Raw genomic sequence first — 72,089 nt, forward strand, 5'->3', positions numbered from 1 at the left:
ATGAGGGAGGAGCCAGATAGATACTTGAGATGTGGGCTGCTGTCTGTCTAGCAAGTCTTTGCGAGATCACACAAAACACGTGCCAAATAAACACCCAACAACCATACTGGGCACAAAAGTTGCAGCAAAAGAACATAGAATAACTGAGAATATGGAGACCTGACCCTCAGGTCCAAAACCATCATGTAATTGGGATGATTTCACAGTGAGAATGACCCTACTCGTCTTCCAGCCTGCACTTGCTCATGTGGGTGGATGATTTGGGGCATACATTTTTTTTTTCCCCTAAGCCAAACAAGTATCCAGCAAATTGATTGACAATTGATGGGCAGAGAGTCAACAGATATATACCGAGGTAATAGACATAGGCAAATGACAGAAGCATCGATAAAATGAAGGAATTGGATTTTTTTTATAGCTCGTCTCCAATAATAGAATTGTTGTTTTTTTTTTTTATAGCTCTTACAGTAAGAAAGCCAAAGATTATGATACAGATGGAGACATGGGTACTTGGCTACCAAGAACCTGACTTTTAATCTACATACCACTCAAGGGAATTCTGCTGTGTGAGGGAGCCATACAGCAATAATAATCTCTAATCTCTGAATCCTGGGTTGCAGAACACCCGTGATCCAAAGGTCGAGTAAAGAGAAAGAGAGCTTTTATATTTAAATGCGTAATATGGATTTTTATCAAGCAATAAAATATGCATAACCATTACCATTTGGCTTTGAATACATGTACAAAAATCAGTTTTTCTCTCTCACTCTTTTTTTATTTTTTTGGAAGAGTATATCCTAAACCTGACTGCCTCTTGGGTATAAGAAGCCAGCACAGGCATTTTAAGAGAACATATATAGAGGTTCTACCAAGTTACATGCATTGCCCAATTCCTAGGAAAAAAGCAAAATACTATAGTGTGATTGATGGCCTCTCTTGACTCTCATAATCCAGTGAGTGACAATGCCCCCCCCCCAAAAAAAAAGAAGGGGTAAGGTGTCCAGGCATCCTATAAAAAATCATTCATATTATGGATCCACTTGAAATCCTTGTCCCACGTCTTAGGAAAATGAAATTTGTACAAGGGCTCATTCACAAATACTCCCGGTAGATCATTTCATGAACCTGCAGGTCAACTACTTTTATCAAGCGAGGTGAATATTGTCATTAGTTGTACTTTAATTTTATATTAGTTACATTTGCTTATAAATATAAATGAATTAACTCTAAGTAATTACATAAAACACGAGCCTGTGTTATTACAGAATTAAAAGGAAGCCCTTGGGAACTTTTCAAACATGTTATAAATATAGGGAAATAAAAGTATCCTCTAGTTTCTGCTGTTTTTTCAAGGATCAGTGATTTGAGTTTGAGGTGAGATGCCAAAACTTCTCAATTTTATTAATAATTTTTCATTTTTTTCGTATTTATCCAAGAAGTGCCAAACATAAGATTTGATTTTCTTTTTAAAATTGATTTGAAAGGTTAGCCCAAAGCAACCACTTGAAAGATTAACTCGTGAGCTGACTTGGAAGAAATATCATTCATATTTCAAATCCACCTGAATTTTAAAATCTGTACAGACATTTTAATCTTACAATTATATTTGGGTAAACTTTTCTTGGTAGAACATCCCAAATACAAATAAAACCTGTGCATATTTTGTGTAGGCATGCAAGGGTCGTATGTACGTTACCCAAATAGAATGTTACTTTTTCCTACTTTACTGGAGATTTTTTTTTTCTTTATGTATACTGTATATTTTTTACGAATACACTTTTTAAGGTAATTGCAAGAAGGCTTAGAGAATTAAGTAATAATTAAGGCAAAATATCAGAAATTACCAAGAGGTTTTTGCTTAACACACATCTGTTTTACATTTTAGTATTTTTTTTTCATGGCAATAATTCCTGTTATTTATTTATTATTTTTATTTTTATTTTTTTTAGTGGTTAATATTTTATTAATTTTTTATTTTTAATAAACATATATTTTTATCCCCAGGGGTACAGGTCTGTGAATCACCAGGTTTACACACTTCACAGCACTCACCAAAGCACATACCCTCCCCGATGTCCATAATCCCACCCCCTTCTCCCAAACCCCCTCCCCCCAGCAACCCTCAGTTTGTTTTGTGAGATTATTTCTGCAAAGAAGACATCCAGATGGCCAACAGACACATTTTAGTATTTTTTTTAAAGATTTTATTTATTTATTTGACACAGGAAAAAGTATGTTCCCTGCTGAGCAGAGAGCCCTACACAGGGTTTGAGCCCAGGACTCTGAGATCATGACATAAGCTGAAGGCACGTGCTTCATTGACTGAACACCCAGCATCTCTCTCTCTCTCTCTCTTTTTTTTTTTTTTTTTTAGGTATTTTTGAAATTACTTTATTGAGCTATGAATGACATAGAAGATGGTCTACACGGTGTCTACCAATGGATGGGTTACGTGGTAAGTGTATCCCCATGAAACCATCAGCACAATGTATGCCTTGAATATTCCCCAACACTCACAAACGTTTTCTCCTGCCCAATTTGTCATTATGCGATATTATTTTGTGATAAGAGCACCTGTGTGATAAGATCATCTAACGTGGGATCTGCCTTCTGGTGGGATTCTGTGATGGAAACATCGAACGTAGGCCGAGGTGGTCCCACAAGCCTATTGGGTGGGAGAGAGACTATGCGGAACAGGGTTGCATCCTGCGCTCCAACATGCCATACCAGCAGGGATTCCTTCCTTGCAACAATGTTTCTCCCTTCTGCCCATTGAAACAAAGGGATGTCAGCTAATTGATTCAGGAAGGGAACACAGTGTATCGAATGTCATAGAAAAATGATGTCAGGATTAACGATCACAAGAGCCCTTTGACCTTGAATTAAGAGTAAAGGGTGAGACGTGGGTTTTCCGTGACGGTTGAATGAGTTAAAATATATTCTGTGGGATGACAGCAACTCTAAGGTGTTTTGCAAAGTATGATAATGAATTCGACAAAGTTAAAGGGGAAAATTTACCTTTCATTGCTCTACGTGGTGGAAATAGGAACTTCGACGATGATTTGCTATGTCATAAAATACACAGCTGACAGTTAATCCTCATCTTTTCACATACATTTTTGGTGTTTTATACTTCCTCTTAGCACAAATAGAACTCTTGCTGCCAGACTCCTCGTTTTTTGTTGCTTTGCGGTAAGCACTCAAAACATTATTTTATCCTTAAGATATACATTTCCCAAAATTTATTAGCTTAATAATACTTTAAAACATAAATATGCATTGTGTTGTATCCATCATTTTGACGCCATTATTTAATAATTAAATCACCTTTAATTATTAAAGAATTATACATAGTAGCTATATTTATGTTGTTTCCATCGAAGAGGTATCATTCTTTATGGTAATAAAGCAGTGCAAAAGAACATTTCCCCCCCCCCCCAAGTTTTTATTTAAATTCCAGCTAGTTAACCTACAGTCCAATATGAGTTTCGGGTGAAGAATTTAGTGATTGCAAAAGAATGTTTTTTTTTTTTTTTTTTTTTAAGAAAACGCCTATTGTCATAGGAAATAAAAGATATGGAAACACAGTAATATGTACACACAGTGTTTTTGTTAGCAATGTGGTAGGTTTCATTTCCTGCGATGTCACTTACTGAATTCTTGGGTGTATGTTTATTTAATCATCACAACTTTAGGAGGTTGGGTGTTACGGTTATTCCATAAACGCATTAAGAATTCGGGAGCTCGGGGTGCCTGGGTGGCTCAGTGGGTTAAAACCTCTGCCTTCGGCTCGGGTCATGATTCCAGGGTCCTGGGATCGAGCCCCGCATCAGAGAGCCTGCTTTCCTTCCTCTCTCTCTCTGCCTGCCTCTCTGCATGCTTGTGATCTTTGTCTGTCAAATAAATAAATAAAATCTTGAAAGAAAGAAAGAAAGAAAGAAAGAAAGAAAGAAAGAAAGAAAGAAAGAAAGAAAGAAAGAAAGAAAGAAATCGGGGGTTCTGGAAGACTTTGCATCTCTACCTGAGCTCACCCAACTTTGGAGCAGCAAACTGGAGAAGAGAATCACATTAAAAGAAAGAATATTTCTACCTTATACCCTAATACCCCAGCTATCCCTGACCCTCCAACCACCCCCCAGAATAATCCCGCCTGTGTTTCACAAGGTCACCATTTTTGTTTAAGAATATGCAGTATGCGCTGGTTATTAAGAAAAATATCGAAGTAATGATGAACATGGCGTAAATAGTGGTCTGTCATTCCGATGGAGTCCGAATGAGATCCTGGGTGATGGAGATTAGCAGGATGACCATGTTCAAAAATGGAAACCAGGAGGGGAGAAGGTCCCAGGGTGTCCTTTGAAAGTCATGCTACGGCACTAAAGAATTCACCTGAGTCCTGGGTTCCCACCTGCAGGCTATAATCGGGTTTGTGACTCCGGGAGCAAGCCCCAAAGCATCCTACATCATCACAGAGGACACCGATAGGTTATATTACATAATTTCCACCTGCCATGGATGCCTATTAACTCTGGGAAGTACAAAAGATGAAACTAATGTTACAAAGGATGAAACTAATGTTACAAAAAGATGAAACTTTGTAGCTGCCTCATGCTACCCTCCCCAATTTTGTGGCAAACTTAGCAAACTTACTGTAGCATTACTTTCCTGAAGGTCTACTACAGACACCTTGTCCCAAAATGCTCCCCGAAGCAGATTTATTGTTCTACTGGTTTCCTCACGAATGCATTCAGTCGCTCCCTGTTCTTATTTAATATATGTGTACACATCGTTCAACACTTTTGAACGTTGTATTTTAGCATTGATGTTATCTTTCCCTTATGTGTGTTTGCAAATACTCTTCCCTATAATTTTACTGCATGGTTAGTATTTAATTTAATATATTTAGTTAATATGTTGAATGTTAATGATCATATTTATTTGGTTATGAATAGTAAAGCTTTATTAATATTTTAATGCAATATTTGCTACTTATTCCTGGGCAATAATAAAAACTGCATAAAGGCAATACTGTTTGATTTCTATAAGGTAAAACACAACACTTTTTTCTTTAGCATAATTGACACAGAAGACTTTTTTCATCAAAAACAAAGATTAGAGGAAAAACTTATTGCAATGAGTCACTCACATTTTTAGTTGTTTTCCCCTTTTTTCTGTTGCTAGGAAATCAGGATACCCTTGAATCAGGCAACATTAAACACATTTTAGGAACAAAAATGAAGGAAAAAATAATACCACAAAAATTCTGTGTAAAATTTGGATGCAGACTTCTCTTCAAATTTTACCATCGGAGTCATTAAGAGTTTGGAATTTAACAGAGTACAAATTGGGAAGTACAATTATTAATACAACAATTAATACAATAATACTACAGTGTATCAATAAGTGCACATTTTCGGGTTTTTAAATTTTTTTATAGTCAGTAGATTTGGCATCTAAAGTAGTAAGTGTACTCGTGTTCAATTTCAGAGTTGTCTAGACAATGAAATTTGTGAGGATATTGAAATAAAAACATCGTTGTTTTGTGTATACACATGCAAACAGCTGTATCTTTTAATGGGTTTGTATATATTTTCAAACGTAAATGCGTATATTAACAAGAGTGTATGCCAGTGAGACTATTAAGACCAATGCTTTCAAGGAGATATTTCAATTTTTGATTTTAAACAAATAAATACACAAGCGTTATTTTTGTTTGAGCTAAAAGCATGTAAGTTTGTTTCTGTTTGAGCTTAGGAGCAAGTTTCTGTTTGAGCTGAACTTGCAACTAAGTTCATTTGTATTTTTTTTTTTTTTTTCTTTTCAGGGCGGAGAGGAATTAATCAAAGAAGCACATGGTGGTACTTGGAAATATGAAAGTGTATTTTCATTTGCATGGGTAAGTACACTGCTGTAATTTGCAATTTGAACAATTTGTGTTATCAGGACTTGTTTGAGGAGGTATTTCATTTTTGAATTTTGAACAAATAAAAAGAACGATTGTATAGAGAATGTTAAGTCGTAAGTGTACCAGGATTTGTAATCATAGTTATTTGGATTTTAGAAGTTGAATTACAATTTGAATTCGTGAGTAAAGCAGCGTTGTTTGGGGTTAGAATTTGTAGGGAAGTGATTGTTATTTGAAAATTTGAATAAGAGCATCAGAGTTATTTGGAATTGGAATAAGTGCATCTGTGCTTATTACTGGAGATATTTGAATGTTGGAATTTTATCTGAAATATGAGTTAATAAGTAAACCAGTGTTATTTGGAATGGGAATTGATATACGTAACAATCCTGCTTACGGTCTTAAATTTTTGAATTTTAATTTGGAATTCAGCTAACGAGTCTACTAGTGTTATTTAGAAAGGCGTATTTGCTTTTTATCCAAATTGAATTTAGATCGGTAAGTATACCAGTGTTATTTCAATTTGAGCCAGCAAGGGCACACGGATATGTTCTCCAATTCATTTGGATTATCAAATCTGAAATGAAATTGGAGCTAATAATTAATCACTGTTGTTTGCTCTTAGAGCTAATAAGTGTCTCAGTACTTATTAGGGGTGCTATTTGCATTTTGAAACATCCACTGGAAATTTCCATTGGAAAATTCCAGGGTGTTCTTTGGCAGTTGAAATTTACATTATAATTGAGCTACTAAAGACACCAGTGTCCCTTGTAATTAATGTGAATAACAACACATTTCAGGGGTTTTGACTTTAGCATACGAGTTTAAATTCCAAGTAGATGTATGCGATGGGTAATTGGAATTTAAAGGACTACTAGGATCAGGTCCTGCTGGTTGTTAAATTTATTTGCATTTTAAAATTGTTATTGGAGTTAGAACTAGTAAGAACAGGAGGTCATTTGGAATTTCTGCTTATATGTGCACCAGTGTTTCTGTGTTTGTTTTTTTCATTTGGGAAAGTCGAGTTAGAATTTGAATACATTGAGCACAGTCACTTTTCCTTTTAGCTAATCAATGCACTAGTATGTTTTTATCAAAATTAGTATGCCGCTGCTAACTAATGTTATCTGACGTTAACTAATCTAACACGTTAACTAATGTTATCTGACGTGTGTGTTTCTGTGTTTGTTTTTTCATTTGGGAAAGTCGAGTTAGAATTTGAATACATTGAGCACAGTCACTTTTCCTTTTAGCTAATCAATGCACTAGTATGTTTTTATCAAAATTAGTATGCCGCTGTTAACTAATGTTATCTGACGTTAACTAATCTAACACGTTAACTAATGTTATGTGACGTTTCACTATATACATTTTATATAAATGTATGAATGTGTATATATATTTAATATGTGCATGTGCTGTTTGGAATTTGAATAAGTGGAATTATTCTTATTACTAGAGAAATTCATATACCGGAATTTTAAATGAAATTTGAGCTGATAATTACAGAGGCATTATTTGGTAGTGGGAGGAAAGTGTACCTGTCCTTGTTATGGGGGTTATTTGGGTTTGGGGAATTATATTTTGTGCTTTTATTTTTTGGATTCCTCAGCTGGGGATTTTACAGTGAATCTGCATTGACACCGGCATAAGGAAGAATTTAAACAGCAAAATCTATCAGTAGATTTCTGGAATTTGGAATTCTAACTGAATATTGAACTAGAAATTAAAAGATATACTGTGCACTACACCAGCATTCTTTTAAATATTAATTATTAAGTTCACCAGTGCTTGTCATCCTTTTCCTTTTAATATTTTAATTTTTTTTTGGAATTTTAATTGGAATGTAATAATACTCTTGTTATCTGAAATTAGAACAGAGACATTTACCAGGGCTCATTATTACTATGATTTGGATTTTGGATAGTAAATCAAAACTTGAAATCATAAGGAAACCAGTGTTATTCACAGCTTGAACCAATAATTATGCCATTGCTTGGAATCCGAGAAATTTGGATAATCCAAGTAAAATATGAACTATTAACCCAGCAGGGTTCATGAAAATTTGAACCTTGAACGAGCTTGTTTCCAAAGTTACCTGCATGTCTGTACATGATCTAATATGTACATCCGTGGTATTTGAACTTAGACGTCGTACATGTGTTCAAGCTTGTTACCAGTTTTATTTGGATTTTGGAATTGGATTGGATTGAGGTAGGAGTTAATACAGAAATCAGCCTGACTCAGAACTGGACCCAGTAAGTGAGCTCGTCCTTTGGAATGGAAATTGGAATGTGTACGCATGTATGATTTGAAATTAAGATGAGTCACTCTACTAGCACTTGTACTGCAGATGCTTAGGTGTTGGAGCTGGAATTTAAAAGTGAACTATTTGAGAGAGAAAGAGAGAATGAATGAGCAGTGGGGAGAGGCAGAGTGAGAGGGAAAAGCAGAAAAGCTCTCAGCAGCCCGATGTGAGGCTGGATCCCAGGACCCTGGCATCATGACCTGAGGTGAAGGCAGATGCTTAACTCACTGAGCCCCCCCAGGTGCCCTAGAATTGAAATTTCAACATGAACTCTTAAATGCATGGGTGCTTCTGGGAATTTTAGCACAAGGTCACTGATGGCTATCACGGTTCTTTGATCCGTAGATGAGTAATAATGTTGACTCATCATTCCAGCAACATATTTGAAATTCCAAGTATTGGGGCGCCTGGGTGGCTCAGTGGGTTAAAGCCTCTGCCTTCAGCTCAGGTCATGGTCTCAGGGTCCTGGGATCAAGCCCCGTGTAGGACTCCCTGTTCAGCGGGGACCCGGTTTCCCCCTCTCTCTGCCTGCCTCTCTGCCTGCTTGTGATCTCTCTCTGTCAAATAAATAAATAAAATTAAAAAAAAAATCTTAAAAAAAAAGAAAAGAAAGGTACGAGAAGAATAAATGAAAGAAAATGGGATTGGGAGGGACACAAACCATAAGTGACTCTTAATGTCACAAAACAAACTGAGGGTTGCTGGGGGGAGGGGGTTTGGGAGAAGGGGGTGGGATTATGGACATTGGGGAGGGTATGTGCTTTGGTGAGTGCTGTGAAGTGTGTAAACCTGGTGATTCACAGACCTGTACCCCTGGGGATAAAAATATATGTTTATAAAAAATAAAAAAATTATATTAAAAAAAAAAGAAAAGAAATTTAAAAAAATTAAAAAGAAAAGAAATTTCAAGTATTAAATGTGCTAGCACTGATTTTCAGTTCTGTTTAGATTTTAAAATTTGATTTTAGATAACTAAAAACTAATATGCATGCTAGTGATTGTTACAGATCTTGAGAAAATGTGATATGAAACTAGAATTTGAACACAACTATACATCAGTGCTATTTTGAATTTAAGCCAACGAGTGCGACGGTGCATGTTATCGCACTTATTAGATTTTACAATTTTATTTGAAATATCAACGAATAATTACACCAGCGTTATTTGAAATTAGAACTAATCATTTTTCTGGCGTTTGGTAAAAATGTAATTTATATTTCAGAATTTAAATTGCAACTTCAATGACCACAGGTGCCATCTGCAATGGCAGCTAATAAATACATTAACTTTTTTATAGATCTATTAATACAGAATGGAAATTAGAATCGGAATATAAATTAATAAGTACAGCAGTATGATTTGGAACTCAAATAATATGAGTACCGGTTTTTATTCTCAATATTTTTTGAATTCTGAAACGTGAAGTTTACAAATAGCGTTATTTGAAATATTTAGTTAGCATTGTAATTTGATCCAATAACCACCCTGTTCTTTTATTTATTTATCTATCATTTATTTATTTATTTATTTGACAGAGATCACGAGTAGGCAGAGAGGCAGGCAGAGAGAGAGGAGGAAACAGGCTTCCTGCTGAGCAGAGAGCCCGATGTGGGGCTCGATCCTAGGACCCTGGGATTGTGACCTGAGCCGAAGGCAGAGGCTTTAACCCACTGAGCCCCCCAGGTGTCCCCAATAACCACCCTGTTCTTATTCACGTTTTGAGTGAATAAATGTCGTGGCATTTGCTCACTGGATTACTCAAATTTTGAAATTGGAACAGAACAATTCAATAAATATTTTGAATTTACTTAAAATATGAACAATAAGTCTAGTAATTCTGACTTTTTTAGACAGATTTCTCTTATGGACGTTGATTTGGAATTGTGATTGTATGTACGTGATGTTATTGGGAGTGTGAATGAAAAAATGCACTTTTGCCCATTATGGGGCCGTTCTGGTGCATGTGAGAATTCCCCTGTGCACTTGCCTACTTACAGATAGAATTTTACTTACTCTAATTAATTTTATATCTTTATAACATCTCTCCCAGACCATCCATTCAGCTGTTTCTATCAATTGGCTTCTGTAGAGTGGACAGATGTCTAAATATTGACATCATTTTATAAATCAATTTCAAGCCTTGCCCCCCAAAACCAGGATTTTATTAAGATTTTCAAAGTGATCCTAGATAATTGTTTGAATCCCATGCAAAACCATCAACAAGAAACCTGGGAGCTCGGGGCACCTGGGTGGCTCAGTGGGTTCAAGCCTCTGCCTTTGGCTTGGGTCATGGTCTCAGGGTCCTGGGATCGAGCCCCGCATCGGGCTCTCTGCTCAGCAGTGAGCCTGCTTCCTCCTCTTTCTCTGTCTGCCTCTCTGCCTAGTTGTGATCTCCCTCTGTCAGATAAATAAGTAAAATCTTATAATAATAATAAACCTGGAAACTTAATGACCAATTAATGGTAGGGCATAAGGATCGGACCTAATGGGACATTGAAATAGAAAGATTTGCATCTCAAAAGATTAAGAGACCTTCTTGGAAGGGAATGCACAGCCATTTCCCCCTCTTTTTAACGAAACAGAATCTTCTGTTGCCGCGCCACTTCAAACACATGTTGATGTGAGCGCCACCATTCTAGCTAACATCGACCCCAGCTGAAAGTATGCATGACACAGTCCTTACGTGGCCACTACAGGCCATTCACACGACGGAAACAAGGTCAAACCCATTTGTTCTCATACATGATTGTTTTGTGAAATACTTCTTGGTTCTTAAAAATGTTACTTGGAGATAGTAGGTCAACATGGTCAAAGGGTCCATGTTGAGTGGTCTTTTATGGTCAGAAGTCATCCTAGGGGAACGGGATCACGTGTCCTTGGTTCTTTCTAGATTTTCCAGGTAGCCCTGAGTGTCAAAGGATAATTACTGGTAAAAATAGCAAGAGGTAGAATGTGCATTAATAATCACCAGACGGTAGCTCTCCAACCCTGGATGTTACCTGAGAACCATAACAAAGGACATCCGAAGAATATCTAATTTTCCTTCTTTCACGGGACGTGTGTGAGTGTGAATAGCAATGAACAATGTAATAGGAATGTTAACGCAAGCGCACGATTCGTGAAACGTTGCACGCTAAAGGCCATCTATGAAAAACGGTGTTCAAGATACTCTCCTGGGCGGAAGAATTCACAATACATGTTTTGGCAAACCCCTGTCTCCACAGTTAAAAACACACGTCCCCAAACGCTAGGTCATTCCGGTCTATAATATCACTAAACACACAAAACTTGGCTCACTCTTTAAGCACACTTTTTACACGTACGTGGACTGGATTTCAAAAGCTGGAAATGCATTCAGAGAACTCTCTGGGGGAATTTTGTGTAATAGTCCAGCCCCAAATTTATTTTCCAAAAATCCGGTATTTCTGGCTGTCTCAAATCTATATACAGCGCCTTTAAGCATAGATTCTGGAAGGATAGGCGTAGTTCTGTTTTAATGTTCTCTCTCCCTGAGACGTCACTCGTGGATAGATTCATTTATTTAACACGTTTTTAAAAAATAACAGAATAACAACAAGGAAGACGCAATTGCTCATGTCACAAAAGACACATCATGCATTTGGCAATCGTGCTAACAACGGTCGTCCCCTAAATTCTCAACAATTGAACTTTTTTCGTATCAGCCTCAGAATCCACAGCGCATCCCAGAAGGAAGCTAGAAGAACGCAGTGGAACTTATTGAACAATTTCCTGTAGCAATCCTAATGATGTTCGAATATTAAAAGCAATAAAGGCAACCAAAAGGATCCGTGGTCCCATTTCCATATAAATTATCTTCTATTTCCTTTTCTACATTTTTTTCCCTTTCCTGTGGTTGGTTTAATTGATCAAATGGGCTATTTTACTTACTAAACATCTATCGGGTATATACCAGGTGTCAGATACTGAGCTAACCCCATGGAAAATTGAGACAGATCCAAGATGCTACCTGCCCCGGAGGAGACCATCATCATCTCCTAGGACATGAGATCATGGTGATTTGCAGCTCCCAGCGATGGATTTCTCTACCTCGGTGTGTAGGTGAAAAGATCGTCGAGGAGCTCCAAGGTCGGCCTAAACATCCTGATGAAGGCAAGCATGGGGAAGCGGAGACAGAGCCAAGAAACAACAAGATTATGACAGCGAAAAGCAAGTCAATTTTCTCCTTCAGACGGTGGTCATTGTTTGCAAAATTGCATTTAGTCTCTGTCCGTGAGACTCAGCCCTCCAAGACGGGGTCGTGCTCTTCCTTTACTGGAAGCAGGACGTGAAACCACGATTGAGATACACAGTATCCTCATGCAACCACAGACCCGGGCGGGATACATTGACCAACTTTGTTTCTTCTTCATGGGAGTATCACAGAAGTAAAAACACCCTCAGGCTTCTGGTAAGAAAACGCTTGGGAAAGTCGAGAAATGATTAAAACGAAGCTGCCCGTGTTAATCCTTCACTCTCTCTATGGTCGACTTGGAAATGAGAGTGTAGGAAAGACACGTATTTTGTTGGATTAAAATTGACTAAAGTGTGGAAATGTTGGTTTTTGCTTCCTAACCCAAACTGCATCGGGCGGTTCCTGTCTCACACCAAGGAAAAGGTCCTTCTCACCAGAGGCTGAGCTTGCAAAGGAACCGTAAATGACAGACACAGCGAATGTCAACGGTACCTCCCCAGGATTCACACATAAAAGGAAGAATTGCGTTCATCGTTTCATGATTAATCCGTCTTCCCGTAGCGATGGGAGACAGGAGGAAGTTGTCATGTTTTACAATCTTCTGTGTAACTCTGGGGGCCCATCAGCCTAGGGGAAAGTTGCCGCATTTACAATAAAACAGAAGGCCCTGAATTGGAGAGTTTTTTGCTGGTGGGGTTGTGGCTACTACCTGAGCGCTTAACTTGATAAAGGAGCCTCCCTCATCTATTAAAATACGTTCACTATAAAAGTGGATGGACACAGACCCGCATGACAGACGCACATGCATCTCCTGGTTTTACGTGAAGCGAAGTAAATGTACGTCGAGGAGGAGCAGAGACTGTTGTCATCACGCTCGTGTGACAGTCGCACGGATTTAATCATGAGTGTCTCTGCCGTGTTTCCTGCGGGTGACGTGGAATGAGCGCCTGTGGGAAAAATAGCCAAGGTTGCATGCACTTTGCAGCCAGAGCTCAGAAATCATGGACCCCAATCATGGTGATGAGGACAGAGACCAGGCATAGAAGGCAGAGCTAGCTTGGCCGAGAGGAAGGCCAGTGCGCCCCGGGTGGTATGCATGTGCAGGACAGCTGCTGTTTGTTGCAAGGGCCCCAAAGTCCTGGGCACACAGTCTTGGAAGCCCATGTGCATGTTGGAGCTTGCGGAGCTCCCCACACGGCTACCCCTCTACATGCAAAGACATATAACACCTTCACATCGGTGGAAAGGTCAGCCCCAGAACCCAGAGATACAGCAAGGTGGGAATGCATCCTTTTGGGAAGAGCAGACCTAGCACGGGACAGGTGCCGAGCCTCAGAGCAAGACCACTGATCTCTGGGTTGGGGGGGGGGAATCACAGCTGACACCCCCCAAAACTGCATCCTGGTACCCTCAACGCACCGTTGAACTCCTCAGATTTATTCAATTTCTCCCAGGCATGAGGAAGGATGGTACTTAGCCTTGATGTTTCTTTCTTTCTTCTCCTCCTCCTCCTCCTTCTTCTTCTATTTTATTAACAGACTTTATTATTTTGGAGTAGTTTTAGATTCAAAGCAAAATTGAGAAGAAGGTTCTAAGATTTTCCATATTCCCCCCATCTCCACACAGCACCCCCCACTGGAGGGTACGTTTCTTTCATTTCATGAACGGACATCAACGTATAATCCCCCAAAGGCCCCAGGTTGCATCAGAGCTCACGTGATGGTGTACGTGCAATGGATTTGGACAGATAGATGATGGCTTGTATCTACCATTACAGCATCATGCAGAATAGTTCCTCTTTTTTTTTTCTTTTTTTTTTTTTAAGAATTTATTGATTTATTTGGGAAAGGGAGAGAGAAAGCATGAGCAGGGGGAGGTTCAGAGACAGGGAGAGGGAGAAGCAGACTCTCCGCTGAACAAGCCAGATGCAGGGCTCAATCCCAAGACCCTGAGATCATGACCTGAGCTGAAGGCAGAGGCTAAACCCACTGAGCCACTCAGGTGTCCCTATGCAGAATAGTTCTGTGTGAAAAATCATCTGCACTCCGCCTGTCCATCGCTGCCCTACTCTCCCCATCCCTGGGCGACCCCTGATCTCTTTACTGTCTCCCCAGGTTGGTCCCTTCCAAAATGTCATGAGTTGCCATCCTCTGACTTACAGTCCTCTTTCCACCTCAAGTTCTTTCACTCAGTCTATGTCTGTACGGGTTCCTCCATGTGTTCTCATGGCCCGACAGCCCGTTTCTTTTTGGTGCTAATACTGTTGCATTGTTTGAACAGGTCACCGTGTAGGTACCTAGTCAGCTGAAGAACATCATGGTTGCCTCCCACTTTGGCCAATTATGAACCAAGCTACTAGGCACGTCTGTGCATGGGTTTTTAAGTGGACCTAAGTTTCCAACTCCGTTGGGTAGATATCATGGGACAACACCTGCTGGATTTCCTCCTGTAAGAGTAGTTTTAATTTTGTAAGAAACTGGCACACCATCTTCTCACGTGGTGGCACCGTTTTGCATTCCCACCAGCGATGAGGGACAGTTGCCCTCGCTGTTGTCCTCACCAGCATCTGGTGCTGGTCCCCGTACTCTCTTATCAGAGGGTGATCTCAATCCTGGTGGACGAAATGTCCGAAGAATGGTGACAGGTGGTTTAACCTACAAGTTCATGTTGCAAACCTAGATGCTTCCTAGAGCCCTTTTATCGAAATGATCTCTCAAATGCATGGTCCGCGTCATCTCGTTGTGGGCTCTTTTGGCCTGACCCCTGGAGAGTCATCTCGGAGCCAACAAAACGGTTTAAATGCCTGCCTTCCTTTTGTTGCCGATTTCTGTTTAGAGTGAAAGGGATGGACGCAGAAAAGAGACGTAGCAAAGAGACTTTTACATAACGGCCGCTTGCTAAGGTGAACATTCTACACAAAACTCAATATCCCTTCAACCTCATAGCAGAATGTTGCTTAGTAGAAAGACGTCATTTTCTTCTACCTTGAGCACAATTAGTGGCAACTTGATTACTGAGCAGTTCCCCTCTTTGGGGGTGGGGGCAGATGGCCAAATGCATAATCCAGAAGTGACCATGAGAACCTGATAGTTATTATCTTGGCAAATATAATGGGGCCATAAGTTGGTGTATGTACATACTTCTCCGACTGTTTGATGAATGTCTAAGGCTGTCCATTTCCAGGGAGACGTGCAGCCTTAATTTTCTAACGATTAAATATAAGTTTTGGAAGATGAGATTCCTCTATTGTCTCACGTAGGTGTCCTTTATGAAACCGAGGCTACATATTTACAGAGACAACAGGTAAGGTCAGGATACGTTTATTAAACGCAGCAATTGAGGAAGCGGACGTGCTGATCTCCACTTGTGTTAAATTACGATTACCCTTTCTTGGCCGCGGCTCATAGATTTCTGTGTTTTCCTTCTAATCACCGCTTGATCTAAATTGGTGTATATTGTGCACTCAAAGTTACATTGTAGCTGTTTTGTATTTCCCAGTCGTTTCTCTTCGGAGACAACGTGTTTGAATTTGTTGGTTTTTACCATTATTGTGCTCTCGGTCAATGGTACGGTAGTCAGATGATCTTTCTGCAAGGCATTATTTCTTGGGACTTTGCTAATTTTTTAGTGTCTAATCTGGTGGTAATTTTTACTGAAATATGTTTTTTTTTAAGGATTTTATTTGTTTTTTTGACAGAGAGAGATCACAAGTAGGCAGAGAGGCAGACAGAGAAGAGGAAGCAGGCTCCCTGCGAGCAGAGAGCCCGATGCGGGGCTCAATCCCAGGACCCTGAGATCATGACCTGAGCCGAAGGCAGAGGCTTTAACCCACTGAGCCACCCAGGTGTCCCAGAAATATATTTATTTATAAAAAAATACACCTTTCCAAGGCACGTGGGTGGCTCAGTCAGTTAAGCATCTGGCTCTTGGTTTCAGCTCAGGTCGTAATCTTGGGATCATGTATCTGGACCTCATGAATAAATAAATCTTTGTATTTTCAATCTGCTCAATACATTTGTGTGTTTATGTGTGTTTGGGCACATAGTTACATGTAAAACATAAGTTAAAATTGTGATGTTTCAGGGCACGTTTCTGTGTGTGCGTCAACATCGATAACTCTGTCGATGTGAGAGCAGACATTCAGGGTCCGAGGATACGCTCACTTTTCCAACTTTTGGCACTGCTGACATGTTTTCTAAAATGGTTATTTCAATGGGACAGGAGGGGTTTACTGATTCTGCGTTTTTACCACGGCCTGTCCTTGAGATGGTCAGTGTTTTTCATTTCGGACACCCTGCTAGATTGGGTCGGAACACAAGTATCACATCCAACACACAGATGACTCCAGCTAGCGTGCCGAGACCCTCCCTCGTGAACCACCTACTTATTTTTATTTATTTCTTTTTATCAAACAGTCCTTCAATAATTGATGTAAAATAATACATTCTCCTAAATACTGGCTATGAACCCTCTGCTGAAAATATCTAATATTCGATATTCTCGTAAATATAATCTAGATTTAAGGACCTTATGTTTTTATTATTTTACAGAAAGGATTGAAAACTGAACATTACAAATGTTATAAGGAATAATTCAATTTGCCACTCTTCCTTTTCTGTAAAGCTTTTTTTAAACATTTGTGGCCAAAGGGGGGAAAAATGTGTAACATGAAATCTACCTGATTCATAAAATTTTAGATATAGAGTGTAGTATTTTTAACTGTGAGTAATTTTATATAGTGGATCTCTAGAATGTGTTCATCTGGACTGATTGGAACCCCACACTTTTTTTTTTTTTTTAATAAACATATAATGTATTTTTATCCCCAGGGGTACAGGTCTGTGAATCACCAGGTTTACACACTTCACAGCACTCACCAAAGCACATACCCTCCCCAATGTCCATAATCCCACCCCCTTCTCCCAAAACCCCTCCCCCCAGCAACCCTCAGTTTGTTTTGTGAGATTAAGAGTCACTTATGGTTTGTCTCCCTCCCAATCCCATCTTGTTTCATTGATTCTTCTCCTACCCACTTAAGCCCCCATGTTGCATCACCACTTCCTCATATCAGGGAGATCATATGATAGTTGTCTTTCGCTGCTTGACTTATTTCGCTAAGCATGATACGCTCTAGTTCCATCCATGTTGTCGCAAATGGCAAGATTTCATTTCTTTTGATGGCTGCATAGTATTCCATTGTGTATATATACCACATCTTCTTGATCCATTCATCTGTGGATGGACATCTAGGTTCTTTCCATAGTTTGGCTATTGTGGACATTGCTGCTATAAACATTCGGGTGCACATGCCCCTTTGGATCACTACGTTTGTATCTTTAGGGTAAATACCCAGTAGTGCAATTGCTGGGTCATAGGGCAGTTCTATTTGCAACATTTTGAGGAACCTCCATGCTGTTTTCCAGAGTGGCTGCACCAGCTTGCATTCCCACCAACAATGTAGGAGGGTTCCCCTTTCTCCACATCCTCGCCAGCATCTGTCGTTTCCTGACTTGTTGATTTTAGCCATTCTGACTGGTGTGAGGTGATATCTCACTGTGGTTTTGACTTGTATTTCCCTGATGGAACCCCACACTTGCAAGAACAGCAAATCCCTGAAGCCTTTTTGTGTGTGTTCCTTTGATCAATCTTCATCGAACCCCTGTTGCAGAAAACAACATTCTGCAAAACCTTCCACAATAATATGGTGTTAGATTTCATATGTACATGGAATTCTGACGTGGACTCTTTTCTCCCCGTGGTTTGAGGTAGCTGTTCTATTGATTTTTTAATTTATTAATTATTTATTATTTCCTTGTGTTTTTCTGTAGGGCTGCCCAATATTCCTCTGATGGACCAAATCAGCTGGCTTTCCTTACAATCTGAGCTCCAAACTTTGTCATAGACTCATGACCCACATCTATGTCTCCATTTTTTCCCCCTGCCTCTTACGGAGTCAAAAAATTCACTATCTGACAGAAAAATTCATGTCTTGTTATTTCCTTTTAAAGATAACATCGTTTCCTGCCTATGGCACCTTTACATCTTGTCTTTCCCGTTAACCCATGTTTTATTATGTGTTAGTTTTGTTTTCAATCCCAGAATTTCTACCCAACCTGTTACGCTCTCCATGGCCTTGTCGATACTCCTAACCATCCCAATTTTTGAATCTATGGATCACCGTCATTTACAACTCCTATCCTGATACGCACGATAGCTGCATTTTGCTACCGTTCGGTTTCTTGGGTCTCTCTCCGTGCATCTTGGCTTCGAGCCCTTTGTGATGGTTTCCCCTTCTGTCCGGTTCTCTTGGAAAAAACGCTGGCCATGTTAAAATAATGTTGAGACACAAGAGGCTCTTTGGAGACATGAAATGGAAAAATGAAATAACGGATGATGGTCACTTCCTTCGAAGACGGCTTATTATTTTCTTGACCTAATTGCATTCTATAGAGTTGAAGCTGGTTTTCACACAGTGCCAAGACTCAACTGTTCACTTTTTGGCATCGTTCAGCCTATCAGGACTCCAAAATGAGGCTTTATTATTATTATTATTTTTTTTTAAATCAGACACCTGCTCCAAGACATGCTCTCCTGTTGCTTTTGTCCTCCATCTACACGGAAATCACCCATGGCTGTGCTCAGACCCTCAGGCCGTCAAACAATGCTTGTTCTAGCTGCCACTGGTGAACCGTTTATACTCGGAGTGTGTGCCAGATGAGTAGAGAACACCTCAGGTCTCTGGAACCCTCACCACCCTATTTCTCAGACACTTTCTCAGATACTTCCAAACGGAAGTCATTTACCATTTCTCCCTCCTTGTATGGTTGGTCAACAGGAAAGCTCCTTGTAACTCAAGACAATGCAAAATAATACTAATGATAATAAAGAATAGCTTTTCAACTTCTCCATGCTCTTGGACGTGAGGCTTGAACTCCCTCCCTACGTGATGGTGAGGTCGACAGCGCCCACCTGTTAACGATGTCCATTCCTGACGTGAGTCTGTTGGCTTCAGCTCACTCTTACCACTTCGACTTGGGATTCTCTGAATGTCCAACAACTACAGATTTTTCCCTCCTTGATACGGAGTCAATCACCTGCCTATTTTATTTTTTTTCAGTCTCCGTCTCTGTTGGAAAGGAGACCACATCAACTCCTCCACCATAAGAATCAGCACTTATCAATTGGTTATATCCAATTCGTTGGACTCAAGTGTGTCTTGAATTCATTTTCATTTGGACGTGAATAAATACAAGTATGTTAAACTTACTTTTCTATCGGAAAACTGAGCAATGACACGGTACCTTTTGAATCCCAGAGCTAATCGGATTCAATCAAGAAAAGGAGATTTTGCATTCCTCTTTTGAGCCATAAACATCCTCATGGGTTTCTAACAACTTTTTGTCTCTTTATTCAACACACACAGACACACACACAGACACACACACAGACACAAACACACACTCAAATGGATTTACAGTTTAGCAGAAAGGACAGAAAAGTCAACATTTACCACTGGGTGAAACCGCTTAGGAAAAAGTTGGTCACAGAGAAGCACATAATATCACTATGAACAACCTAGGAATCCTAAAATATTTGAGGTTAACTGATGATGAAAGAAACAAGAAAACGTACAAAAACATAGGAAAGTCTACTGACTTCCCCTTTTATGTTGATAGAAAAATCAAATGACTTCATGCCCACAGAATACAGTCCTTGTAGAATACAGTCCTTGTAGAATATAGTCCTTGTAGAATATAGTCCTTGTAGAATATAGTCCTTGTAGAAGGCCAGAAGGGATGTATACATCTCTGCCTCTTAACATCTTAATGACTTAGGATTTTTTTCAGTGTATTTTCTCAGTATCCTTGTTTCATATACTCTTAGAATAGTTTTGTGAAGGATTTTCCTTTAAAAAAACAAAGTCTAAAAGACAAAAAGAAATAGTTTAATGGTTGGCCTTAGGCTGTAGAATATGTGTCTAATGATCATGTTTATGACCATTTAACCAACATTCCATATTTTATTTTTGATTTCATGCCCCGAAATTTCTACAACGTGAAATGTTGGAATGTTTGAATGCTCCTGCTAGGAGAGAATGTGAGGCCTCATGATCATATATTTGCCGACAAGCTCTCACATACACTTTTTCCCACTTGCGAGTTCTTTTTTTTTTTTTTTTTTTAACCAGCAAGGAAGAGACTCTCATCACAAGGACCGAAAACAGTTTTTCTTCTTCTATCTCTGTGGGATGATGGATGCTAACTTACTGTGATAATCATCTCCCCACAAATTAAGTCAAGTCGTCATGCTTTATACCCTGAACTTAGGAAGCCCTCCAGGTCAATGGTATCAAGGAAATGGAAAGAGAAACTTTCCCAGCGGTGATGTTGGAGCTTATCTTGGTGTGTTGTGTAGTTGTGTTATCATCACACCAATAATATAACTAAACATTTCCAGGTTCTTTCCTGCACCAAGAGGAGCGATGGTGCATTTAACGTTTCCTTTCTGTTTGTTTTTCAATTGTCAGGGTCAAACACCTAGAATTAGAACTCCTGGGTCGAACGGTAGTTCTGGTCTTAATTTTTTTGAGGAAGGCCCATTCTGTTTTCCGACAAGAGATCACACGCTGCACGATGGAGGTGTGGACAATACAAAAGATCAAATTCTAAAGGAACTAATACATCATCGGAAAGTGATAGCAGCATTCAGTGTGGACCAGATATTTGAATTTCTGAGAAAAAAAAAAAAGTGAAGAAAAGGAATTTGTTTGAAGTCAAGCCAACTCCTATCATTGACCTACAGGATGACTTCAGGAACTAAAATAGAGTTATTAGCTTTCGAGTCTCTAGAGTTGACGCAAGTTAACAAAAAGCCTTTTACACAGACCCTCCTTTGGTAAACTTTAAAGTCACCGACCACAAAGCAGTTGCAATTGGCTGGGATTCTTTCAAGCTTAAATAGCTTGAGTCTCAGAGAGGAGAACCCGTCGAGGTCACGAAGCGAGGCTCGGCAAACGTCTTCCTCAGGGATTCCTGAAAACGGGAAAATAAACGTAAAAGCTTTGGTGGAAATCATACTTCCAGCTTTCACCTCTTTCCAAAGATGAGTTAGACCTCTCTCTCTTTGGTGATCCAAAGGGCTTCGTTGTGCATGAATGTTTGTCCTCGTGTGCAACCTTTCTCCACTGTCATAAAAAACTCCTTCCTGATGACACCCTCGTGTCCACAAATGAAACAAAATTAATGCACGGACACTGGATAAACGTAATAGGGCTTGTCTCTGCAAAATATTCTTTTTTTTTTTAACTATCTCAAAAATTGTTTTGTTGGCTGAAATCGAGTCGCTGCAAATAATCAAAAAACCAACGTCCAAAAGGTCCTTGAGCAGTCAGTATTGGCTATCGGCTATTGGGGAATCCAATCAGGATTCAGTATCTCTGAGCACACTTCCACAAAAGCTGAATATGCTAGTTTCAGAACCTAACAAATGAAAACCCTCACTCATCTCTATATTGATTTTCCTGTATTTTTCACTGCTACCTTTCGTCATATAAATGTGCTGACATATCTGTGATTAATAGGTAGATATAATTTCTCTATATGTTATTTAATACAAAATATATACATTATCCTATATTTCTCACTACTACCTTTCATAATATAAAAGTATTGACCTATCTGTGATTATCTGATTATATGATTATCTGATTATATGATTATCTGTGATATCACTTCTCTGTATGTTATTGAATACATAATATATACATTATCCTATATTTTTCACTACTACCTTTCATAATATAAAAGTATTGACCTATCTGTGATTATCTGATTATCTGATTATCTGATTATATGATTATCTGTGATATCACTTCTCTGTATGTTATTGAATACATAATATGTACATTATCCTATATTTTTCACTACTACCTTTTGTAATACAAATTTTCTGACCTCTCTGTGATTAATAGGTAGATATAATTTCTCTGTATGTTATTGAATACATAATATATACATTATCCTATATTTTTCACTACTATCTACTGTAATATAAATGTGCTGACCTATTTGTGATTAATAGGTAGGTATCACTTCTCCGTATGTTATTTAATACATAATATATATGTTTTCCTATATTTTTCACTACTACCTTTCATAATATAAAGGCATTGACCTATCTGTGATTAATAGGTAGATATAATTTCTCTATATGCTATCTAATACATAATATATATATTATCCTATATTTTTCACTACTACCTTTCATAATATAAAGGTATTGACGTATCTATGATTTATAGATAGATACCACTTCTCCGTATGTTATTTCATACATAATATATACATTACACACCATATGGATGATCTATGTCATATAGAAATTATACATCCACCTAGCTTCAATGATGCTTTTCTCAGTGTATATACCAAATTATTTTATATCAGCAATTTTAATTTCTACTTTTTGTTTCTTTTTCTTCCTCCCCCACCCCCACCTTCTCAACCACTACGAACTGACATCTTCCTGGCTCCCACCCAAATGCATAGAAAATAGAATCTTCAAAAGTAGGGTCTTTTGTTATTTTGGCACAGTGCGTCTATAAATTAGTAGGTGCTCAAAAAATGATAGTACGATATTGTCACATTTGCCTGCCAAATGTCTTGTTCGACTTCACATTCTTCCAACAGATGTTAATTGAACACCTTCAAAGAGTGTTAAATTAATGTGGGATCCTGCAGTGTCTAATAAGAAAACAAAAATCCTTTCCCTTCCAAACTCTACTTGTTAGACAGGAGACGGTGGGCAACGTTATTTCTCTTTGAGAATGCGCATTCACTCCAAATAGGGGGTCTTTTTCCTTTCATGTTGAAGCTTCACCTTTGGGTTTTTTTTTTTTTTTCTTCCACTCAGAATTTTAGTGTTCCCTGGTCCTGATTTCTCGTCACTGTTCACGTACACCGACACAGCCGACAGTCTCAAACCTTTCGGTTTCTCCTGGCATTAACCTTCAAGACCCTGGCATCCATGCCGTCGTACACTGATGTGTCCTTATACAGAGGAGCTCATCTTTATTCTAATGTCATATTAATCTTCTGTTAACCCTTGCCTCGACAAAAACTTAGAGTCAGCCAATGCCTGTGTCTACCTTTCTGGACCAACTGGTCCCAATCTGCTAGAGCTCGCCACACACATGCTCTGAGCCTTGTGGAAAACGGACCACGTTTCTCTGTTGATGAAGGAACACATTTGTAATTATTAGCACATAAAGTGCTTCCTTATCAGCGCCTGAAAAAAAAAAAAATAATGCCTCCTGATGTCTGGCTCTTACCACCTAGCACAGCTGTGAATTCGTAGCAGATGTCGTCAGTGCCTGGAAGGTTCTTTTTGCAATTTCCCACTGATGGAGTCATCCCCGTCGCTGAGAATCAGGCCATTCTTCATCACCTCTTCTGGTAAACATTCCCACATAAGCCCAAGCGAATGTTACCTTCCTTTATTTCTGTCCCTATGACAACATATCTACTACTTTTTTTATAGTAATTAACACCTTCTAACTGCTTGTGTGTTCATTCTCCTTCTTAATAGATTGCAACACACCTGCTCCGTGCGATCACGGGGCTGCTGATTTCCATCTTGAGAGGCTCAGCCCTACAAGTCCGAGATACAGAATACCAACGAATCATCATGGATGTGTTCCATGAGCACCATTTACCATTTAGTATTTCCAGCAATCTGCAGCTTCAATATTGGTACAAAATGCAGAAGACGAAAGTTGGCCGGGATGCGGAGAAAGGGGAACCCTCCTACGCTGTTGGTGGGAATGCAAGCTGGTGCAACCACTCTGGAAATCAGTGTGGAGATTCCTAAAAAACGTTAAAAATAGAGCTACCCGATGACCCAACAATGGTACTACTGGGTATGTACCCTAACGATACTGATGTCCTGATCCAAAGGGGCCAGTGTACCTGAATGTTTATAGCAGCAACGTCCACAATAGCCAAATGATGGGAAGAACCTAGATGTCCATCAACAGAGGAATGGATAAAGAAGATGCAGTTCATCTATACAATGGAATATTACTCAACCGTCAAAAAGGATGAACCTCGCCATTTGCAAGGAGGTAGCTGGAAAGAGAGGGTCTGGTGTTAAGGGAAAGAAGGCAGAGGAAGATAAACATATGATTTCACTTATACATGGAATTTAAGAAACAAAACGGATGAATATGGGGGAAAGGAAGAACGAATCAAGAGGAAAGGGGAGATGGAGACAAACCATCAGAGACTGTCAAGTCTGGGACACGGAGGGTTGCCCGAGGGGAGGTGGGTCGTGGGAGGGGGGTAACTGTGGGATGGACGTTCAGGAGGGCACGGCCCAGAGTGAGCCCTGGGTGTCACAGGCAAGTAATGCATCAGCTAATAATGTCTGCTGGTGAACTGAATTTAAATTAAAAAAAAAAATTACCTCTGAAAGTCATACTACACTTTGTGTTAAAATTACATTTAAGTGACATCTTGGAAGGAAAAAAAAAAAATAAACAAAATGCATGGAAGTGAATTTAAATTAAAAAAAAAATTCTACCTTTGAAACTCATTGTACACTCTGTGTTGACAAAATTACATTTAAGTAAAATTTTGGAGGAAAAAAACAGAAAATGCAGGGAAGTGAATTTAAATTAAAAAAAAAAAGTCTACCTTTGAAACTCATACTACACTCTGTGTTAACAAAATTACATATAAGTCAAATCTTGGAAGGAAAAAAAATGCAAGGAAGTGAATTTAAATACAAAAAAAAAAAATAATTCTACCTACACTCTGCGTTAACAAAATCACATTTAAGTAAAATCTTGGAAGGCAAAAAAAATAAAAAATACAGAAAATGCCTGGAGGGGAAAAAAAAATCGTGCAGCTGGCCCTTTAAGGAAGGTGATGGACAGGTTGAACCACTAAAGGAGCATCATCCTCAGGGCATAAGACCGACTGCCGTCCAGGTGCGCCGCTCAGCCGCGCTCTCCGCGCTGTGTTGGAGGCCACAGCTCGGTCGGGCAGCCCCTGCGAAGCCAGTCCGCTTCCTGATGGACTCCCGAGGTCCCGGGGACACACACAGCCCTGTACAGCAGCCCAGCCGGGGACGGGCCCCGTGCAGAGGCAAGGCCGGCCACACCTGCAGGGCAGGTGCAGGTGTGAGCGCGATGGGGCCGCCGCGCTGGAGCCTTCCCGGAACCCGGGCTGCAGGACCAACTCGTAGCCAGCCCAAGGCCCCCCGGACGAGGACTCCGGGTTGCAGCCGCTGGGACCTGCCGTGGCCAGGGGTGAACCCACACCTTCACCCCTGCTTCTGGAACCTTCCCGCGCGGGAGCAGCCTCCATGCACGCGGCTAGTCAGCTCTGCCAGCCTGGGGACCCCTCAGAAGCCTGCGCCCCAGCTCGCCTCTGCTGCTGGGAGGCACCACCTGCCCCTGCCAGAAGCCCGGGTTGCAGCCGCTGGGACCTGCAGCGGCCAGGGGTGAACCCGCACCTTTACCCCTGCTTCTGGAACCTTCCCTCGCGGGAACAGCCTCCATGCATGCTCTGCTGACCTCGGGGCATCTGAGAACCCTGCGCCCCAGCTTGCCCGTCCTGCTGAGCTGCACCGCCTGTACCTGCGGGCAGCTCTGTGAAGGACAGCCTCCCCTCACTTCTGCCCTGAGCGTCCAGTCCCGCAGTGCACCCTTTGCTTTATGACTGCTGCTCCCCAAAGGGCACATTTGCTGCAGGAATGAGCCTTGGGGTCGCCTCCTAAATAGTACCCTATGTGCTGCTGCTTCACGAAAGCGAGGTACCCGAAGGCTGCAATGCTGCCTCTGTGCTCCTCCATGCTAGAAGGTAAAAGGCAGCGAGTGCTTTTTCTATATATATATATATAGAAATATATATATATATTCTAAAATATATATATATATTTTAGATTTTATTTATTTACTTGACAGATCACAAGTAAGCTGGGGAGGGGGAAAGCATGCTAACCGCTGAGCAGAGAGCCCCGTGCGGGTCTCGATCCCAGGACCCTGAGCTCAAGACCTGAGCTGAAGGCAGAGGCTTAACCCACTGAGCCACCCAGGCGCCCAATATTTTATCTTTTTTTTTTTTTAATTTTTGCAAAAAAAAAAAAAAAAGAATGATTTCGGGTGCAGGCATGCAATTTCAGGGTTGGTGAAGGTGAACTCAGAACTCCACCGAGTCAGGTGGGAAGTTTTATGCTGTGATCATCGTTAAGGTCACCTTAATCGCCGAGCACTAAAGTTTCATTTGCTCATGTTTCCCAGGAAAAATGTGACAAAGGGAGAAGGTTCCCTGCGAAAGGCCCGGAGCAAAACTTGATGTCTGCCTGCAGCCAGGATAGCCGGGCCGGAGAGGCAGTCAATGCGATCCTAAAATAGTTGATGTGGAGAATAATTCAAAAAGCCTGGCTAGTTCCAAATAAAAAAAAAACAAAAGGAAGAGAACATTTTAATTTCGTGCGATTACGTGCCGTAACAGATGAGCTTTAGGATTTACCTTGAAAAGGGCTTCTTTATTCTTATCTGCGGAGTTAAGGAAACATGATTGAAAAAAATCATTCACACTCCAAAAAAGGCTATAAATTTCTCTTGAAGGCTGGGACAGTTCCGTGTTTAAAAGACCGAGAGTGAGTTGGACGAGGAAAGCCCCGTTTACGTTCCTTAACGTCGTTTCTGAGACCCCTAAGCGTAAAAATCAGGACACAAGGAAACTCCCACCACAGGTGCGCTCCGGGACGGACCTAAGCCCCAAAGCCAAATGAGGAAGGACACAATTCTCCCATTTCTTTTTTTTTTTTTTTTTTTTTGAACATTTATTTATTGGACAGAGAGCTCACAAATGTTGGGCAGGGCCAGAAGGAGAAGCAGACGCAGACTTCCCGCTGAGCAGAGAGCTGGACGTGGCACTCGATCCCAGGACTCTGGAATCAGGACCGAGCCAAAGACAGAGGCTTTACTGACCAAGCCACCCAGTTGTCCCTCAACTCTCGCATTTTCTAAGGGACGGACCAATGACAACGTCCCGTGGTAGTCGAGAAAATCCTTACCGTAATGCTACTTTCCCTAAAACTCCCAAGATGCTACCTTAGGGCAGGAACAGGATAGGGGACAGGCAGCACGATCCCTAAGACACGGAATTCAATCATCCCCTGTCTTAGTTGGCCCTCGAACAGACTTCCGGAATAAAACGTATCCAGCCCCACCCTGGTCCTTTCTAGGCTTCTGCGTCCCACAGGGTGGCCCTGTTGCCCTCCACGTCCCCTGAGTCAAAACAGGACTTCGCGGTCCGTGGGGCAGCTTGCGGGGGGCGGGGGGGCTCCATTGCAGAAGCATCTGACTCCGGTGCGGGTCGTGATCTCAGGGTCCTGGGATGAGTCCCGTGTTGGGACGAGTTTCCTCCTCCCTGTGGGTCTGCCTGCTGCTCCCCCTGCTTGTGCTCTCTGCCAAATTAAAAAGCAAAAACAAAACCAAAAGCAAACAAACAAACAAACAAAGTTTCTGCACTTCTGCGCTCATCACGGTTGGGTCGACCATCCAAATACCGTCCGATTCTCTCTCCTTATCCCAAGATGCACGACTCCCATATTGTCCAAGTAGCATTCCTTTGTCTGAAACTATGACAAACAACCCCAGAGTAGCCTATTTATTCCCACCGATGCCGTCCTCACCACCAGATCTCTCCCTCCTCCTTCCACAGGACGTCCTGAACGCCTCACCAGTCCTACCAGCCTGTGATTTTCACCAGGCACGCCATGTTTCCTTCACCCCACGTTTTCTCTTCCCATACAGGTGGGACCGTGGCCCGTTTGACCCCGGAGCCCTGGCACGTGGTCCAGGCTGAGGTCACGAGTGTCGAAGTCATGGGAGTATTATGACGTCCGACGGCACAACAGTGGCGACACGGTGCCCGGGGTAAGTGTATGAAATGCCACCATAACACACCCTGTGTGCAGAGGGAACCTTGATCCTGGGCAGGATGAGAGCCTACCCCAAACTTTCAAATGGTTTCTGACCCGAAAGCACAGCTGTGGGCTCATGAGGACGGTGTGAAAGAGGATTGGTCGTGGCTGCTTTTCAGGCTAAGGACACAGGGAAGCGTTGACTTTCCTTGACCGTGTGGTCCCCTTCTCTGGCTCATTGTCTGTCTTCATGCTCCAACGGCGGACTGTGTTGGCTCTGGGCTGGGAACCTGATTCTCGACCACGTGTGTTTCTGTATGTGATTCCAACCGGCGTCTCTGCGGTGGTAGGCGTGGTGGTCGTAAGAAATGGCTTTGGTTTATTAGCCGTGTTTCAGCAGTAGGATTAAGTGGCTTCTCAAGGTAGCGGATTGGTGGGTTCAACCAGCGTCTACTCCTCACAATCCGTGAAGCCCTTTACATAAACCCCCGAAAACCCGAGCTTTCGTGAACAATGCCCTTGGGCAGAAGAGAGTGACCTGGCAGCTTCCCCCTAAAGGGACCTCAGGTGGTGCCAAATAGTGTGTCCTTTCTTTAGCTGATCAGCAGTAATCAGAGATACCAATGCATCTGTGTTCGTAAGACTTATTTATTTTACAAAGGTGCATGACCTGTGGGTTGGGTACTGGGTGACACAGAGAGAGAAGGACAGAAAATCCGGAGCAAGCTGCCCTTTGAGTCCAGAACCCAACGTGGGGCTCGGTCTCACGACCCTGAGATCATGAGAGGAGCCGAAGTCAAAAGTGTTTGTATACCTGAGCCCCCCGGGGTCCCCCCGCAGTGCATCTGTTTCTAACGCAGACCTGCTGCTTTCTCTCCCAGGGAGTCCCCCTCGGTTTTGTTGGAATTGGGCAAAAGGGAGTTCTACTCATTACCCTGAAATATTTGGGGGTAAATGCTGTATTTGGAATCATTTTGAAAATCGTTAATGAATTAGGTTTTCTTAAAACTTTGGTTAGGTTTATATATTGAACAAGAGAAATTCCGGTGGCTAGGGAAAACCTGGTACTGCTTATCCTTTAAGGTTTTTGCTTCTTTCCATATGTGACGTATTTGTGTGTAGGGTGTCTGTTTCTTTTTTTAATTTTTATTTTATTTTTATTATTTTTTAAAGATTTTATTTATTTATTTGACAGACAGAGATCACAAGTAGGCAGAGAGGCAGGCAGAGAGAGAGGAGGAAGCAGTTTCCCCACTGAGCAGAGAGCCCGATGCGGGGCTCGATCCCAGGACCCTGAGATCACAACCTGAGCCAAAGGCACAGGTTTTAACCCACTGAGCCACCCAGGTGCCCCAGGCTGTTTGTTTCTTGGACTGAACCCACAAGTCACATAGAAATACAGTTTACATAAGAGTTTATTTCATATACTTGCTTCATAGTTGATAAGAATCAACTCAAAATTAGACATCAACATTTTCTTTACATTTTAAAATATTGGGTAGGTGTTACAGAGAAAATATATTTGGTGTAATAACTTTAATCTAGATCCTTCTTGTAAAAATCAGGTATTTATTAAGTCTGTTTTATAAATGGTTCTTGGCTTTCATCTGTTCCTAATGTCAAATATTCATGTAACCTTCTCATTTATGCAAATTGTGCCTTAGTTTTTTTCCTGAGAACCCAAATAATCTGGACTGATTTCCCTTTAAATTATTAATTAATAATATTAATATAATAGTTAATTATTAATAAATTTAAATAAAACACTAACCTTAACTTCACTATATTTTTTTATTGCAGTAATGCGCTAATATCACAGTCAGTAAACATCAAGATTGTAAAAGGATAAAAGTCCACAAAAACCAGATCTTGATAAGACATGTCTTTATAGTAAGGAATTTTTTTATCGCCAAAGAGAAATACCATTATGCAAATAATTATGTGAAAAACATTTAAAATGAGAGTTTCACGTGATGAAAATCTAATTTCTTTATTCTTTATAAGGGGAGGGTGTTTTCTTTTTCCCCTCAGTGAATCGAAGGTGCAAAGTGCATAGACTTCTGAGTGAGCCCCAAGACACTCAATGTGTTAGCAAAGCCAATAAAATTAAAGGAGGAAAAAGGGAGAAAAAATAAAGCAATGAATCAGGACCATGAAACTCTCGACATTAAGATGATCAAAAGGAGGAGGGTCCAGAGAAATGCTTTCAAAGAACAAAAGGGAGACAAAACCAATGCAACCGGTCACATATAAAAATAAACATCAGTGCGGTAGAAACTCTTATGAAGAAGAGAGAAATTGTGAGACCCAACTTCCAGCGGTCTCGCTCTACAAGATGCAAATCTGTGCGATATGCAAGACTCGGTTCAAGGAGAACGTTACGTGGTGTGTGGTTGTGCGGTTCCTACAAAGAAAAGGCCCCAGTGTCTGGGTGAGACTTGAAATGACAGAACGCCCCTTTCCGGTGAGGTTGGGTTTGGGTATGACCGGACTGGGGACCCCTTAGCGTCTATGAAGAACAGGGAGCTTTGAGAGGTGGCCAGAGAAAGACCATCTTATGTGGGAGTCCAAGGAGAAGTATCTACAAATCGCAGAGAAAACCAAAAACGGTTACATAACACAGGCCAGTGTTTCAGAACGTGGGAGCAGACCCTGTCTTAGGGTAAGTCATCGGAAAAAGCGAATTTCCTTGGAGGCAATGCCGGCGAACGAAATCTCAGAGATAGGCTTCTCTCTCTGTGTTAAATTCTGATAAATCATCTGCACAACAGGCGTGCCTGATGCAAACCCCATAACTCCCGAGATCTTATGATATCATTTCCTTACTTCCCTGAAATTTCTGGGTAGGGGTGAGGGTCAGGAAAGAATTTCAGCAGAACCCGCCGAAACCCCATGAAACATGCTTATTTTCAAAGCAGTGAATTATTTCTTCTGAAACCTCTTTCTGGGTTTTTCCGCAGAGTGCATGATTTTCCAGATTTTTTCCTTTTTTTTTGCACGCTCTGTGCAGGATGGCCTCCTGTTTGAAACTCGGGAGGGAGCAAGGTTCGATGTGGAGCTCTTTCTCCATAAATATGACTAAAGTCTCATGTGCTTGCCGACGTATTCTCACCATGATATATTGCGAAGGACCGATCGTTATTTGTATGAACGATGCAAGATGTGTGACAGAGACACGCAAGTTAACAATCATCCTAGACCTTTCCATTCTGATTTCTTTTTCACGACACCGTTCCGTTCCACTCTGGAGCTCTGGAACCGAAAACGACGTAGTTCCCTTTTGGAAACTCGATCTCCTCCACGGATGCTCACAATACGTGTGTCGGAAGAACGTTCCCTTAATTCACCTGTAAAAATTACCGCGACCTCCTTTTGGTGGCCTAGGGCTGTCCTCGTGTTGAGTGACTAGAAGAGACGTACATGCAAGCCCGTGCTTAATTCCTACAATATAAATTCGGCATTGCCGACGTCTATAAAGTAGAAACCTTAATGTCGATAAAAGGTGGCATCCTGAAATCCAACGGCGTTTCACATATTGGGATAATTCCTTAAGGCAATTAGCTCTTATTTGCTGGGAAATTGGGTTATATTATCTAATCAAACTTTAATTTTTAAAACACAGTGCGAATTTAATACATTTTTCCAATGACGAAGTAACGAGAAACTATAAAGTTACCTTGTAATTCAGTTTTGGGGCAATACAGCGGCCCGTAGCATTAAAGACTCATTGAAGTGAAATTTGTGATTCTTAAAATGTCAACGCACATGTGTCAAGAAGTCGTTGACACCTGAGTGACCGTGAGCTTTTACTGCAATCCTTTTAAGTGACCATAGATTTCTTTGTCCGGGTGGGTGCGATGGAGTCGTAAATCTAGGTAGAGAGAATCGTAAACATGCAAGTGTTACAGGTTTTCGATACTAATGTGACTCCTTGTTTACACGAAAGTTGGTAAACGGACCGGTCTTTGGTGTCGAACTAGTTATCCCTGGTGATGGGGGACGTTCTCAGGGTGCCCTGGGCCAGACTGATTCCAGGTCACGTAGAAATGTGTCGAATGAACAATGTGCCATGTAAAGTAGACACATTAATGTAATTCTGAATATAGAGTCGATCCTTTGTGGTCTGCTCCCAACCCCCGCCCCCATCCGCGGTGGTTCAAGAGGGGAAGTCCTTATAGGTTATGGGCCGAAATATTATGTCACCGCCCCCAAACGTTCTCTCCTCCTGTGTGGAGCTGCCTGGTGGGGGTCTGCAGTCCAGGCACCAGTCCTCACCATCAACCTTTGGAATCAAGCGAGGGACAGAACGCCTGGCGTCATTGTCTTGAGACCACAGGTCTGGATTTACAGAGGAACCAGTGAGGCAGGTGATAGTACCTGTGTGGCGTTTGTAAAGATACTAATGATGAGTCTTCTACGTGCATATTGCCGATTTCCCGGTGTCGATATGGAAATACCTGTTTAAAGATTTTATTTATCAGAGAGAGAGCATGAGTGTGGGGAGGAGCAGAGGCAGACGCAGAAGGAGAAGCAGGCTCCCCACGGAGCAGAGAGCCCGATGCGGGGCTTGATCCCAGGACCCTGAGATCCTGACCTGAGCCAAAGCCACAGGCTTTAACAGACTGAGCCACCCAGGCACTCCTTAAAAGTTTTTTTTATTTTTAAGTAATCTCTACATCCAGGTTGGGGCTCAAATTTGCAAATCTGAGGTCAAGACTCCCATGCTGTACTGACTAAGCCCTCCAGGCACTCCTGACAGACATATATTTTGTAACATTGTATATATATGCATAATGTGTATATATGTATTTATATTATGAATAATATCTTTACAGTATCGTATACATACATATTAATATATATAATATAATAATTTATAGTATTGTGCAATACAGTATTTCTCTTTAGTTACTTTATCTCCTGCATTCACCGTATTTTCTGCACTCACGTAGGCAGGCATTCGTACGTGCACGGAACGGGTTTATGCGAGTACATTTGCACACATGTGTGATGTATACACTCACACATCCATATCCTGCACAGTCCGCTGTTGGAAGCTAGTGGAAGTCATAACTTTTGGGAAATTCACACGCACCGTTTCTTTGTGAAATTACGCATTTTCAATCTGTTGCAGGTATGGAAACCTTCACGCTGCGAGGATTCGGCCATTCTAACAAAATAAAACTGGGTCGCTAGGCTAATACCAATATGTGTCCAACAGTCCAGACCCGAGAACGCGGCCAAGACATCAGGGGCAGGGAAAGTGCTTATAAGATCTTAAAAAAATATTTGCCCCCGACTTGCATTTACGTTGTGAACAAATCCGTACCGAGTTCCAGGTTCTTGAATACGACGGCACACAAAGAATGAGGTTAACTTTTTTGTTTTTAATTTTATTTATTTATTTGACAGAAAAAATGCATAAGTCACGGGGAGGGACAGCAGGAGAGGGAGAAGCAGGCTCTCCGCTGAGCCCGAAGCCCGCTGGACGGGGCACTGTGGACTCGATCTCGGGACCCTGAGATCATGACCTGAGCCAAAGGCACATGCTTCACCGACTGAGCCCCCCCAGAAGCCCCTAGATGAGCAGGTTTTATTCCAAATTTACTTATTATTTATGCCCTAAACATGGCCTCATTAACCTGCTCCTCCCCACGAGTACAAAATGGACACAGAGAAGGTAAGAACTTGTACAAAACACTGCAGCGGAAAACTGAATCTTTGCCTACGGACGAAGCTAAAAATGGAAGCACCTCGATTTCATGGATTTTGGCTCCGTAACGGCAATTTATATTTGCATTTCGTGCTTAAAAAAAAAATGCAGGGGCATCTGGGTGGCTCAGTGGGTTAAGCCTCTGCCTTCAGCTCAGGTCATGACTCCAAGGTCCTGGGATCGAGTCCTGCAGTGAGAAGCCTACTTCTCCCTCTCCCTCTCCCTCTGCCTTCTGCGCCCCCTGCTCCTGTGCTCTCTGTGACCAATAAATTAAAAAAATAAAAATCTCAAGAAAAATAACAAAACAACAATAATGGATCGTTCTGTTTTGTTTGTGGAGCCTTTGGCTGCGCATTTGCATTCCCGAGGACAAAGCTTTTGTTTGATTATTAACCTTTTCTACATCGCGGGTGCAGTCTCTGTCTTGAATTCGCGAGGTCACGGACTCATTCTCGGAAATGTTTTTTGCTTAAAAGATTTTATTTGTTTGAGAGAGAGGGAGCGAGAGAGCATGATCAGGGAGAAGGGGCAGAGAGAAAGGCGGGAAGCGGGCTCGCTGCTGAGCTGGGAGCCCTACGCCGGGCTGCAGATGCCTTTTGTTTTTAATGCAAACTTTTATACACATTTTTAAACACGTCCGTATCATGACATTAACATCTTGTTGCTGACCCGTCTCCTTTCTTCCGACGACCTTGACAGGTTGCAGTCGTCGGATTTTCCATCCTGGGCGTCGGAACGTTGTCTCAACTTGAAAATGGTCTTTGTTTCCATCTTTCTGAAATGACGTGGTTCAAAAAAAATACATCATTAGAAAATATTTTCGGGTACATCGTTGATGTCTCGAATTACTGCTGTCAATGAACATTAAGAAGATGGGAGCTTGAAGGTCGCCTCGAAGGCTTTTCTGCTGGTGTTTTTACTGAATCCTGACCATGGACTGATTCCTTTCGGGTCCTTTATGTGTTTGTTGTGTTTTTAGGGTTGGGGGGTGCCCGTTGTGTTCTGTTTCATCTGACTTCTTTATCAGCACAGTCTGAGAAGCGTCCCCCCCCGCCCCCGCCAGATGGCAGGACGGTCTGAGAATCCCGAAATCTGCAAACACTTGTCCGTTCTAAAGCATGGCAGGACGACGCCTACTGTCCGGGACCCCGGTTGCACTGGGTGCGGGGCATTCGGAAGCGCAGGGATGTGGGACATTGAGGGGATGCAAGCTCGTTCCTTCTGCCGCTGGAGTTGGGAGCCCCGAGTCGGGATTGTGCCGGACCTTTCCTCAGTGCCGTGTTTCTCACTCCCGTGCATGTCATGACCCACGTGAACTTTAAGGGCTGGACGGTGTGACCGCCGCCGTTGGATTCGGACGTCCTGGCCTCTCTCCTCCCTGACTATAAGACACCCATTTCCCGTGAGAGCTGAGAGCCGGCCGAATCGATTCCAGGCTCTTGACATTCCTCCTGACTTGAACCTAGAACCAGAACTCCGTACCTCCTCCTCCTCCCGAGGTCGTTCCTCCTCCTTCCTCCTATGATTCCCATTCCCGTTCCCATGTTGCACAGAGTGGCTCACCGCATGAGACCTGTCCTGTCCAGTGTTGTTGCAGGAGACGGGAACTGCCCTCTGTGCCAACTGAACGGTTCCCTACAATGTCTTTCTCCTCTTAATTCACATTTGTTAATTCTCTTGGAGCCAGTTGAAGCGTCTGCATGTAGTTTCCATTTTTTTTTTCTTCCCCATAAAGAAAAAGAGGGAAGACAATGACTGTCTTGAAACACGACGGAGACCTAGAGCCCAGTGAATGAATCCTGAAATACCGTCGGTCGTTACTGGTGACCCTGGAGGTTTTTAACGCGATGAGCCATTGTGACTTTAGGGACTTTAGGAAGAGTATTGCTGTTTAAAATGCATATAATTGGCGACACCTCGGGGTTCCGTGGGGGAAGCATCTGACCCAGTCAGGATCCCAGGGTCCTGGGATCGAGGCCCACGTTGAGGTCCTTGCTCGCCGTGGAGCCTACTTCTCCCTCTCCCACTGTGCGTGAATAAATTAAGAAGTAAATGTGTTTGTACAGCATGAACCCATGTTCTGAACGTGACCTTCACAGCCTTTACTGATAAGGAATACTATTAAAGGCTCTACGCTTTAATTAATTAATTAGATTTTATGAATTAAGATTTTACAAATTAAGATTTTTTCACTTGTTCTAGAGATAGCGCATGAGCAGGAGGGCCAGAGGGAGAGGGAGACCCAGTCTCTGGAACACTCTGTGCTGAGCACGGGCCCCAACACGGCGTTCGATCTCACCACCCTGAGATCAGGACCTGAGCTGAAACCAAGAGTTGGACGCTCCACTGGCCGAGCCCTGCGGGTGCCCCAGGGCTGCAGGGTTGGGAAACTTGCAGGCGTTCATTTGATTGGCATGCTGGACGTGCTGAAGAGAGCCACCAGCCTGGGCTTCCTTACGGTCAGGCTCTGTCACCCACCTCCACTCTGTACAACATTGAAGTCCCACAAAATAAAACAGTGCACCCAACATAGAAGACGGGATACCAACAACACTGTACGTCCCACCAAAGCTCACCTTTGCCTTCTCTCTTGACTTTGGAAGTGTGTTTCCTTCTGCACACACTATGTATGACCCAATTACCACTAGAGCTGGATTCTATATTCTTGGAGTCTCTCTTCTCAGATCTGCTCGGCAGAATCATAGTAGTTGACTTGCTTCAGGGGTCATTCTGTTGGCATGTGACACGCAAGGAGACACAGGTAGGAAGACTACGTGTTCATGACCTGTCGAATTCTTGCCCTAATATGGCCAAAATGAATATTTTCACGTTCAACAGAACCTGACGGTTCTTCCTCTCACCACGTAAGAGTCACCACGTGTGTGAGAAGCATGCTGGGCAGTATTCTCGATAAATATAAAGAATGACAGAATTAACAGATTCTTCCCAGGTCTGTGATTTACTGGTGGATGTAAAGTGGTGGGTGGCCTGTATGTCAGGCCTGCTGAGATCTTTCCAAAGGTGTTTCCAAAAATGGGGCGTGGTGGAGAAGCAAACCCAGTATGGTTTGAGATGGCATGGAGCCACGGAAAATGTATTCAGACAAAATTTTCAAGTGGAAAAGTAAACTGTAAACCTGATAAGCCCACGTCTGGGTGCTTGCGCTGGGGATAGACTCTCAGTATATCCTCAGCTTGTGCTTAGAGATAACTGCGGAATGGCCAACCAAAATGGCGGCATTGACCTCCATGATGGAACAGACTTGTCCGTGGTGGGGAAAGGAATCCCAGGGAGTGGTATTGAAGGCGTAGAGCTGTACACTCTAAAAGGCATCATGGATCCAGGCTTTAAGAGAAGGTTCCTGCTCTTTGTGTCCTCTGCTAGCCCTGAAGAACTTCTACCTAGAAGATAGAAAGTGCTTGGGATAGAGACAGTTAGACTAACTCCCATTGGGAGGACGACCAGGTTAATAACTAAATCACATGCTTTGTGTTTAATACCTGTCTCATACGCTTTTTCTTTTCTGTTGTTTTAAAACTATGTTTAACCTGTACTCTGGTGTTTATAATTAAAAGGGTCCTTCTCTTTACATAATCAGAGGAGGATGTTCCTATGGAGAACTTCCTTGAGTCAAGTATCAGCTTTACAAATCCAATCTAGTAATAGACAAAAAGAGTAAGACCTCATTACCAGCTATGTTTTGTCCCGAAATACACAGTAGGTTTCATAGAGAGAAACCATCGGTGTTTATCTCTAATTCTGTTCCCCGAATAAAGACACAAAGCTCTGGAATCAACTTAGATGCACGAGAGCAATTAAATAAACTCAAGAAAACTCACCAGGAGAACAGATAAGCAAAGGGCGGTGTATTCACACAGTGGGATTCTGCGTAGTAGAAAAAGAAACATCAGGGACTCCCCTACGTATGAACAGGACGGGTCACTCCTACAGATGTGGGGTTCAAAGAAACCAACCAGCATGGAAGAAGTGCACATTTATGTGCTGAACAGCGAGCCGGAGAAAGCGTGGTGATACAAAACAGAATGATGGTTTTCCATCGTGGAAAGAGCATGAACATTCTTCCCAGTGATGGACAGAGTCAACCTCTGGTATAAAGTGCTAGAATCATGGGATGATCAGAATATTAAAGCACACACTTCCTTTCTGCATTTCACTGTTGGTACTTTTATCTCAATAAATGAAGAGACTCAGACATTCAATTAGGAGAAGCAGACAGACTCTCGCACACAGTTACAGGCACAGCGAGCATCAAAAAAAAAATTGGGAGGAAAACCAGTAGCCAGACACAAAGCTGTTCTCCTCCAGCATAAAGATCTTTGACATCTTCTCTTCCTGTCAGTAAAACGCATAGTCATTCAGGTTAACGGTACCTGTTTCCTGACATTTACAACTCTCTGTCTCGGACTAAAATGATTCTTGAACTTGTGATGGGTTTTTCCCTGTCCTTCAAGTTACCGTCACACATGTCCACACCCTGCAGGTTCTCTAACTATGAAATTACATGTGTCCCCCTAAACACAGGGTTCAGGCTTCCAGGAGAGGAAGAGGTCCAGAAGTCTTCATGCCTCTGGTCTGTCTGTGGCTAGATCTGATTCCTCTGGGTTGACCATGACATCGTAGTTGAAGTAGCCAGACTCCCAATCTCTCTCTCTCTCTTATTTTTTTTTTTTTCATTTCATTTCTTTTCAGTGTTCCAGAATTCATTGTTTATGTACCACACCCAGTGCTCCATGCAATACACGTCCTCCTTAATACCCACCACCAGGCCCTTCCAACCCCCCACTCCCTCCCCTCCAAAATCCTCAGATTGTTTGAAACCATATGATAATTGACTCTCTCTGCTTGACTGATTTCACTCAGCATAATCTCTTCCAGTCCCATCCATGTTGCTACAAAAGTTGGGTATTCGTCCTTTCTGATGGAGGCATCATACTCCATAGTGTATATGGACCCCATCTTCCTTGTCCATTCGTCCGTTAAAGGGCATCTTGGTTCTTTCCACAGTTTAGCGACCGTGGCCATTGCTGCTATAAACATTGGGGTACAGATGGCCCTTCTTTTCACTACATCTATATCGTTGGGGTAAATACCCAGTAGTACAATTGCAGGGTCATAGGGAAGCTCTATTTTCAATTTCTTAAGCAACAGCCACACTATTCTCTAAAGTGGCTGCACCAACTTGCATTCCCACCAACAGTGTAAGAGGGTTCCCCTTTCTCCACATCCTCTCCAATACATGTTGTTTCCTGTCTTGCTAATTTTGTCCATTATAACTGGTGTAAGGTGGTATCTCAATGTGGTTTTCATTTGAATCTTCCTGATGGCTAGTGATGATGAACATTTTTTCACGTGTCTGATAGCCATTTGTATGTCTTCTTTGGAGAGGTGTCTGTTCATATCTTCTGCCCATTTTTTGATGTGATTGTCTGTTTTTTTTTTTTTTTTTTTTTAAAGATTTTATTTATTTATTTGACAGAGATCACAAGTGGGCAGAAAGGCAGACAGAGAGAGAGAGAGGAGGAAGCAGGCTCCCTTCTGAGCAGAGAGCCCAATGCGGGACTCGATCCCAGGACCCCGAGATCATTACCCGAGCCGAAGGCAGCGGCTTAACCCACTGAGCCACCCAGGCGCCCCTGTGATTGTCTGTTTTTTTGGGTGTTGAGTTTCAGGAATTCTTTATAGATCCTGGATATCAGCCCTTTGTCTGTACCGTCATTTGCAAATATCTTCTCCCATTCCGTGGGTTGCCTCTTTGTTTTGCTGACTGTTTCCTTTGCTGTGCAGAAGCTTTTGATCTTGATGAAGTCCCAAATGTTCATTTTCGCTTTTGTTCCCTTTGCCTTTGGAGACATATCTTGAAAGAAGTTGCTGTGGCCGATGTCGAAGAGGTTACTGCCTATGTTCTCCTGTGGATTCTGATGGATTCCTGTCTCACGTTGAGGTCTTTTATCCATTTTGAGTTTATCTTTGTGTATGGTATAAGAGAATGGTCGAGTTTCATTCTTCTACATATAGCTGTCCGGTTTTCCCAGCACCACTTACTGAAGAGACTGTCTTTTTTCCACTGTATATTTTTTCCTTCTTTTTTGAAGATTATGTGACCATAGAGTTCAGGGTCCATATCTGGGCTCTCCACTCTGTTCCACTGGACTACGTGTCAGTGTTTAAGCCAGTACCATGCTGTCTTGGTGATCACAGCTTTGTAGTAAAGCTTGAAATCAGGCAACATGATGCCTCCAGTTTTGTTTTTCTTTTTCAACATTTCCTTACTAATTCGAGGTCTCTTCTAGTTCCATACAAATTTTAGGACTGTTTGCTCCAGCTCTTTGAAAAATGCCGGTGGAATTTTGATCAGAATGGCATTGAAAGTACAGATGGCTCGAGGCATTATAGACATTTTAACAACATTTATTTTTCCGATCTATGAGTGTGGAATGGTCTTCCATCTTTTTGTGTCTTCAGTTTCTTTCATGAGTGTTCAGTAGTTCCTCGAGTACAGATCCTTTACCTCTTTGGTTAGGTTTTATCCGAAGTATCTTATGGTTCTTGGTGCTATAGTAAATCGAATCGATTCCCCTTCTGTTATTTAGATGCTGCTCCTATTTCTAGTGGTCAGCTTCCTCAATGCCCACACCAGGTGCTTCATCAGTGTCAGCAACAACAGTCTAATTAGTCTGCTCTGTCCAGTGCGGATCCTTTAACAAATGAATCCCCTCTGGGGCTGAAAGTTCTGTGAGATGAAGTTTGTTGTTCTATAAACTTCTCATACATTTGAAGCTGGGCTTGGAGGGAGAAATCAAATGCTGTGGCTTTATTCAGAAGAGGTGACCTTCCTCATTAACCAGGGCTGGTCACACTTGAGTAAAGATACAGTCCCAATTCCCTCCGTGCCATCCCAGCACTGCTTCTCATGAATGCCTTGATACATTCTATGTCTCCTATACAGTAGAATCTCAGATTTCATTTACACTATCACTTGGATGGGTAGAGAAAATGGAATTTATTTAGTTTGAAACAAATCTGCCCTTCCTTCAAGTCCCAGCCTGTGGGAAAATAAAATCAATCACGTCTTTGACGTGGTTTAAAATCTTGGTCTAAGGACATAATTTGAATCCATTATTGGAAAGAATTTCTCAGAAATCTTGACTCTTGGGGCATCTGGGTGGCTCAGTAGCATCTGCCTTTTGATTTCGGCTCAGATCATAATCTCAGGGTCATGAGATCAAGCTCCATGCTCAGTGGGGAATCTACTTCTCTCCCTCTTCTTCTCTGTCTGCCCCTCACTGCTTCCCTGGTCTCTAGCTCAAATAAATAAATCTTTAAAAAGAACAACAAAACAAAACAAAACAAACAGAAATCTTGACTCTCAGCCTTCTTCCTCTGCTTCTTTCCCTAAGATGTGGAAGAGGGACATCGTTGAACTCCTAGATCTAGGGAGAGATGGTTCTTTGGGTGCCATGTTGAGCTCCTCTGGTCTGTGGCATCACCCTCTGTGCATCTCAGAAGTACTTGCCTGCCCTGTTACTCTTCCGAATTCACGTCTCTAGCTGGTACTGTTCTTTCTTCTCTGTCTCATCCAGGGTGATGCCCCTTGAGCCTGGGTACCATTATGATGGCAGGGTCTGGGGACTTTGTCATTCATTCACGGGAGCTCTAAGACTTGTCCTAGCCTTTGCTCTGCAGACCTGTGATCCTGCTTAGTCACATCCTGCTAGGAAACACCAGTGGATCCCAGATCATGTGAATGATAGCTGGAGGGCAGGGTTGAGGTGGTTGTTTTCAAAGGAGTGCCTGTTGAAATCTTCCTTTACCTTGCTTATCTCTGTGCCATGCCCTAGAAGAGTCTCTGCTCATACCACGGGATGCCTTTTTCAGAATCACACCAAGTTCTTTTTTTTTTTTTTTTTTTAAGATTTTATTTATTTATCTGTCAGAGAGAGAGGGAGAGCGAGCGAGCACAGGCAGAGAGGCAGGCAGAGGCAGAGGGAGAAGCAGGCTCCCTGCGGAGCAAGGAGCCCGATGTGGGACTCGATCCCAGGACGCTGGGATCATGACCTGAGCTGAAGGCAGCTGCTTAACCCACTGAGCCACCCAGGCGTCCCACACCAAGTTCTTTAAAGTCACTGGGTTCTCCTTGAAAAGACACTGATTGATCATTCAATGACAGTTTGGTTCACATGATTTTCGTACAACTTGGAAAAACCTATAAACCCAGTTGATAGAAATGAATGTTACCCAAATTGCCCTGAAAAGTGTCCATTTCTACTTTGCCTGAATTACCTCAATTGTGAAATGCAGAAAGGTGGATAAAGTTTGTACTGTAGCTCAGCCTTTGCCAAGCTCTGTCCTGAATGCTGCTTTATTTTTGAGTTTCCACGAGCCTTGGTTGGGATCGAGCCGCCTGCTGCAGTACTACTGTCACTGCCAGGGCTGAAGGACATCTCCTAGAATAGTTTGCTCAAAGTTTGCTCGAGTCGTTAGTTTTAAGTCCATGCAACATTTCATTTGCGCCTAAGGATAGCAGGTGTATGGAAGTGACTACTGTTGACAGCCTGCAGTTCACTTCAAGTAAAATCAAAATTAGTTTACCCTTTCCTGTTCATTTTGGTCTTCAGCAAATGTATTTTTTTAGCTATAGTTTAAGATGATTTCTTTTTGTTTTTGTTTTGGTTTGGTTTGGTTTTTTGCCCCCCCCCCCATGGATTCTTTGTTTTTTGTTTGTTTGTTTGTTTGTTTGTTTTAAAGATTGTATTTATTTATTTGACAGATCACAAGTAGGCAGAGAGGCAGGCAGAGAGAGGAAAGGGAAGCAGGCTCCCTGCAGAGCAGAGAGCCCAATGTGGGGCTCGATCCCAGGACCCTGAGATCCTGACCTGAGCTAAAGGCAGAGGCTCAACCCACTGAGCCACCCAGGCACCCCTTTTTGTGGATTCTTAAAATCTATTTATTATATCCATGCTGAAGCATGCACCAGGAAGGTGGTTCTCTTCATTGCATATTTTGATCAAGTTATATGTTACCCGAACCCACATGTGCTTCGTAACATGTTTGGAACGTTTTTGAAAATATTTTCCATTTTCTACAATCATAACCTTCTTGACAGGCTTTAGATTTTGGAAGGAGATCCTGTAGCGTTGGTGAACAGAATACAGATGAAATGTATGGGATTCTCAGGGACATGGCTTGTGTACATATTCTTCTATTGGGGGAAAAAAGACATAAGCTAGCATTAGTCAAACCACGTCTTTGGAACTCTGAGTGGTTCTGATACATGTTCCTCTTTTACTTTTCATTGGAAATGTACTCAAACTACCATCTGAAAAAATAAATCCATTTTGATTAACTTTTTGAAGGAATTTTATTTTATTGGGTTGATGTGTTTTATTGACCTTGACAGAGTATAAACTAAAATGTTGTTCTCAATGATAAAAAAACAAAAGTACTAGAAATTATCTCCTGTTAAATCTGAAACTGTGGTTTCATATAAGGTGATGAAATTATTTTAGTCAAAACTACTGTTTACCAGGTGTGCCTGGGGGGCTGAAATTATTTTAGTCAAAACTACTGTTTACCAGGTGTGCCTGGGGGGCTCGGTCGGTTGACTGCCCTACTATTGGCTTCCATCCAGGTCGTGATCTCATTGTTTCAAGGCCCATGTTGGGCTTCACATGGAGCCTACTTAAGAAAAAAAAAGTGAAAAAAAAAAGCAACAACTCAAAACTAATATTTAACAAAAATATTGATGCTGGTCAATATTTTTCCTGCAGGTAGAGATTTTCATTCTATTTGGGAAAAACACATTCGTTAAAATATTCCTCTGATTGAAATACATTACTGTTTTTAAATTACATGGATATTTGCCCTATATATTCTAGTTCCATGGTAACAAAATCATCTTAATAATCAGGAAAGAAACACAGCTTGTTTTGTTTTTTTGTTTGGAGAAAATGAGCTGTTATCTATATTCATATATGTATACGTGCATTTTTTTTTTCTTTGATTCCATTTCATCTCTTGTCTGGAAATAGAACGAGTGACATTTACAGCTTTGTTATTGTGAAGCAATTATTGCATCTTTCCTTTAGGCTATGTGAAGTTATTCTCACCAATTCATTCAATTACTATCGAATTTTCAAATAACATAAAGCATATATATGCATGTCACTTTAAAGATAGATACATGGAGAAAAAATAGAAGGTGCACGTTGGTAGAAAGATAAATCTTTTTTTTTTTTTTTTTAAGATTCTATTTATTTATTTGACAGACAGAGATCACAAGTAGGCAGAGAGGCAGGCAGAGAGAGAGAGGGAAGCAGACTCCCTGCTGAGCAGAGAGCCCAATGCCAGACTTGATCCCAGGATCCTGGGCTTATGACCTCAGCTGAAGGCAGAGGCTTAACCCACTGATTCACCCAGGTGCCCCAAAAGATAAGTATCTTTTACACAAAATTTCAGTCCCTCCACTGATCAGGGGAGATGGTCACATAAAAGTTACCCAAGTGTGGTTCTCAGCTCTCAGGAAGGTCTTACCATTAAACAGTGGTATTTAAAAGAAGAAACCAGTGGAAGGCTCATTATTGTGGTTTTGAAGTATTGAACGAAAGGACCAGTTCACAAAACGATTATGAAACACTCCCAGACTCTAGATAAACACAAGCCAGCTTGAGTCTAGCTCAGATTTCTCACCGTCGCAGATTGTGACTTTCTGTGACCTGAGGCAGGCAATACATGGTAGATATGATACCCAGATTAGTTGGTATATTAGAAAGTATATGAGTAAAGATAGCAAGATCAGGAGGGGTGGGCATAGTAGGCACTCCGTACCTCTCAACTCTATACTCAACAATTGTGAGCCCAGTAAATATTATGCCGTATGTATTTTAACACATTCAAAATCATAGAGAAGAGTAGAGCACATGCAAAAGAATACTGTTTTTGTTGTCTGGTCTCAGACTAACGTTTCCACTTCTTCCCAACAACGCTTAAAAGCAAGACTTGAAAAAAAATTTTTTTTTTCCAAGTTTCATAAGAGTATTCCAGAGCAAAGCTCAAGAGTATATACAAACACAGTCTGACCCGAAAAAAGGGACACTTGCAGAGACTGGTCTCTAAGGAGATCTTATTGACCTGCAAAAGAATGCAAACATGTGACCCATGGAGAGTAAGAAAACGTCAGTAAAGAGAAGTGCACCAAGAAGTTACATAGATGATAGAATTCTGAGACGGGGCATTAAACTGTTCTGTATAAATATACCCCTTCAACTTACGGTGCCAGCCTCAGAGAGAAGGTCAAGGAAAACGTGAAAGCAAAATTAATCTTCTAGAGCCAAAAGATGCCGTCTCTCAGATAAGGGCACTATCAGAAGGAATACACAGCAGATGGATATTACAGAAGAAAAACAAAATTTTAAAGAGTATGCAAAACGAAATATCCAGATTATGACGGCTGGTGCAAAAGGAAACAGGGATCCGCTGAACGTTGGCACAATATCAAACGGAATGATGTGCTTCTCACTGGATTTCCTGGGGGAAAATCCATAAATCATGCCATTTGTTCCCCAAATTTAATGAAGACTGTACATCTGTTTAAAAAAAAAATAGTCCAATGAGTATGGTGTGGGAGAAACCTGAGAGAAATTAAAGCAAGATGCGTTATCATCCAACAACCATAAGGTAGTAATCGAGACGCTTTCAGAGAGAGCCACTGGAAACCCCCCTCACTTACGGAGGAGCAGACATAAGACTGACCGTGCCTTTCTCATCAGAAACAGTGCAAGCCAGGACACAGCCGAGGACCATCTTTCAAGAACTGAACATCCCATTCATCCTAGAATTCTTCACAGAGTGAACAGACCTTTGAAAATCAAATGGAAATACAGACTTGTTCGGACGCCCCGGTTGAAGAAGCCATTAGTACTAGACCGACAGAGTAAGAATGGAGAAGCCTTCCCACCAGCAGCAGCACAGTTCTGCGTATTGGGAATCTGGATCTGCTCGCAGGAGTGATGCATGCGGAAGTGATGCCTGTGATAGCGTTAGTGTAAAGGGATGTGCACAGAGGTGGAAAATAGAGCATAAGGTTCTTCCTTGAGGCAGGGTGTAGGCACACACACCACGGGGCTGGGATAACTAATATAGGTATAACATGAACACTACGCAGAATTCTGAAGAAAGAAAAAGTTAACCGATAATGAAGAGAGAAAAGATCTGAAAGAAGGGAGAAAATGAAAAGATAACAACAGTTGAGACAGAGAAAACAGACACGATGGAGAAAAGTTGACATTTAAAACCTGCACATCAGTCATCAAATAGAAATTACCTAATGCCTCTGGTTCAACGCTAAGCTGCCTACAAAAAACACTTAAAACATACAGTGAGGTTAAAATAATCCACAGGGGAAGGGATGTACTAGAAATACCAACTGACCGACGGCTAGAGTGTCCTGATTTACGGCAGAATGAGCTGGATCTGGAGCAAGGACTGATGAACTAGGTAGAGACCATTGGTTAAGTCGGGCATGTTGCTAACTTGGAGAGAACGGAACCATCCTAAGGGCTCAGGACATCATGCACCGCTCCGAAATACACAAAGCCAAAAATAATCTGAAAGCAAGAATGAACACGTTCATAATTGTAGTCCGTTCAAAATATCTCTTCCTTTTTTAAAGAATCAAGGACACAGGGAATCCATAGAATGAAGACCAGAAGAACACTTTTGACATTTATAGAACATTCGACATCAGACTCTTACATTCTTTTTATGTGCGCACTGGACGTTGATGCAGATACAGGCTATATGGGTCAGCAGTCAAGTCTCAGTAGATTTAAAATGGTTTAAATCCTAAATGTTCTGTGGTGACCATCGGATTAAATGAGCGATGGATGACCGTATCTGAATATTCCAAGTATTTGGAAAGTAAGCAGTGGGCTTCTCAATGATACGAGTATCAGTAAGGAAATTGAAGAGAAATTGGAGCATTGTTTAATAAAAAAAAAAAAAAAAAGCATGATGTATCAGAAGGTGGTGGGTATGTTTGTGATCTAGACTGTCGGTGGTAACACGAGTGTTACCAACAACATAGGTTGGTAACGTAGGTACCAACTCATGTCCAAACTCATCACAGTCTATACGTTCATCATGCCCAGTTTTATCTACTTATGATACCTCAGTGAAGCTAGAAAATAAATTTTTAGTTCCACTATGACAAAAAGATGTAGGTTGCAACTCAACTATTTTTAGGAATATTTATACTGGAGAGACTTACTACTAAGGTAATCATACCTTATGTCAATGTCTTCATTCTCCACTTGAAGAATCTAGAAAAATCAACCAAGCATAAGTAGGAGAAGGTGAATGGTAATAAATCAGAAGCCATGATCCAGAAAAAGATTAAACCATAGAACATATCATATTAGTGAAACCAAAGATAGCTATTTGAGGACAGCGATACCTATATTAAACCTTTAACCAAACTGTTAGCCCAACTCCAATCATTTTACCAATACCTGAAATGAAAGAGGTATGATCCCTTCAGATCTGCAGGCATTAAAAGGTTGATAAGTAAAATTAAAAACAAGTATAAGAGAAAAGATTCTGTACTGTAGATTAAATGTACACATTTCCCGAAAGCCGCAAAGTTCACTCGGGCTACGGTAATAGCCACATACTTATTGAATAAATTGATTTTGTGTTTAAAAGCCTTTCTGCCAAGAAATCAACAGGTTCAGTGGCTTCACTGGGCGAACTGTTCTAGTCATTTAAAAGATTAAAAAAATACTAATTCTACACACGTTGTTTCAGGAACTGAGAGAGGAGGGAATGTTTACGATCTATTCAATGCAATTGGACATACCCTGACCTCGAAGAGAGACCAACACACCGCTCAACTAGAGAAGAAGGAGCCACAGAAAAATACCCCTTTTCAAAAATGCAGAATTATTTAAAAATAATAACCAAAGGAATCCAATACCATTTCTACGTCAACGATATGTGGATGTGTGCTATTTCAACGTGGCAGACCATGTCTATGGACCCATACTTAACACCATATTTCATGGTGAAAGACTGAATTTTCTCAGATAAGGACATAAAGTGGTTCACAACTTTTTTTTTAGTATTCTTTAAGTATCTGTAGTATTTTTAGGGATATCATCACTCTATGAGTAATCTTTATTGTCTTAATGTCTTTAGTAACTATTATTAGATGTTTAGCAATTTTATTAATTATCCTCTGAGAACCAGCTGGGGGTTTGCTTTCTCTCTATTGGATTTGTTTTTATTTTATTGAATTCAACTTTGGTCTTTATTCTTTCTTTCCTTGGTTTACTTTCTTTTTTTATTTCTTATTAAGTTGTTAAAATTTTGATTCCAGTGTAATGAACATGCAGTGTTACATAAGACTCAGGCGTGCAATAGTGGTTCACCACTCTCATCCATCACCCAGTGCTCATCACAAGTGCCCTCTTTCCTCCCTGTTAACCGTTCAGCCCATCTCTCCATATGCCCTCTGGTGACCATCAGTTGGCTCCCTAGAGTGAAGAGTCTGGGGACACCTGGGTGGCTCAGTCAGTTAAGCATCCAACTCTTGATCTCAGCTCAGGTGTTGATACCCGGTCATGAGTTCAAGCCCTACACTGGGCTCCACGCTGGGCATGGAGCCTACTACTAAAAAAAAAAAAAAAAAAAAAAAAAAAAAGTCTTTCTTGGTCTGCCTCTCTCTCTTTTTATTTCGCTTCTTGAAATCTGTGTATGAGTAGAATCACATGATATTTGTCTTTCTCTGACTTAGTTAACTTAGTCTTATACTTTCTAGCTCCAACCATGTTGGTTACAAATGGTAAGACTTCATTCTTTTTTATGGCTGAATAATATCGCATGGTGTGTATGCATACACACACATATGTATTTCATGAATTTATACACACACACACGCCACATACCTTCTTTATTCATTCATTTATCTCTCAACAGACACTTGGGCTACTCCCATAATTTGGCTATGGTTGGTAAGGTTGCTGTAGACTCAGGGGTACCTAGATAGATCCTTTCAAACTGGTGTTTTCATAGTCTTTGGGTAAATACAATGACTGCATCATAGGGTAGTCGTGTTTCTAACTTTTTGAGGAACCTCCATATTGTTTCCTGCAGTGACTGCACCAGCTTGCATTCCCACCAACAGTTCAAGAGGATTCCCCTTTCTCCACATCCTCTCCAACATATGTCGCTTCTCCTCTATTTCTTCTTTCTAAGTTGGAAGCTGAGGTCATTGGTTTTTTGCTTTCTAATACGGGGATTTGGTGCCATATAATTTCCATTGATAAGTGCTTTGATCAATCTCTTCTATTTGCCTAAGCAGTGCTCCTGTTGGCACTCCATTCCCAATGAATACTACTCTTTTGATCTCATTTCTTTGACCCACAGGCTGTTTGGGATATTGTTCTCAAATGCTTTTGGATTTTTCCAGATAGGTTTCTGTTCATGATTTCAGAATTCTTCTATATGGTCAGACAACACCCTACTTACAACTTGGGTACTTAGGGCTCAGGATATGGTTATGACCTCCCTTGGTAGATGTTCTTGAGAATGAAATGTAGATTCTGCTACTGTGGGTCAGCCTCTCTCTGAAGACACACCAGGTCTCAGGGGGTGCGTTGTATGCCTCCTGCCATTTTGTTTTCTTTAAATCTTTCCTGATCTTCTGTCTACTTCTGTCAGTTATTGATAGAGGAATAGTAAAATCCCCATTATACCTATGGATTCGTCTATTCTCCTTAAAATCTGTTCAGGTCCTTCTTTGGACCTGTCATGGGTTGTGACACTGTGTGAGTTTATAGATTTTGAGGATTGTTATACCCAGTTGAGGAAAGGACCCTTATGTCACTATGAAATGACCCTCTCTGTCCCTGCTAATATTCTTTGCTCTAAAACTTACTTTGATACTAATTTATCTATTATGTATTTCTTTTGATTAATGTAATCAGGGTTATCCTTTTCCTTTCTGTTAGTCTATTTGAGCTTTTATATGTCACATGTTTTTTAAGGAAGCATATAATTGAGTCATGCTTTTTTTTTTTTTTAATCCTGTATCTGCCTTTTTAAAAAGATTTTATTTATTTTTTCATGAGAGACAAGAGGGAGACAGAGGGAGAAGCAGGCTACCCATCGAGCAGGGAGCCCATAATGTACGACTTGATCCCAAAGGCAGATGCTTAACGAATTGAGCCACCCAGGCAGTTAATATCTGCCTTTTTTGTTGGGTATTTTGGCCACTCGCACTTAATGTGATTATTCACATGGTTGAATTCAAACCTACTTTTTTGGGGTGCCTTTGGCTCAGGTCATGATCCCAGGGACTCCTTGCCCAGCGGTGAGTCTGCTTCTCCCTCTGCCTCTCACTCTGTTCATGCTCTCATTTTTTCTCTCTCTCAACTAAATGAAATCTAAAAAAAAAAAAAAAGAAAAAAAAGAAAAGAAAAAGAAAAAGAAAGAAAGGAAGAAAGAAAGAAAGAAAAGAAACCTACATTTTTGAGGTGGTACCGTACCGTTCCCGTGTCCTCAAAGAGATGACAATGGTATCTCGCATTTCTGCGCTGTTTTGATTGCTGCTGTAAGTTTTACTTCTGCATGTGACAAATCCCACAATACGCTGTTCTCCGTGCTTTCAGATGTGTCTATTATCACCGAAGGACATTGGAGTGGTGAGGAAAATGTTTTGAGTTCCCCCCAGTTGTGAGTTCCGCGGCTCTTCATTCCTTTGTGTAGTTGAGAATTCCTTAGTATACCGTCTGCTCCAAGCATGCCCTTTCTCTTTTCTTAACTTGGCAAGGGTGGTGATGACGAATGTTTTGACTTTTGTGAGTCTGGCAAAGTCTTCGCAAAGCCTCATACCTTCATTTATTTCAGGCATTGTATTTTACGTTTCTATAATTTACTTTTTTTTTTTTTAATATCTACTGACTTTTTGGCTCAGGTTTTCTTTTTTCTTCAGTTTGTTAGAAGAGTATTATTGCATGCTGGAGAATTGTTGTGTGTCTTCCTTTGAAACTTTGTCAGACATTTCCGTCTCCGTGTGGCTCTCTCATGATGATGTTTTCTCACTCAAGCTGTGATGGTCCAGGGTATCACAAGATGAACGTGTTTCTGATTTGCTTCATGGCCACATCATGTACTTGGAGAGTCTGGATCCTTTGTCGGTGGTAGTCATGCTGTGTAGAAGAAGCGTGTAGATTCCTGCTCACTTTTGTAATCCTGACTTTGTAATTCACTCACAGTCAACCTGTTCATTGTTGCATGCAACCCATTGGCTACTCAAAAACACCATATACCATTCCACACTGTAAACCAGCTTCCCAGCATCCTTCTGTATTTAAAACCAAAACCAAACAGTGTCTTGCATAGAACTAACTTACCCAAGAAAAATAAAGTCCCTCCTTCTGTCTACTTATAACAAATTTAAGCAAGAAAAACAAAAGTCCTTCTATCTCATCTCTGTAATCCCACTCTGATGTCTTCCCACTGTGTTTCCTACCTCGCAGCTTGCCTTCCTGCTTAACAAAGTGTGTTGAGCGTCTGAGCCTGTACATTTACATCTGCTGTCTAGACCACAGTGCATTCAAAGCAGAAATACGCCGTGCCCATGTTTGACCATCCCCACACACCTCTGCCCTTGGGACATCTCCATGTTCTTGCCCATGCTGACTCAAGGAAATAGATCACTCGTAGCTGCATTCCCAGTTGGATGGGGGAACAGAGTTTCTGGGCACCTCAGTCTGGCTAGTTAGGATTGGGTTCAGGACTGCCTTAGAGAGAGAGGGTGTAACTTGTGAGTGAAATCTTTGGACAGAACGAGTTCTTTGCAGACAGACGTGGGAGTAGAACATCGAATTTAGAGATCATTGTGGGAAATGTTGATCATGGCCGACACCTGTCGTATCCTAGAACGGTTACCCATTGAACAACAAAAGGTAACAGGTCAATTTCCTATTACCCACAGAACTCTGGTTTATGTGGGATTATCACATATTTAGGAAAGATTGTTGGTCAGGTCCCAAATTCTCCAAACCCTAAAAATACCTTCCTTCTCTTTCTGTCTCACCCATAAAGAATGTGGGGCAATACATTAAGTATCACCGTCTTGGTCAGGCTGACATCACACATCCTACCACGGAAAGACCAACTTTTTACACACATATCCTGATGATCACTGGGGAGAGGGGGCTCTTACCACTTCTGACAGGTCCAAAAGGACTGTCATCCACAGATTTCTCTTGATAATCTGAATCTAATTATTTCCACTATTCTGATAAACCTATTTTTCTTTCATATTATATTATAAAAATGTCAAAGGGAAAGAAAAACAGGCCGGAAGCGTGCGTGTGATATTCAAATCATGTCACTGCAGTGTTGTTGAAGTTTTTCCCTTTAGAAATAATTACTTTACAAAGAAAGCCTCAAGGGCCCTTTATTTTTCCATCATAAAGCAAAACATGGATTTAATGAAAGGAGCCTGAAGGAGGCTTTCGGCACCATAATTAGCTTTCAAATGGGTTGTTTGAATTTTTTTTGACTCATTAAAACCTATTTCAGATTTGATCTATTCTGTTAATCAATACTTTACCATTTTGTGTGGGTTTTTTTTTTGTTGTTTTTTGTTTTTGTGACATAGATTGGAATAGTGCTGTTTTTATTTCAATTCTCAAAGCATAAAATAATACCAAGATGCATCTTCTAAACATTGAGAATCTGGAGCCTAGAGAGGGTTTCAGGGGGTACAATTTTCCTTGGAATGGGCTGATGATTTCTCAGATGCAAACAGGAGATGAGTGAAAGAAATCGCATTAATTTTGGTGTGTGTGTGGGGGGGGATAAAACAACAAGATCATCGCAGGGGAGGGCTGTGCCTCTAGTTTTTATCCAAGACAGGAGCCGGAGACGTCGTGGGTCCTGTCCCCGATACAGTGGTGAGGGTCAGTGAAGTTGAATTTTAACGGTTGTCCAACATGCATTTTTAGTACCCGTTTCTCGCGTTTTTTGCATGACCACGGTAACCGTCATTTCTTCTGTAAAATACCCGTCGTGATTCCACGATTTATATGCCTAGCCAGCTAAGCAGTAATGATAAGAGCCACCCGTCCTGCATTCAGAACGCTCATTACCTCACCCCCTTACCCGCCTCTAGGATTCTCGCCTCCCGAAAGTCATGCCTATGGAATCCCCTCTGCAGTGCTGAAACCCACTGTCCTGATTCTAACCAACAGATTGTAGGACAGGTGGCTAGGATCGCTGGCCTCTTCCCTACATGGGAATGATGAGGGCCTCTTTGCAAACCTAAGAGCTCAGCATTTCTAGGAATCTTGTTCCCCCTGCAAGGTTTGTAGGAGCAAAGGGCCGTGGAACGTGGCAGCCCCACTGGGAAGCCCAGACGTCAGGGAACTGTGGGCCACCCCTGGGTGTGAGCACGTCTCTTCTTACAAAATTCTGCCTCTGTCAGTCTGTGCATTAGACCGTCTCACGGTGGACCACCTACGTAGATAGGACACAGCAATGGGCAAAATGAGTAAGGAGATGTGAGAAAATCCATTTTTGGACTTTAGCACATGTCTTTTGGTCATGGAAGATCAATCATTTGAAGAAAACCTGTAAAGACATTAAGGCTTTGTAGAAAATAATGCATTTGCTCTAAGGGCGATATTTAGAAAGTATGTCCATCGGTTAGGAAAGAGACATCATTTCATGCTCATATAAAACAGATATCACACTACAAACAAAACAAACAAATATAAAAAAACCCCACAAAACCACCCAAACAGATATTGGACTCTACAGAAAACATATTCTTCAGCCTATCATGAGGACTTTCTGGGTAAAGTTGACTTAGAACTTGAGTTAAGGGGGCAGAGGGGGAGTCAGGCTTTGGAAGTGTAAGTCCTTGAATATATAGGAGCCTATTCGGGACAGGTTTTCCTTCCTGGAAATGGATATTTCTTTTCAAAGAGGTTCGTGTCAGGGGTTCCCTCAGACCAGTCCCGGGCTGGCTCATGCACTAGCAGAAATCAGGACGTGGTCCAACTTAGAACTGTGGTTTACGAAAATAGAAAATATACAAAGCAGAACGAGCGGAGGGGAAGGGGCATGGGGTGAAATCCAGAGGAAATTAAAAGCGGAAAGAGTTCGGGGTCCCCAGAAAGCGAAGTCATCGCAGGCGCCTGACTGTTTTGCCAGAGCTCTGCCCCGATGGCACGCTTTTGCAGAACTTCCTAGCAGGTGTCACAGTGACAAAGAAATGCTAAAACCTCCGTCCTTAAAGGATTTTTAGGGAACAAAGGGAAGACAAAAACACGCAGTCTGTTCCAAGCCCCGGAATGGCTTAACCACCAGACAGACCATAAATCAGGGGAGATACTCCCAGTGCTGTTTCGATAACAGGCAAGGGCCTGCATTCCTTACGCAAGAGACGTGATCCCCAGACCCTGTGCAGTACACACAGGGCCTCAGAGAACGTGCATAGCCCTGACCCTTGTCCGTGGCTCCTCCTGCTTCGTTATAACGTCCACGTCTCTGCTCTGAGAGGAGCACGTGACTCGGCGTGCACTCACAGGCAGGTGTTCTAAGCAGACCTGCCCGCTTTTACACTGAGGACAAAGCTCTCATTTCTGCACATACTCATCTGAACCCTAAGTAAAAGGAAGCCACTCACCCCACCTCGAGGAGTCACATCTTTGGAACTTACTCCCCATGATCTCCGTACCTGCTGCCAATCGTTTCCTCTGTGGGATTCCTGCAGGAAAGAACAGGGTTTGATGCCAGTGGCCGAGAAAGAATTCTTGAGATGGCTTTGCTGCAAAAAGGTGATTTTATTACAGCACAGGGACAGGACCTATGGGCAGAAAGAGCTGCCCAGGGTCAGGAGAAATGCCTGTTCTATCCTTTCAAGTTGGAAGGGGGTTAGGGATAGTGTAAGTCTCTAAGGAATGTTGGAAGCAAGGGGTCTAGGATGCTTGAGGGGGCTAGCTATCAAGAGACGGTCATTTATTATTGTCTAATAAATTGCACACTTCAGATGTGTATCAGTGGGCCCTGTGCTTAGGGGATGGAGGCTAACACTCTCTTGGGGGGTTGGAGAAAAAGGAGATCTCTAAAGGAATTTTCATCCATTAGACTTGTAGGACCCTGGGGGTCATGCTAGGATTATCTTCAGCCCTTAGCAAAGTGTCGACATCGAGGCAGCTGAGTCCCTTCAGGAAGGTCCCTCTACCTGTTTCATGGCCTTGCCAGTGGAGTGTAGGTAGTAAGGAAATTGAGTAATTGTTCTTCTGCCTTTGTGTGCTACAACATGACCACTCCACTTGGTGCAGTGGCTACGTGTCACTCCCCAGGGAGGGAACTCACGACACTTTGGTTCCAGAACCTGGAGGGAACCTCCCTGGGTGTTCTCAGTGGATGAGCTGAGTTCCTCCAGGATCAGATTTTGGCAGTGCCTGCACAGTGATGTCCATCAGTAGAGGCTCGGTAGACCTTGATACCCAAAGATATTATTGGGGTTGTTCACATAACACCCTCTGTCTTGTTCATACCAAAGTACCAGATGCCCAGAAGGAAAGCTTGAGTGGAACCCAACCCATATGGAGTGGACAAAGGGTTTAGGCACTGGGAAGCACCCTAATTAGTGAAGGACCGGGGAGAATGTAGCTGAGATCCAAGCTCCCCGGGACAGCCAAGATGTTAAGTAGATACACAAGGTCGAGAAGAATGTGGAAGGTCATATATGTCATGAAGGGGTCAGCACTTGTTCACGGGGTAGAAGATCTCTGCCGAAGGCTCTGTTTTAGGATTAGGACATAGATCTCCCATCTCCTCACCCACTCAGTAAGCCGTCGACAGACAGGGCTGAGGGTCAAGGCATGTACCAAGTAAGGCTGTACTGAAAAATGTTTCATTCCCTACATGCCTAACTGAACCCCTTCTGAACGAGTTTGTATGCACATGTCTTCTTCTGAGTCATGATTCTATGACAACAGATTATAGGAGTCATACCAAGAATTAATGAATATTAATTAGAACATCAATAAAATTTCATCGTAAAGTCATTTCCGGTACTTATCACATAGGTATGGATTCCAGCCGCCATTCTCAGTGGTGAACGTGTCTACTCCTTCATTCTGACAAAGACTTGCTAAACAATGGGTGTTGTGATCCAACCGAATTTAGGATTAAGGAGGCAAGGGCCCGATGGAAGAAGATGTCCAGCTAGCAGGGAGAATGACGGGGGACGGAGTGGGTGCAAGGATTGAGCAAGTGGCAACTTCCCTGTTCAGATGGTGACCGCATTCATAGGGCATGACAGTCAGTCTCCAAGATGGGTGAGTGTTTCCCTACACGACTGATAGAAGTGAATGAAGGCTCATTGCATTCCCTTAAAAACAGGATGACTTGTCTGTTGTGAGTAACGAGTGTGCTCGGGAGTCCTGATACCCAGATATCAAGACTAACTCTTTGGTCAGGCTACGATGATGGTCAGGTAGACAAAAAGCATGCCCAGGAGCAGGGTACAATGTCCAGATTCTTGGCCAGGTTGTTCCATCCCATCAGCGTCCAAAGTATCCATATCCTTGAAGAGTTACACTTAGATACGGGATGATTCTGACTTGGATCGTGATGAGTTTTGTACATTCCTTGCCAGGAGTAAATCCAACACACGTTTCCAGAGTGACTTTTCAGAGTTCACCAGACCATCAGCGCCTCTAACACCAGTTCACCCTAAGACAAAACCAAGTTAAAAAAATAGTCAGCCCGAGACCAATTGGGAAGTTGGCAGAGGGCTCCCAATCCTTCAGGGTGATGGAAAATTGGACTGTCGGCCCAAAGTGAGGCAAAAAGTAATGGGGGTGGTTTTTCTTGGACGTGGTCGTATTTTCCCCAGACGTGTTACCATGATAGAGATCACCCACAACCTCAAAGTGAAGGGCCGTTCCCGGTGGGGAGCTTTGGATGCAGAGCTCTAAGGAAGTGAATCGAGAACGTGTCTTCAAGGAAGAGCCTGTCCCACGGCCTCAGGGCTGCTGACTTGACCATGAGGCACTGAAGAAAAGCCAAAGTGTGACTTCCAGAGAGACAGAACAGAGAGCACCTGTGAGAAGGAGGCTGTCTGTGGCTCATTCTTCGTATTCATCATCCCCTGTTCTGCGTTTGTCGTAGCTCCCATTGGGACGGCGGTGGAAGTGCCATAAACCCTTGGAGCATTTCAGCCCCCATGTGTCCTAGATCTGTGCCAGAGACATACGGCTCTTTGCAACGGCATTTGATCTGTTGAGGGGGAGTTACTTCCCGTTTGCTGTCTCGGTGAGAATTTCCATCTCAAACCCTGCAAATAAGAAAGTCAAAAATTGAATGGGCAGAAAGTGCTTATCTGGGGTGGCCTACGTACAGACTTGCTTGGAAAGCCGTCTCCTTCAGAGACGTAACCGCTGTGTTGAGATGATTTCCAGGCCGATGGGCAAAGCCGTGCGAAAGAATCTGGGTGCTTTTCCAGATGCATCATGTCTTATTAATAGGGCTCTCCCCGGCTCCGATGGCTTGCCGTGCGCGTAGCAAGTTTTCCTGATACTCTGATGTGCGCCAATACGAGCTATCAGTGGTATTAAAATAAATATGGGCTCCTTAAAGTGTTGGGAATTCATACACCAGATTCTTGACTCGAGCTGGAAATACATTTTTTCTTCTTGCAGCAAAATGCAGGGATTTTTTTAAGAAGCTGAGCCGATCGACATATTGTATCTAGATCTAGATACATATCTAGATACATATTGCATGTATCTCGATCTACAGTATGTATTAGATACAATATTCTGCCTTTGGATATTTTCAAATTTTTTTTTTATAAACATATATTTTTATCCCCAGGGGTACAGGTCTGTGATGACCCAGCAATTGCACTATTGGGTATTTACCCTAAAGATACAAACGTAGTGATCCAAAGGGGCACGTGCACCCGAATGTTTATAGCAGCAATGTCCACAATAGCCAAACTGTGGAAAGAACCTAGATGTCCATCCACAGATGAATGGATCAAGAAGATGTGGTATATATACACAATGGAATACTATGCAGCCATCAAAAGAAATGAAATCTTGCCATTTGCGACAACATGGATGGAACTAGAGCGTATCATGCTTAGCGAAATAAGTCAAGCAATGGATATTTTCAAATTTTAATCCATAATTTGGGATGTTTAGCCAAACGTTTCATTAATGCCTACTTTTTGTTTGCATTCTTTTTAATATCTATGCCGTCTTCTGCAATACATTTAGGCACACTTTTGGATTTGAAATGAAATCTGTGACAGTATCCGTGAGCAAGTCAGTTCCTTTATGATTCACACCAGAGGTTTAAGTCAGGGACGGAATTAAAAACATTCAACATTCGTATGTGACGTCCGTGAAACAAAAGCCCCCAAAAACCAAAGGTGCTGTTCATGCAGTCAATTAGGTCTGTTAGCATAATGAATGACAAGAATTTGGTGTCAAATAGAGCAATGACACTTCCCATGAAATTAATTTTATTTTTATTTTAAAAAAGTTTTTTTGTTTTTGTTTTTGTTTTTGTTTTTTGTTTTGTTTTGTTTTGTTTTAATTAGAGTAAGTGAGCAGGGACAGAGGCAGAGGGAGAAGCAGGCTCCCCATGGAGCAGAGAGCCCGACATCGGGCTTGATCCCAGGCCTCTGGGATCATGACCTGAGCTGAAAGCAGGTGATTACCTAACTGAGCCACTCAGGTGCCTGAAACACCTATTTTTAGATACAGTCCTGCATTAAAAGATCCTTGAAGGAACAATCCTTCCTTTGTTTTTGGCCCCTCTAATATTTTATCTTGATCAAGGGCATTTAAGTCTACATGAATGGACCTGTATTTGCTGTTAGAGCATTAAAGAAGTCCTTTTTAGACCAGTCCTTGGATTAATAATGCTCGGAGTTGAAACGGTTCTAACTTCAGGTAGAGCCATTCCCTGCGCAGTTAATGAAGCAATATGTTCCCTTTATTTATTTATTTTTCCATATTCCTTTCTCTCCTTTGCAGAGCCTGCTGGCTTACACTTTGTATTTATGGAGAAACATCCCTGTTTGATGTGATTTGTCACTGTTTTGTTGCAAAGATAATCTCTTGTGGTTTTTTTTTCTTCCTTACGCCATTCATAAACTTTAAAAGCAAAGGCACTGATTTTATAACTAATTCATAACATGACAGAGAGAGGAGAGAGAGAGAGAGATCCCAAACAAATAAGTTGTTCTTTCTTAATATTTCGTAGCAGGCATGTGTCATAATTTTTATTTGAGGATTTTCCAGCATCTAATCATGTTTACTCTCCTAGTAAATAACCTGACTGCACTGCACAAAATTCAGTAATGCCCGAGGACATAAATTTGTAAAGCAGCACTAAGCTCCCTGTAATTGGTTTTGTTCCAATTACCTTAAATTGATGCTAAGACCGCACTTTAGAGTTTGTCTCCAGGAGAGAAAACTTTAAGCACCGATACTTGCAAAAAAAAAACCTTTTATGCCATGAGTGCATGTACCCTTGTAAATGTAGGTTTTGCATTTTCATTACAAAATGTACTTCTGATCGTTCCCTGATTATACAAGCTGACTTCACAATGCCACAACCGTGCACACAAGCCGCTGCTTTTCCGGAAGCGTTCCTTCCTCCTCTTGACCCTAAAGTTAATCTGGACTTGGCCCCATGTGGTCTGGCCTGTAACGTCTCTTCCTTCATGATGCCTTCCCAGGGGTCAGCGTACTCGCTCTTTTAAAGCACCAAGCGAGGTACACTTTTGGAGACAGGAACCACGGGTTGGTCATTTTAGGGGGGCATGGTTGGCTTCCTCAGGACTGTGAGTCAGAAGTCTGTCTTACTCATTTTTTCATGTCTTCTTTTACCCCAAGCCATGGTACAAAGCTTGCCTAATTATTTACTCGTGAACGGGTGTGTTCACGATGTTACAAAACGCTCCCCCGTTTTCTTTATATAGAGATATAAAGAGATTAAAGAAAATCAGAAAGACTCCGTACTTTCCAGTATGCTCATTTTAGTGTAAAAACCTAAATACAGGTTACCAGCACCCTCCCCTTAGTCATCATAAACGTGAAATCTGTTCGGCTGTAATCTGAGCCAAGTTTGAGGAACGTATCTGTGTACTGCTTCCGAGAGTCTCTTTTTACTCATTGATGAAATGATTTGGAGACATTTCTTTTTGGTATTTTCCTTGCCAGTAAAACAACAAAACAATTCAAAGAATCAAAGACACAATTGGCCTAAATTTCAACGATACCCAAACAAGGAAAATCAGTGGCAGCCTTCCTCGAATCGACAGCTTGTTTGAATTCCTCCATGTTGACCGTCAATGCCATACACCCAAATCTCTGCATATGTGTCATGATTTTTTAAAAATATAGTTTAAAATCTATTAAAATATATTTATATATATATATATATATATAAATTAAATATATGTATTTAAAATATATTTTTATATAACTTAAATATATATATTTAAAATATATTTTAAAATACATTTTTTTAAAATATATTTTACTTATTTATTTGAGAAAGAGCCAAAGAGAAAGCAGGAGTAGAAAAGAGGGGCAGAGGGAGAGGAGGAAGCAGGCTCCGCACTGAGCAGGGAGCCCGATGTGGGGCTCGATCCCAGGACCCTGGGACCATGACCAGAGCCTAAGGCAGAGGCTTAACTGACAGAGCCACCCAGGTGCCCCATGAGTTCTCTCACTTAAACAAACAAACAAACAAACCCCAGAAAAGTAGGACATTAAAAAAAAAAAAAGACCAATAATAGTTATTGTCTCAATCAAATCAAGTTAGACGTATCAAGATATAGGAACATTATTTGTTCAAGGAAAAAAAAAAAATCTCCCTGTTATATTGGTTGCTTGTCAAATATCCGGGGTAAATTCATCCTTGGTGTCGCTCCAAGGAAAAGAGAGAAGCCAGACGGTCACATCTGTCTGACGAGGGGATTTTGGGGGGGCAGAGACTGTCGCCTTTCACAGCTGCCTGGACACAGTTCGACACGCCAAACCAAAGGAAATGAAAATAAGTCGGCAGAAGTGAAACCCTCCACCGCCGCCAGTCATGTCAGCAGAAAGTGGTGTGGTGACATTGACAGAGCAAAGGAAATGACATAGGCGTGGAGGACAGAGAGAAGCAACTTCATTCGTATTTCCATGGGGTCCTGAAGGTTCTCTCTCATTTGCTGATTTTGAAACAAGCACAGGTCTGTGTAGCCAAGATGGGGATTGCCTCTGACATCGTCATGTGTCTAATACAATCTGGTCCTTTTTCAGAATGATTTTCATCAGGCTGAATGTAGGAAGGAGAGACGCATGAAAATATTTAAAAATCAACCTCGTAAGAGACAGCCTCCAGATTTTTACATTTGTGGTCTGGGTAAGACTTTTCCCACACTCATAACTGATTCATGAAACACGTAGGACATTCATTACTGGAAACTATTCCTTTATGCATAGAAACTCAGTATTATGTCTTATTGATATTTTATTAAATTAACCACAACAATAAAAAAAAAAGATCCACTCACAGTGGGATACATTTATTCCTAGTCACTAAATACTCTGACACTTCCCTAAATGAAAACAGTTACAGTGCAACAAAGTGCGAATGAAAACAGCTACAATGTAACAAAGCCCAAATGAAAATGGCTACACTGTAACAAAGTGTGAATGAAAACAGCTACAATGTAACAAAGCCCAAATGAAAACAGCTACACTGTAACAAAGTACAAATGAAAACAGCTACAATGTAACAAAGCGCCTCCCAGTGTTTGGATGAAGCCAAATGATACCTCAAACATGTATTTTAACCTGTAAATCACCAGAAAAAAAACCTTTCAGGGTTCACGAAAAATTTGTCATTAATCCAGGCTTTGCCAGTCTTGACCCTACTGACACTTGGAACCGGGTAATTCATTGTGATGGAAACCATCCTGCACGCACGGTTGGACGTTGACCAGCGTCGCTGGTCTCTGCTCTGCAGATGCCAGTAGCCCTCCCTAGTCCCCCAGAAGTGACAATGAAAAACGATCCCCAGACACTGCCAGATGACCTGGACACAGGAGCAACATGGCCCCCAGTTGAGAACAACCGTGTTAATCCAATCGCTCTGTGTTTTAAAACAATGCATTTTCAAAATCCATTTTCCAGGTGTCACCCTAATAGGACTGGGTCAAATGCCTTCTTTTCTCATTAGGTTGGATGTATCTATTTCTTTTCAGTCTCTCTTCCTTCTTTCAGTGGATATTTCTGTGCCTACTGCAAAGCAGAAACTGCAGTTTTGGGAGATGCAACAGATCATCAAACACTGACCCAAGCCACAAATGTTTAAGAGACAATTCTGAAAATACATGAATATGAATCTCGTCAAGTAAACATTTGCTTTAGTATCTGCCCAAATAGAGACTTCTCCTGTTCTCCCAGACTTACTTTTATTTGTATTTATTTTATTTTTATTTTATTTATTGTTATTTTACTTTATTTCAAGCATCCAGCTTGAAACAGCACACCAGTTAGCCCAGGAAGTACATCTCCAATATCCAGCAGACCTAGGCACCCTTTTCCATTCTTGTCTAAAGAAGGGTGTGTTTAGGTAAATGTCTCGTTCTCTTGAAGTATAGTTTACACGTAATATTGCATTCAGGGGTACAACAGAGTGAGTCAACTTCTGTGTGTGCTGACCACACCTATAGCTACCATCAGTCCCCATCCAACACTACTACGATACCATTCACAACATTCCCTGTGCTGTGCCTCTGTCCCGGGACTTACTCATGCCATCCTTGGAAGCCCACATGTCCCACTCCCCTTCAGTATTCTCCCCATCTCCCACCCCACCCCCCCCGGAACCCGACCCGGCAGCCATCCGTTCTCCGTACTTACGCGTTTGTTTCTGCTTTTTGGTTTTTGTGTTTCTTTTTTGAGTCCACGTCTAAGTGCAGTCATATGGTATTTGTCCTTCTCTGTCTGACGTGTTTCACCTAACATGATCCTGTCTGGTTCCATCCATATTGTTGCAATTGGCGAAAAATTATTCTTTTTTTGTGGCTGAGTAATATTCCTTTGTCTATACATACCTTTTTTTTTTCTTTATCCAGTCATCTGTGGTTATACTTGAGCTACCTCCATATCTTGATTCTTATAAATAATGCTACCATAAACATAGAGGGTGCATATGTCTTTTCAAATTAGTGCTTTCAGTTTTCCTTAGCCAAATACCTAGAACTGGAATTATTGGATCACATGGGACTTCTATTTTTAGTTTTTTGAGGAACCTCCATCTTATTTCCCATACTGGCTGCACCATTTTGCATTTCCTCAAACAGTGCATGAGGGCTCATAAGGGCTCTTCTTTCTCTATATCCTCACCAACATTTGCTATTACTTTTCGGTTCTAGCTGTTCTGACTGGTGTATAGTTATACATCATTGTGGTTTTGATTGGATTTTTGCTTTCTACTGGCTAATGTTAAGCATCTTGTCAAGTGTCTGTTGGCCATCTGAACGTCTTCTTTGGAACAATGTCTATTCAGGCCCTGTGCCCACTTTTAATTGGATTATTTGGGGATTTTTTTGGTGCTGACTTGTCTGAGTTTTATATATGTTTTGGATCTTAATCCCTTGTGTAATATATCATTCACAAATATCTTTTTTCCATTTTGTTCATGGTTTCTTTTGCCATCAGAAGCCTTTTGTTTGTTTGTTTTGTTTTATTTGGTTTTGTTTTAACTTAGCCCCAATCGTTTACTTTTGCTTTTGTTTGCTAGGACTGATGTCAAAGAAATAATAACTGCCAGTCCTATCTTTTAGGATTTTTATGATTTCAGGTCTCACATTTAGGTCTCTCATCCATTTTAAATTTATCTTTTGTGTATGATGTAAGTAGGTAATCCAGTTTCGTTCTTCTGCATGTGGCTCTCTGATCTTTCCACCACCATTTGTTGAAGAGATGATATACTTGCCTCCTTTGTCAATGATTAATTGACCAGATAAGCATGGGTTGATTTCTGGATTCTGCATTCTGTTCCTTGAACCTACACATGTATTTTGTGCCACTGCCTTACTATTTTGATAGCTACAGCTTCGTGTAGTATATCTTGAATTTGGGATTGTGATACCTCCAGCTTTGTTCTCTTTCAAGATTGTGTTGGCTATTTGGGATCTTTTTTGGTTCCACACAAATTTTAGGATGATTTGTTCGAGTTCTGTGGAAAATGCTACTAGTATTTTGATAAGGGAAAACATTAAATATGTAGAGTCCTTTGGTGAATATGGATGTTTTAACCATTGCTTTGGTGAATATGGACGTTTTAACTGATTTTTCAGGTCCATGAGTATGGGCTGCCTTTCATTTTGTTTGCATTGCCTTCAGTTTGTTTCATCAACATTTTATAGTTTCCAGAGTGTAGGTCCTTCACCACTAACCATCATAGGTGAGCTTTGTTCCTGGCATTTTATTTAAAGAAGGGCAACTTAAATTTTCAAGTCATTCTGGAACCCAGACCATGGTACACCATGATGGTAGACAAAAAAAGGGCAGCCCTTTATATATGTCAATTTAATATATTATATTAAACTACTATATTAATTTAGTATATTAATTATACCAGTATAATTTAATATAGTAGGAATGAGGTGTTCTTAAGCATTATAACACTTTCCTCTGGGAAGTCCTAGTGGGTCCATGCTTGTATCCACTTATAATTGTCTTACTTTCTTTGGGACATTGAGGGGCAGGTTTTCACCCACTGTGTAGTAAAAACAAACATGCTTTCCATGTGAGATTCACAGGCATTGCGTGTTTTCCCTTTTGCACAAATGCTACCATCTTATCTAGAGATAAGTAGTCTGTGGATCTTATCAGACCTGTAAAGAAGGAAAATTATTTAGGTGCTAACAGAAGCCTTGGGACCATTATCAGAAACGTTCCTAAGGATTTCCCTATCTAGGATCACGAGAGAGTTCTTAAGTATGGCCAGAGAGAACTGGTCAGTCAGAGGAGGGAGATTCAAGAGTTGATCTCTTGAGTGGGATTCCCAGAATGAACCAGAATTCAAAAGATAATTGCAAGGTGTGTGACGTGTGAACGAAAACACGTCATGGGAGCCTTCCTGAGGTGGAGGGTAGTGGTCAGTTGTTAGGTCGTTGTTTATTGGAATGAAGACCCTGAGGTGTGGCACACAAACGTGGCTCCCATCTTAATCTGTCGAAGCAGTCATGTGTTATGTTACAGAACAATGGGAAACTATGTTGCAGTTGGAATTAGGATGGCCAATCTGCTGACCTTGGGATGGAAAGATCACCCTGGCTTTTTAGGGACAGGGGTGCCCTGTAATCTCCAAGCATCCTTAACGGAGGAAGACAGAAGGAAAAGAGTCTTTGTGGTGCCATGTGAGAAAAACATGGTCGGCCATGGCTGCCTTTGACGGTGGAGGGCAGGGATATGAGCTGAAGAATGGGCATGGTTTCTAGGCACCTCAGTAGGCAAGAAAACAGATTTACTTTCCATGTCCCTGTGAAGGAGTAAGGCTCTCCTGACTCCTTGATGTGAGCCCAGTGAGACAAGAGCTGAATTTCTGAACTGCATCCCTGTGAGACAATAAATGTTGTCCTCAGCCTCTAAGCTTGTGGTAAATTGTCATGGCAGTGAATAGGAAACAAACGCCCATGTCTGAGGTATGACGGTTGGGAAACGGTAGAGTCACACAAAGCTTGTGTTAAATCCTATGCGTTTTTTCTTTGGGGACACTGGACAGCACAGGAGATTCTTCAACAGTTGTTCCTGTTGACTTCTCTGTGGTGAGCTTCCATGACAAAGTCTGAAGGTGGTCTTCAGGAACAATAGTGTTGGTCTGAACTAAGGGGTGTGTGCTGATGGAGGACTGAGAGTGACTCATGAAAAAGCTGCCAGGAGACTCTACAGGATTGGTGGGTGCCCTGACTTCCCGAGGAGGCAATGCTATGTTTTCTTCATGGTCATTGAGTTGTAGACTCAGTGAAGCTCACCCAAGACCCATGGAGGAAGAGAAGCAAAGTGTGGATTCATGGCAGGATGTGGAACTGGCTTTGAGTTATCCAGGTAACAAAGGACGTCTGCTGGGCACTGGGTCCATGGATTCAAGTTTAATGAAGAAAACCTCATGAAAGACCCAGGTTTGTCTGACTTTCAGCACAGAAATGCCCATGAAAGCCCTAGGAGTGAATTTTTCCAGGGAAATGTGGAGCTGGTAACAGAACATAAAACAACAAGGGGCTGAATTCCAGCATGGGCTGCTGAGAGGAAGAAAGGGAGCATAGATGACACCAAATCTGAAAGAATAGTGGTAGGAGACATGACAGGAGGCGAACCCCATGGTGCCTAACGCTCCGTGGTGTTAGAAGAAACGGGTTAGAGGTGGCGCATGTTGTAGGAAGCTCAGAAAAGATGATGTTTATAGTGGGAAGCTCTCCATGAGCTCCCTTGGAAGAGATTGGGTGGTAGGTCCACAGGACAATCCAGATGGTAGCCAACAGAAGCACCAGCGTCTGAGGAACAGAGCACCAGAGAACCCCTGTGCCCTTGCTCAGTTACATTGTATGCTTACAGCATGAGCAACGAATACAGATCACCAAGAGGGGGAAGACCTTCTCAGAACATCTGGAAACTGGACAGCAAATACGCCGGACAGTGCACTTTCAAAAGACATTTACTCAAAACACTGTTATACAGGGGCCGGTCACTTACAGACCATCCATGACAGATAGTCGGTCGATTTTATAAAATGGGCACACTGCGGTTCATTATTTCACCTACACAAGTCATAGCTATTATTTTTATTATTTTTTTTAATTTTTAAGATATTTATTTGAAAGAGTGAGTGAAAGAGAACACAAGCAGGGGGATCTGCAGACAGTTGGGGAGGGAGAAGCAGACTCTGTGCTGAGCAGGGAGCCCAATGTGGGGCTCGATCCCAAGACCCTGAGACCATGAACTGAGCCAAAGGGAGACGCATCACGGAAGGAGCCACCCAAGGACCCCAAATCATGGCTATTATTAACCAGGGAATCTATACTTAATTCCAAGGATATACCGTATAGTAAAAGTCCTACCAGACACAGGAATGGAATGATTTGTATGTAGTTCTAATCTCTAATTTTATTAGAGCAAAACCAGTCAAGATTCACATATCCTGTATCTACTAATTTGATCCCTTGTTCTGACACGAACCTAATTTCCACCCAGTTTGCTTCATTTTCCTTGAGCAATTTTTATCTTTTTTTGTTAAAAAAAAAAAAAAAGCACAAATGGTCTATCTAATGTGTTTGTTTTCTTCTGATGAACAGAAAGAACTGTCTTGTCTCTGGGTGGTGTTTTGTCTTTCTCTTGTGTGTGTGTGCCTTTCTCTGGAAGTATGTAAATTATATGTTAAATATATGTCTATATAATTTCATATGCATAAAGACACTGCGCGGAAAAACATTTGCTGCTTTTAAATTTTCCTCTTCCTTGTATTTTTATCTGTGTGTTTTTGCATTAAACATACTTGCAAGCTGGCACATTGGCCCCTGAAAATGGAGCACCGTTTAATTTTTTAAATAAGCTGTAGATGTTCACACCACATACGAATCCCCATCCCTTGCAAGGATTTTGCTCAGCCATTTCAAATGGGTGCATTTTGAAGTTTCCAGTTTTAAAACCCACGGTGCTGGAACTCACCTAAAAGGGTACTCAATTATTGATGTGTGTGTTTGTTTCTTTTCTGGAATGCTTTTCTTAAGTGGATCAAAACAGACCAGAAACTACCGTGACGGTAATCTGGCCCCCAGCCCCAGATTCTTTCCGTACAGCACTCTGTTAGACTCTGGGCGAATCCAGCCCGCTCACAATCATTGAGTGCCTAATGGGGAAGAATTGACCCTCTAGAGTTCTTCTTTTCTGCAAATGCATCTTTCTCTCTTCTGCCAACATATCTGTCTTTATTTACTTTCACCCAGAGTCAGTAGAAGCAGAGGACGTGTGAGCAGAATACAAATGCAGATGCATTTCAGGAAGGGCTCTGTTTCTAGTCGAAGCAAATCATACACCCTCTTCTTTTTTTTTTTTTTTTAATAGATTTTATTTATTTATTTGAGAAAGAGAGTGGGAGAGAGAAGACCAGCACAAATGGGGGAAGAGCAGAGGGAGAAGCAGACTCCCCACTGAGCACGGAGCCCCACATCCGGCTCCATCTCAGCACCCTGAGATCATTACCTGAGTCTCAGGTAGACTTAACTGACTGAGCCAACTAGGCGCCCCAGGATTGGCAAATGTTTTATAAGACTGGCAATACCAAGTGTTGGAAAGGATATTAAGTAGTGGTGACTCCCATCCTACGTAGAGTACTGCATATTACCCAAAGTAGAATTAATGAGTAGGCATGCCTTAATCCTTACTAGCTAGTGCCAGATTAACCGTGGAAGTAGTTGTATCAATTCATACACCCTCTTCTTTAAGAGCTGAATGGAATCCGCAGAGATGACTGGTCTCTGTGTTGTCCAGAGAACGTAGGTACAAGTCAGTAATTTCACGTTGGACCTCCCACTCTGGGAATGCACCGTTTATTCATCACAGAAGTATTTGCACAGTGGCCGCTGTGAGCTGGCCACAGACTCCTCCAAGCTACGTGGACAGGGGGATTTCCTCCACGTGGGTCTCTTCTGATGGCTTAATTCTGATGGCAACAGATGATTCAGAATGAGCAGAGATGCCACCTAAAAGAGTCAGCTGGTAGCAGGTGCCATCCAGGAAAATAAGAGAATGAGACTGCACATGCCAGATGGTAAGAGAAGGTCATACTGAAATGGGACATTTAGTCTGGACGCCAAGGGGCCCCCGTGTGCAGGGAGAAAGCAATCCATCCGTCAGTTGGGCACAGGTAAGCGTCCTTAGGGTGTCCCAGGAACCAAAGAAAAACCAGAGAGAGGGTGCAAAGAACAGCGTGCTGGTAGAGAAAATGTAGAGTTTAAATTGAGCAGACTTACCCCATCAGGCATGGTATGCAAATACAAGGGATTTGGATTTTATAGTCTGTGTGATGGAAAGCCAATAGGATTAAGCTTTGGGGGGAAATGATTTTATATCACTCGAAGGGTAAACAGGAACTCCGTTCTCCCACATTCTATTTACCTTATTTGAGTATGTGCCCCAATTTAGGTTAAAATAGCTGAGTCCCACTGTTACTATCCTCTGATTCCTGGCATGCTAGCTGGTGTCGGTGATCCACCTTGAACACACATTTCAAAGAACTCAGACAAATGAACTCTAATCTGAATTGAAGGTTCAATCCATAAAGACCATGCAGATGTGATAAAAAAAAGTCACTAAAATAAGATCCAAACTATCCAAACTATCCAAACAGCAAATATTCCAAAAATGGAATTTTGTCTAGAAATCCTATGGGAACCTGATATAATTGTGCTCCATATACCCGGAGGAATGATGACGTGCAAGTACTCTTTGAATGTTACCCATTCGGTATGACAGAGCTGTGGAAACTTGTCACAATGGAAGCTTATGAAATATGAGGGACACACTGAAAAGAGCTACCCTGTACTTACCTAGGACTGTAGGACGACAGCTGAGAAAAACAGGGAGGGGGATGGTGCTACCCTTCAAAGGGCAGTGCCTCAGGATTTTGCCGGATGGATGAGAGCTACACATCTGTGCTTTAAAAGCCAACAGCAAGCACGTGAGCCCAAACAGACTCAGAATGGAGAATCCAGTGATGATCAGTTCAGAATACCAAGGCCAAGAAAAGATGTGTAGAAAGACGAAAAAGATAGAAGAAAAAGGAAAAAAAAAAAACCACAATGCAACAAAAGAGTAAAATGACGCAGAGGAGTTCGCCTGACATTAGATTGCTGAGCAACGTCCCAAGCCTCCTCTTGTGAATCTGTGCAAATATCCTTCAACACCAGGCATCCAAGCAAGAGGCTTTAAGTCAAACCATATAACCTGAGAACTTACCGTCATGACCGCAACCAGGTTGCAGAGTGGTTTTTGACGATATTTTAATAACAGCGGCAAAGACTCCATTGGAAGGAGCCCCATCTCCGATTCAAGGTCTGACACACAAGGAAAAGTGAAGAATATTGAAAGTGGTAAAATGCCCAGCGAACTCTGAACAAACATTGACTTTATTAAATGAAAGTAAGCGTGTCTTATGGAAATGGAAGTAAAATAAGATGTAGCTGAATATATATAATAAACCAGCCCTGCCTGCTTACAAATCGGAAAGGAAATGTCAGCATTTATGCGGGGAGGCCCTTGGGATCTTCCGGAGAAGGAAGACAAATACTGTGTACATCCAGACTTCCATTAAGGCACATTCTACAAAACAAACAAATCAGATACCGGATAATCTGCGATACAGCAGACAAAACAGGAGAAGAAAAACATAATCCAAACATCAAACAGATAAAGCAAAACAGAGCCTGTTGAAGGAAAATAGAACATAGAAAATAAATATTTAGAAATCACTGAGAAATACAGGCTCTCCTTAGTTGAACACGAGTGCTCCCCTCCCGAAAACAAGGCGGTGTCTCAGAAGTGGTACCCAAGGGGCCTCCGTGTGCTGCAGGCAGAGAGGTCCTGCATGCAGGGTTGGGGGCGTGTCCTCTGACTGGAGCAGTGGCAGCCACCCAAGAGCCCAGTGATCACAGAAGTTGTAGGGGTGTAACAGTAACCAAATAAAAGGACTTACGTATGGCTTTATATTTGTGCTGATGCTTTTCTCTGAACCAGCAAGCAAGACAGGGAAGGTGGGTGATTTGTAAGATTCGCTGGAGAGCAAGGAAGGGTGTTGGCGTATGAGGCCGATGTGCATTGAAGCAGCAATCCCCGGGCACTGGGGTCTAGTGCATGTGTCCATGCAACTGACAGGTCCATGATCCTATTCCAACAATTGTCCTTTGTTGAAAATATGTCCTACTGTCGACATGACCATCTGGCTTACCTAGCTCGATGGCTCAGTCTGACGAAATAATGGACTGGTTAATTTCATGGCAAAAAATGTTCAGTGCAGTTTAAAATTAGACATTTTTCTACAAAACTGAGTTGCAACGTCCTGAGTTAACTCCATGTACTGCTGTGTGTGTGTGTGTGTGTGTGTTCCTTTCCTTCCTCCCCGCTGGAATAAATTAGTTAAGGGGCATGGTTCGCATCACAATACTAGGGACACCCCCAAGTTTCCAGTAATCGTATCGGATACTTTGAGGGTCATTCTTTGCTAACGTGCAATTGAATTCCTACCTTGTGTGCCTCACTTGACCTTGGAGAATTAACCTATGTATAGATTTCTGGCACTTGGTCTAGTGCTTAGGCCATCCCTAGGCATTTTAGGTAGGTTTCTTTTGTTTCAGTGTTGTGCCTTACTGGAACACAGGGCATCACTTTTTAGTTTCCTTTAAAAAAAAAAAAAGACATGTCTGTACAAAAGGACAGCATTTTCCTGAGGCTGGGAATCCTGCCATGTTTCCTCTGGGTGTGTAGATGTCCCTGGGGGGTCCTGGTTCTCCTGCCGGCCCATCGCATTGCTCAGGGACAGACGGAAGGCAGAGGGAAACGGGAGGAACATCTATGCCCTTCCTGCATGTCCTCTGCACCTGTGGGCTCTTTGCTGTCCAGAAGGAAGCCTGGATTCCATGAATGGTGTTACACTCAGAAGTCAACAGATACCCCTCCCCTGCAAAAGTCAAGCCAGACCAGCTCAGACTTCACTCATTAAAAAAAAAAAAAAAAAAAAAAGGCCTACCCATGAACTAAATAACGGTGGTGAACACCACTAGCACACTGCCTGAGGCGGGCTTTTTCTCTCCAGAGTCCTCATCTCAATGATGGGCATCAACAGCCTCCTCCAGAACCATTTCCAACACTCGTATCTTAGAGGCATAGTCTGCTGG

At 41.8% G+C, this 72,089-nt stretch overlaps 2 long non-coding RNA genes across 2 annotated transcripts; both read left to right on the forward strand.

Annotated features, from left to right (window-relative positions):
• The first annotated feature begins 5,841 nt into the window (after positions 1–5,841).
• LOC309856949 lies at positions 5,842–25,294 on the forward strand. Its single transcript, XR_014307415.1, has 2 exons — positions 5,842–5,896; positions 24,013–25,294. It is a non-coding gene; the product is annotated as an uncharacterized lncRNA (long non-coding RNA).
• An 898-nt stretch (positions 25,295–26,192) lies between these two features.
• On the forward strand, positions 26,193–36,439 carry LOC309856950. Its single transcript, XR_014307416.1, has 3 exons — positions 26,193–26,288; positions 28,253–28,375; positions 36,278–36,439. It is a non-coding gene; the product is annotated as an uncharacterized lncRNA (long non-coding RNA).
• Positions 36,440–72,089: the final 35,650 nt, after the last annotated feature.

The sequence above is a fragment of the Mustela nivalis genome, assembly GCF_964662115.1.
Source record: "Mustela nivalis genome assembly, chromosome: Y".
Taxonomy (NCBI): Eukaryota; Metazoa; Chordata; class Mammalia; order Carnivora; family Mustelidae; genus Mustela; species Mustela nivalis.